Source organism: Mauremys reevesii, linkage group 10, assembly GCF_016161935.1.
Source record: "Mauremys reevesii isolate NIE-2019 linkage group 10, ASM1616193v1, whole genome shotgun sequence".
NCBI classification, from domain to species: Eukaryota; Metazoa; Chordata; order Testudines; family Geoemydidae; genus Mauremys; species Mauremys reevesii.
The window spans coordinates 59,244,915-59,310,416 of NC_052632.1; the positions used below are offsets into that span (position 1 = coordinate 59,244,915).

The following is a 65,502-nucleotide window of genomic DNA, read 5'->3' on the forward strand; positions in this document are numbered from 1 at the left end:
AATTAGTAAAATCAGGTGAATTTTTAATTTTATTTTTGCATCACTTGTAATTTAGGAAATTAATCTGAAAGTTGCATGCGTGAGTACTCTCGGAAAACAAATGTCACACTCAGATGCATGAGTATCAATTGTTTGCACACTTATCCAGTAACAAAACAGAATCACCTGACTTTAATCACAATGATGCAACACAGCTCTAAGAGAGAGTATCAGATACTTGTAGAGAACTGTTTATGATCCATCCACAGGAACTATATACATAAATGTTAAAAGAATTGTCAAGTACTTTTGAATCATAAAAAAGTCTGGAGAATTGCAAACTTCCTCTAGATATTTCATCAGCAGGAAATGGAATGGAAAACCTGTCTTATGAAAGGAGACTGAAAGAGCTTGGCTTGTTTAGCCTAACCAAAAGAAGGTTGAGGGGGGATATGATTGCTCTTTATAAATATATCAGAGGGATAAATATTAGGGAGGGAGAGGAATTATTTAAGCTTAGTACCAGTGTGGACACAAGAACAAATGGATATAAACTGGACACTAGGAAGTTTAGACTTGAAATTGGACAAGGGTTTCTGACCATTAGAGGAGTGAAGTTCTGGAGCAGCCTTCCGGGGGGGAGTAGTGGGGGCAAAAGACATATCTGGCTTTAAGACTAAGCTTGATAAGTTTGTGGAGAGGATGGTATAATGGGATAGCCTAATTTTGGCAATTAATTTGGCAATTGATCTTTGATTATCAGCAGGTAAGTATGCCCAGTGGTCTGTGATGGGATGTTAGATAGGATGGGATCTGAGTTACTACAGAGAATTCTTTCCTGGGTGCTGGCTGGTGAGTCTTGCCCACATGCTTAGGGTTTAACTGGTCACCATATTTGGGGTCAGGAAGGAATTTTCCTCCAGGGCAGATTGGCAGAGGCCTTGGAGGTTTTTCGCCTTCTTCTGCAGCATGGGGCACGGGTCACTTGCTGGAGGATTCTCTGCAGCTTGAGGTCTTCAAACCACAATTTGAGGACTTCAATAACTCAGACATAGGTTAGGGGTTTGTTATAGAAGTGGATGGGTGAGATTCTGTGGCCTGCATTGTGCAGGAGGTCAGACTAGATGATCATAATGGTCCCTTCTGACCTTAAAGTCTATGAGTCTATGAAAAGTCAACTTAATGAAATAATGATTTACAGTGAATTATTTGTTCAGCTGTAATAACTACTTATTACAAGTATTTTCCTAATTTAGTTTATTAGTAGCAATTGCTTCAAAGTCAGCCTGTTCACAGTTTATCTTGGAGATACATATATCATGGTTCCATTTCGCAGTAATGGCTATAAAAGAAAAGAGACATCTAATGTATTCCTTTGTTACCTCTTTCTTTTAAATTTTAAAATTAAAAATGTCCCATCCAAGGGCCAAACTGGCCAGCATTGCTAAGAAGAGCAGGGATATTGAAAGATGCATGTCCAGTGCTAAGAATCCCATTGGTCATGCAGGATTCCAACTAAGGGACGTGGAACAGTGCTCATGTGGGGTGGGCGGGAGAGAAGAATGTGCACAAACTGGTGAAGAAAGTGGTTTGCCTTTCTTCACAGTGTTTTTGAATTATAGGACTGGATCCTCTCCTGGTGTTTAAATGAGATAAGGATCTTCTGATGCTCTTTCCCACAAGATGTCCGTGGAAGAGGCAAGCTCTAACCCTAGGTTTTGAAGTATTAAATTAGGGCCAGATTCTGAAAGCCTTACAACTGTTGAGTGACAACTTGTTCTAGAAGTAATCCAATGGATTATTCCAATGAGACAATTTGTGGAGTAAAATGCCATTTGGTACAGGTAAGAATATTCAATTATGGCCCTGAATGACATACAGAAAAGGTTTCCTGCTATCTAGCCAGCTGTTGGAATGTTGACTAATGGGACTAACTCCAAACAAGAAGTCGTGACATTGCTGGATGAAAGTATCAGTGCACAGAAAGTATTTTGTTACAAAATTTAAAATATTTAGATCACTTCTGTATCAATTATACTGGAGGCTTTGTGGAAAAGCAATTTAAACACACACACTATATATACACATATATTTTGGACACTTTCAACTTTTCTTTGAAAAAATCCTTTGTCTCTCATTTCTTTTCAGTGTCTTATTTAAGTCAAGAAATCTCTGGCTTTTTGAGTGCACAGTTCCCCAAGAGAATGTGTGCTTATGAGCCGCAACAGATTTCCCAAGTTTGGGAAGGAAATATAATACATTCACGAGCTGCTTCAAGTTTGGTGGTGGTGGCTTGGAAGCTGGTTTGAATTAGACCCATACCAGTTGGGTTTGTTTTTATCCAAATACTACCTCTTAATATAACTTTAAGTTGAATTTGACTTAACTGATATTGGAAACTGGAAACTTGAGTAAATCCAGTTACTATGACATTTTTTATTCTGGATGCACTTACATGTATTAATTCTTGATATGTGAGAGAGGCTACAGTAAGAGAAATGATTCGGATTTCAAAATTCTGCAACCCCTACCATCATGTATTTGATGATCTGCAAATGTATGTACAGTTTAAAGTACCCTTCCATAAATTAGGAAATTGGGGATTTCTTCCCTACTATCGCTTCCCCAAACTTTTTCTCCATGTTTAAGAAGTATTCAAATGAATTGAAACTCAAAATTGCTTTCCATAATTCTTGGGTACTGAATTTCTTTCAGTAAGCTGGAATTCTGTTAGTCTTCCTGCTTCCACTAACATACCGTATGTTTAAACACATCAGAAATATATTTGATTGGGGTAATAGCTTTTCCCTTCAATCTATCTCAGGAGCCACGGACATGATTTTCAAATTAATGAGTAATTTTGCGTCCCTAGATTGGTGTACATTAAAGGGGCGTGATTTTCAGAGCGTGTATGCTCAGCATTTAAAAAAAATCATGGCTCTTTAAGGTAACTCAAGTTGGATGCCACAAAACAAAGGACCTAAAATCAATATAATAGATTGCACTAGCATGGTTCTTTCTTTTTCCCTTTGGCTTTCTACCTTTCTTGAAGATCCTCTCTCTATTTCTTTCTTCTTTTCTGGATCATCTCAAGTTTTCTAAACTTCCACCTTATGGGAAATTAGAAGATGTTTCCAGTGCTATTTAGTTAAAGAAAGCTTCGCTTTATCAGGTGTTTTTCATTTCAGAGACTTAGTTGGATTTTAGAAGTAATTATCCAGAGATGCCAAAGAGAGACTAGATAAAGTCTCCCACTGGTAAATTCTAGTACTTGGGGACAGCTGTTTCAATTGACCAATTCTTTTTCAGATATCCTTTTGTACAACTTACAAATTCATTTTTAAAGACTATGGAATATCTTATGGCTGTTAGAAAAAGTGTGATGGTTATTGTACCAGAGACAGAAACTGGAGACATCTAGTCAGGCAGAACCTCCTTTTGAAAGTTATCAGCCAGTACAGAAGGGGGAAAGCCCTGGATCCACCCACCCACATTCCCACCCCAGCTTTGGAACATCTAGTAATATTGACAGTGTTTTGACTCCTCTGATCCTTGACTCAAAGAGAACAAGCATCAGAATTCTGGCTGTCTCTTGCACCTGTGTAGAGGATGGTTTGAAGAAGAAGAAAAAGATCTCCTAGTTAAGGCACTAGACTGGACTCTTGAGCTCTGAGTTTAATTTTTGGCTCAGCCACTGCATTCTTGTATGACCTTGCACAAATTGCTTAATTTCTCTGTGCCTTAGTTTACTATTTATAAAAGGATGATAATACTATAATTCCTCTATTTGTACTTCCTTTATTTTGCCTTTTGCCTCTTGTTTATGTAGATGATAAAGTGCGAAGAGCAGGAACTCTCTCATCATATTTATGTACACTGCCTAGTAAAATGAGATCCCAGTCTCTATTGAAGCCTGCAGTCTCTACTGTAAAACGTGTGTGTGTGTGTGTGTGTGTAATATCAAGCCTTTGCTGCCTAAACTGAATGTAATATAGAAAATAAACAGTGTATAAATGGTGAAAAGTAAATTATATCCCTCCTTTCATCCTTTTTCTAATAAATTTCTGTGTTAGTGCCTAAGGTGAGGAAATTGATTTTTAATATATGATTTTTATCTTGACAGTGGCCCTTTAATTATTACCTTTAAAAAGTACATTCTTGATGGTTTATTGTTGGTTTGAGAAATACTCCTTAGAAGCTATTTAATAAAGTTATTAAAATGACCATACCTTTCCATACCTCATTCTGATTAGAAGTCAGTTAGCTGCTGCTGCTGCACTGCATACAATGTGTATTTTTGTGTTTCTGCATCACTGGTGAATGGGCTATGCAATGATGGATGTCCTTCCCCCACCCTCTCAGCTTTTGAAAGAATTGGCCATCAATCATAACATGTAGTTTTTCCAGTTGTAATCCCAAGTAAATGTGTTTCCTTCATTTATTTGAAGGCCATTATTCCCTCATTTTATAGCACCAAGGAAAAGGGAGAAAGTCCTTTTAGTCAGACTTTGCACACTGTATGTTTGCACACGTTAGGATTTAAATCACATATCAGTTCCTTATAAAATAGTTTTTAATTTGATATATATAATCAAAAACAGTGGAGTGGTTACCTAGACTAATTCTGTTTCTTGCTTAGCCCTGGCTCCCAATCCCTGGTGCCAATTTGACCTTCCCTTCATTTGGATCTTAAATCAGACTTAAGTCTGAAATCTGGCCTAAGTATCAATTTTAGTATTTTGTACTGCCATGCATCACTGTAGTATTTGATTAGTCTCTAAGGTGCCACAAGTACTCCTGTAGTATTTGAGTGTCCTCCACGTTGAATTGATGGGCAGTAATGAAGTTCCTGTTTCACTTCATACTCTCTGGCTGTTCACCCATTTCAGGATATATAGAAAGCTCTCTTTGGATATTTTTGAGTGGGGATAGAGGGAGACAAGAGTTTGCAACCTTCCTTTTGTCACCCCAACAGTTCATTTAAATATTGAACATTCTAATAATGGGATATCTAACATCATGAGGTTAGATAGGCAGAGCAAAAATGCATAGCTTCAGGACTAGAAGCTAAAGGATAATTACATAGACCTCTGGGTATGTTCTTTGTTGAGCATCAGGTTTACAGGAGTTTCTATAATTAAAAGCACAAACCTCTTCACTTTTCCATTGATGTAAGTGATGGTTACCTTAATGTGACCTCATTTTATGTAAGGAAAATGAGTGACCATCTTAAAGAAAAATTAATGTTCTGTTGTCTAGTTCCGGCACAGATATAATAATTTGAGGGATTCATAGCTATTTAATCTGCTATGTGATTTATTTTGGCTGGAAATGTCAGTCTGACACACCCAAATAAATAAAAGGCTTCACAAATCTTGTAGATCTAGTGAACCAAGTTCTAGCCTTGATTGAATCTGTAAAATTCTAGTCAAGTCAATGGGTTCCATAGGTTTAAATGAGGTCAGAATTTGGCCTTCTCTTTCCATAATGTTTACAACACAACTGTGTTTCATGATCCTGTATACATAGTCAGTTAATTATAAACAGGAAACTTTTGAAGAAAATATTGTATATTATTTTTGTTATAACTGGCCAATACAGCAAAATCATCATTCACAAACATTTATCTGAATGCCAAACAATTTTTCAGTTCAACCATATATGCAGATCTTATTATTCACTATTTTCAGACATTAGTGCAGAGAGGTTTTTGCTGACATGAAAGTTTGGACAATGACTTTGTACAAAGGCCTGTATTCAAGTGTGAACAAAATTATAAAATTTGAAATGCTTTGGTCATGGAATGGGGGACTAAAAACAATAACGTGATGTACATGACCAATCCTACACCACAAATAGTCATAGGGGGGAGGTGTTTGTGAAATTCAGATAATTCAACCAGTTCTAATGTATATCTAATACTAGAAGCTTCATTTTATAATTTTGATAAAACCTGAAGTCTGAAAGCAATGTAGGTGAAATCCTGAAGGATTTCGTCTACATCTCAGGGCATCTAGAATCAGCAACCACTGACTTGTGTTAAATGTAAGCATCTAGGGATTTTAAATAAGATGGGTCATATTCCTCCCTGATGTAACAAACTATCATTTTTTCCCCTCTGCTTTAAGAAGTGGGATAATTTGAACTAGCTTCAGCCAGGTATTATGCAGCTATGTCTTATATGCAGGCAACTTGTTTATCTTTGCCAATAGTCCTTAACACAGCGAATCAGATTCCCCCACCCCTCACTATGTTGACGGTTTTGTCAAACCTCCCCCTACCCTCAAAAAAAGAATTATAATTTGCTTTTCAGATTTTTCATCTGAAAAATAAAAAAAAACCCTAACATTTTGAGAAAAGCTGAACTTTCTATGAAAACTTTAATTTAATTGAAAGCCCAGTTTTCTATTGAGGGGAAAATACCTTTTTTATGTGAGATTTTCTACTTAACCCTACCTCTCGGTAATGTGAAATATACCTTCTATCCCAAGCCTGGGTCTTAGAGGTTTAGTCATGCTGATTAGTAAAAAATCCACAGGCTTGAAAGGATTAGATGGGTTATTCTTAAATGTCAGTAAAAGTTGATTTCAATGTACCCCCATAGACTAACAAAAATACTTCCATCGATGATCAAATTTTACAGATAGGATAAGTAACAAAAATGCTACTTGAGAACTTATTGGAGTTTAATCTAAGGATATTTACTTGGTATATTTTGAGATGTGATGTGGGCAATTTTAACTGTTGTTTTAACTGTTATTAAATTTTAACTTTTTGAATCAACATCTACTGTCATTAACTAATTATCTGACTCCCCCTATAATTTCCTACAACTTTGAAAATTTAAAATTGAGACAAATAATTTAAAAATGTTTAAACCCCATAATTTTGTGCTACTGTGAAAATGTATATAGATAAAAATAGAAAAAAAATGCATAGAAATAAACCAACACAACCCGCTGAAATTATTTATATAATTTAATTCTGCTAACCCTACAAACCGTGACTTTTTATGATGTGGATAACTATCCATCAGGAACCAGACATACAGGAAGCCTAGGCCCCAATTCTTAGGTCCAGCCAGGCTGCATATCAGCACAGAACACAACACAGTGTGTAAAAGTGGATTTATACCAGTTTTTCTGGTGCACCAACTTAGTCCATAGCACAACTTAACTCAGCCACAAGGGTGCTCTAAATTAAGCCCAGATGTTCATATCCTTAAGGGGGTTGTCTTGGAAGATGAAGATTGCTGGAACATAATGACAGTCTGGCTTTGCCCCCATTCTAACCTTTGTCATCTATAGGATCTTATTTTAAACAAGACTTTCCCATTTTTTCCATCCCACAAATGGGATGGACATTAGCCAAAGAGATTTTAAAAATGTTTGGTGCATGTTTTCTGTCTAATTTAATGAACTGCCTGTGAGGAAAATCCTCTTAAAAGCTACTTGTTAAGATTTATCATTAGTCAGTGCATACACTTGAAAACAGTCTGAGAACAATAAGGAAGTTAGAAGTAGTGTTGTCTTGAGCAGAGTGTTTTGCTGCTGTTATTCCATACGCCTTCAGTCTTAATAAAGGCTTTTTAATTTTAGTTTAAAGGCAATTAAAACAAGAAAGGAGAAAGTAAAGTCTTCAAGAGAGACTAGTGTGTGTGAAGAGCCTCAGCAACAGGCTTTATCTGAACTGAACATGACATCGCAGTTGTTTCCAGTAGAGAGTACAATTCTAGAAATTTAAAGCTGCAGTACACAGAAAAACATAATGTTACCAGGTTTCCATGCCAGAGATGAGTGCATGTCAGTCATGACTGAAGTAATATGTAGGAAATAAAGTGTTCTGGGATCTGTCTGAATAACAGATGCTTGTACATGTCTATTTTCTCTATATTGTAACTTTACATTTTTAAAAGCAGCTACCATTTTTGGGTTCACCTCAGGTTCAAGAGATACACAGAGCTCTGTTCCAGAGAACTTTAGTTTTTCCTTGTTTTGTTTTAACTATAATCTAAAATCAGGTTAAAAAGTACAAAATATATGCATAGTTTATATGCTTAATTATTATACTAAGGTGTTATGAATCATACTAGTTAATCTTAAATATGAAAATTCAGAGGAGGAACAACTTATGCTCCTTAGCCAATCGAACTAGTGGATAGGAATGAGTTACTTATGCATAATTATATGAATGCAAAAAACTTTAGTTTGTTATGCAATGAAAATACAGGTCAAAGAGATAAAAAGGAAATATATAGTGTGTATATATATATATATACTGCTTGGGATTAATACATATTTGTTTCTTGCAATACATTTTTCCTGTAAAAAACACTTTAAAAGTATCTATTGGTGGTGGTGTATTTCTTTCTTTGAGGAGTTTCTTCTTATCTTGCATTCAGGTTTTGCGCCATGTGATGTGAAGGTAACCATGGTAACTAAACATTTTTAATCTATCTATTACTGTACATTTCTTGTATATCTCTTAAGTAAATAAGTATATAACACCTGTGTAAGCTTATGAAATGCACCCAACGGCTGCAATATCTAATTTTGCTTTATTTTCAAAAATATTTCAAGGTTACTCTTAAAAAAGACAAACAGATCTTGAGTACTGCAGCTAAGAATACTTTTTTCACCCCCTTTTTTCCCAACAGAGGTGATGTGGGTTTTTTTTTGTTTGTTTGGGGTTTTTTTTTGTAAAAACATAAGGCAGATCACCTGCTGTTGAGATACCTTGATATTTTCATATACAGGATGCATATTACATGTACCAAAAGAAGATAATGAAGTGAGAGGGAAGGAAGCCAGACTATTGCTGTGAAAGTCCAATGCTGAATCTGATTGCATCGTAGGGAGTTTCTGTGATGATTTAAGCCTCCGCTATTATGAAGACCCCGGGGCTGGACTTTGATTCCAAGACACTGCTTGTTTTGCTACACGCTGATGACAGTTCTGTAGGCACTGTGCTTAGGCAGGTGCAGTGACTTTGGGAGCATTAAAGGAAGACTCTTACTGCCAACAGGTGCACCTATTTAACAGGGTGCTCAGAGTGCTCTTCTCCTTACAAAGCCCAGTTTGCTAGACATTTTTTTTAAAATTTTGCATCAAAATGAGGATAAACTTTGACTAAACTCTTTTCCTAGCCTGAAAAAGATGTCGGGGTCAGTTTCTTTGTGGTCAAGGCAAGTGCCAGTCAACCTTTACAGTTTCTCCTCAGCTTGGACAGGGTCTCTCTCAGGCCTCCCTATCTGGAGAGCTTTTTCCCCACTCTGTCCTGCTTCCTCAGCTTTTCCCCAGCTGACTGAGGGCCTTGCAGGAGCCTTCTTGCTTCCTGCAATGTCTACAGACATAGCTGCAGTCTCCTGGGCCTTCTGCCCTTGTTTATTCTGGGACCACCTATTTCAACCCAGGTGTGGCTTGTCCTGTAATCAGGGCTGACGTAGCCCTAGGCTCCCCAGCTCATGGGACAAGGCAGTGTTACCGATACAAACATGAAAAGCAGTTACTTTCGGGATGTTACTCTGTGAAACTCCTTCTCATCAACATCTCATGATCATAATAAAGGCAAATCAAATCATTAACTGGGGAAGAAAAATAATCCTAGTAATATGGAGAGAACTATAGAAAGGGGGAAAAAAAACCCAAACAAGCATAGCTTCCTTCATGGCAGACTGTAGCTTAATTCTCTTGTGTGTCATAATTCCATCTATGCATTGGTGGTGGTAACTACCTATGTCTCCCCCATGAGCAAGAAAGAAAGGCATTGTCTCTCCTCATTTCTGGGTCTCAGTGGTCTACCTCTGCTCTTCTCTTGGCATCTCTGAACAGTTTCCTTTGCCAAAGAAATGTTTGGAAGGAGCCTAGCGGTGATCTCAAGCTAGTCTGCATTGATGGCACTGACTGCAGCTTGGCTCTGCCAGCTTTGTTCCAGCATGACTGATGGGTTGAGAGACAAAAGGCAGTCACATGATTGGGTTTGGAATTGGTTCTTCAGCCATCTAAAGATTTAGGGTGGGATCTTCAAGAGTGCTCATCATGGGTCTAATACAGTTTCCACTGAAGTATCTGTTAAAAGTCTTATTAATTTCAATGGGACCAGAGCTAGGCCAGCCAAGGGCACTTTTGAAATTCCATCAGTTGTGACCAAATAAAACCTTGTGTTGCACAACTTGTAATCTTTGCAGCATTGTGCTAAACCTGTACTAGCAGGTTGAGGTGAGGAGGATAAGAGGAGTGAGCATAGAGGAATGGCTTGCTATACTTTTAAACAAAAAGGCAGAGGTATGCTTTTTCTTTAGATATGTTGGGGATCAAGAATAGATTGGTGAGAGCGGGAAGCAGTATGAATAAGCACAGTTCTAGCAGCTAAGGGAATGAAGAATGCTCACTGCATGGGGAAGATGAAGCTAAATGATCCAGACAGAATTGGGGACCGCATATTCAGAAGAACTCTTTGGTCCAAAAAGGAACCTCATGCCATAACTCCTGATGCTTGTAAGAGTGATGGGGCCTGGAACTGTCCCATTGCGGCTTGCCATAGTCCTTTGAGACCAAATACCTGGCCCCACACCCAGGGAGTGCTAGGTCATGATTGCATGGGCAAAAGAGGTATCTTCTTTCAGTTCTTATTCAATTTCTGGAGGAAAGCCAGAATTTAACTCAGATATATTACACAGTAAATAAGTTTGTATTTATATACTGAGCTTCCATTTCCTGTAGATAGAAGATCCTTGAGGAAAATATCCAAAAATGAGATATAGCAGAACTTCCACAGCTGTATGGACAGACTGGTCAAGGGTTATCATGAGGACTGTGTTGTGGTTATGAGGCACTGGGCTTCATAAACTCTCAGAGCAGCTGAGCAATTTGAATGAGCTCTTTGCAGGCTGGCCGGCTGGGACATAGCCAAATTAAGCAGCCAGTTTCTCAATCTCAGCATGTTAATAAAAGAGGGTTATGACTCACCGTATTTGCCCCTTAGACTGAAGGGGAAACAACTAAAGAGGGGTTAATAAGAATGAATCCCTGAAGGAGTGGCATGCTGGGAAATAAAATACACACTTCTGCTTCTATTTGAATATTTTTTGGAAGCAGTTCTAATAACCCCCCTAAATAAATGGCATTTCATATGGAGGTGGGAGGGGACATTCATTACATATATTCAAATTGAGAATAATATGAAAGTCAAAAGCCTCTAATTAGCTTTTCACTCTGTGTGTGTTTGGTTCGTCTGGCAGATCTCTCTGGCAATGTTGCAAAGCAGCTCTGCTATATTTAGAGCTATTTGTATTCAATATATTAACTATTACCCGCAGCTCCCGGCACGGAGTTCAGGCACAGAAATGAAAATTCACCTGCCCTCTTCAGAGGTGAAAGGGTTAATCCCCAAATGTCTGCAAACCGCTTTTATGTCCGAGAACTTTGGATTGCAGAAAAGAATGGTAAATGCTGAATGTGCAGAACAGTTTAATTTCCTGTGTGTAGGTCTGAGCAAGGTTATTAAGAGGGCCTTTCAAGTTGAAGATTTTCCCAAGAGAAGCTCCAGAAACACAGCTGCCTGAAAAGGAAAGAGGGAGAGAGAGAAAAATAAGAATAAAATTGGATTGAAATGTGCAGATGCTGGCTATGTGCTTCATGGCAGCTGGCAGCAATACTTTGTGTAAACCTGAGGTGAGGCAAGGTGGCAGCAGCAGGGTGGAGAGGAGGGACTGGGCTTTCATCGTTGCTGTTCTTACTCCTGATACCTTACTCAGCTAAGCTGCAGGTGCTGAGAGTTGCTGACACATGAAGGAAAGAAACCTCTGAGTGTCAAATTGACATCTGCAGCTGAGAGAAGGAAGAGAGGATAAAGGGAAAAATGATTTGCTGCTTTAAGGGTGAAAAGGTTCCTGTTTACTAATGACCAAGGTCTGCCCTTGCATATGTGCATGTGACTCCCATTTATTTCCACATAGTCTGAAGCCCTTTAAGAGACAGGACAGAGAGGATTGGCGAAGTTGCTTTGTCTCTGAGTTAGTTAACCATGTTTAGAACTCAGTAAACAGCTTGTTGTTTGCGCCACTGTCATGTGTATATTTTCAATTAGAGGTGGACAAAGAGAGGAAAACTGATTAGCTAACAATATAGCAAAGAATTGGTAAGTTTCCCCCTATTTCATATTTGGTTTTGGGAAACATTCATGTAACACAAACTTTGTGAGTACACAGCAAGTCTCCATATTCTGCCATCACAGGAGTACTAGGTTGTGATGACTACTCTGTGGTCTCCGTGCATATGTTAGGACTTTCCTGGAGCATCTACATGCAGACTTAAATATGTCTCTTTGGCATATGCATTTTTCTCCATGGCTCACTCTTTTGCTCTTTGTGTGTTCCAAAGATCAGTGAACCGAGTTACAGATAAAACCACGCTGAATTAAGACAAAGGAGGAACAGACTTGTTGAAATGTTTCTAAGAACTCTGGACAGAGTAGTGACACAGAGGCCATTACAAGGTCCTACTGTATTCTGTTCAGTGAGGACTGTACATGCACACCTGCAACAGAATTATTAATATATAACATTGCTCCTGGTGAATAGAAATAAGAGACCGAATGCTGGTACTCTCTAGATACATGAAATACTACTCTACCAAGCATTACAACAATGCAGCACTCCAGCGGAGGAAGGGGCTGTATTCTCAACCTCAGCCTGGTGTCTGGGCACTAATACAGTTAAATGAGGTGAATAAGGAAGGCAATGAGACCACATTCCTCCCAGCTGTGACTGTACAAAATCCCTGGCCAAGAGATAATTCAATGAGCCAGTCACAGGACTCTTTGAGACTGGCACATCCCACATATACTGTTACTTTGTGTGAATGAGACAAGATAAATTTTGTTTTAAATTTACCTCCAGACTAAGATATTTACAGTTTGATTTCCGTAGCAAATGGTACCTCAGTGAAGGCCTGACTTGTGCAGCCCAGAAGAGAAAAAGATGTAAAATACCTTAAAAATTCCTTATTCCTGCAGCCTACCTGCTCCCAATTAAAGAAACTACTCTGAAACATGGTGGCAGTATTTGTTGGAACCCCAACCACAGTTAGCCAGGGATGATCCTGCTGGGAAAGAGTTTAAGACCCATAGAGCTATTGTGGGAAGCTGATCAGACTTTGGGATAAACATCACAGGCCATCAAGATTCTGGAAGCACACTGCTTACTGAAAGAAATGTGACTTAGTATCAGTTTCCATTTTATATATCTTATTAAAACTCTCAAGGTAAGTTTCAAGCTTCTTATAAAGAACCTGGGGGAAGAATTATAGGAAAAGCACTTTGACAGTTGTCAAGAGGGTCTAATGAAAGTTGGAATAATTGAATGACAACAGGAGCTATCGTGTTAAACAGCCCCAAACCAGCTATTTATCACCACCACATGGGTCAGCATAATATGATTTAATGCTTCTGTTGCTTCAGAAGGAAGTTAGAAAAAAGATGAAGAAATCAGAAGTTCCGTATAGAAGATAAAACAGTATTTTGGGTTTCTTTTAAGGTCTGCCTTAAAAATATGTAGGTCTGAAAATGGATTTGGCTAGAACAGATATTTTAATGAGAAACATCACAATGTCTTTGTACAAATGTAAGGGGATTAGACCATTCTTAGGCAGAATCCCATGCCTGCTGATTCCCAATTGTGATGCAGATCTAGAAGGATAACACATTCCTCAGCATGAATAACTTAATTGTCTAAGTCAGTTAGATACATTATAAGACATACTGTATACATTTGATGTGCCTTGGCAAAGTTTGCTATTAGCATGAATGGCAAATATGAGAAATCTCTTTTACTGTCCGTTTATGATGTCACATCTTTTAATTTTTACCTTTTGACAGTTGCCCTCACTCTAGGAGTTGAATGAACATACTAAAGGGGTAGGGCAACATTTTTCATCTTTGAATGCCTAATGTTTGGCACAAAGGCCAAGGTTTTAAATACGAACAAGTGAGTCTGGGTGCCTTAATTTTTGAGTGTCCCACTATAAATGTCTTTTAAAAGGGGTTGATTTTTGAGAAAATACTGAGCCCCCATCCTCTAGTAATCAAACCACTTTAAGGCGTCTCTAGTCGGGCCCTCATGATCACTATTTGCTTAAGAAAATCTTGATCTCTAGTCCATGATTAATCAAAGTACATGGTCTGATTTTCAGAGGTGCTGAGCTTCAGTTAGGACGGCTTCTGTTCAGCTCTTCAGGAAATCATGGCTCGAAAGATTCTCTCTCTCATCAATTGAAGTTGGTCCAATAAAAGATATTACTATACCCACTTTGTCTAATAACTAGTATGTGGCATGTGGGTGTCCCTTAGTTTAATATGATCTGTACAAAATGTCACATATCGCCTAGTGTGTTGTTGAAAAGAAAAGTTGGCCAAATCCTGCTCATCTGTACTCACAAGACTAGCTCAGATGAATTCAATTGGACTATGTAGGTGAATGACACAACCAGGGTTTGGCCTTCCAAAAAGAGACCATTTAGCTAGGCTTTAGATCATATGCCAGATTCTACTCTCTGTGGACATTGTCTCTTCTTTGACAGTTCACACATCTAAAACTAGTTTAACTCTTACAATTGTCAAATAGATTTTCCATGGTGTCAGAGCATTTTCTACCATCAAAAATATTCAGCTTGTGTTTCCATCCCTCTTTTGCATGAAGCTGCAGGTTGGGTTCTTACTCTGAACCACGCAAAAGGTAACTGATTCTGCTGTTACCCATTTTAAGTTCAGTCAGTACAGCTAGCATGTGCCACAGGAACTTCTGCCAGAAGGTTATAGTAGCTGTCATACCATTACATTTAAGGTTATTCATGGATCAAAGTCAAGATACATTCAAGATCAAACTTTAACCTATGAATCAGAGACAGTTGCACTTCTCTGGAGCAATGCAAATCATAAAGCCTAGGATGAAGTATATTAAGGTGTGGGACAGTGTTTTCTCACTGAAAAGGTTCCAGTTCTAGAATGAATTTCCAGAGGAGATTAAGTGTATCTAAAGTCTGAACATATTCTGGAAATGCTCCAAAATTGTCCTCTTTGACAAAGTCTTTGCCTTTTAAGAAGTGACATTTACAACATAGGAACCCCTTTCTATCTGTCTTCTCTAGCCAACCTTCACTAAACTTCATTTAAAAAAAAGTGAACAATAAAGATTTTTAACTGATATATCTACAGATCCACTTCCCCCTGGCCCCCCCCCCCCCACGTCAAGCAGTTTTTGTACCCTGTGAAAAGGGAGAAGAACCAAGAAGCCACATAAAGTCCACTAAGGGATTTTGCTATTGCCAGTCTATTTTATGTGGAAGGTGCTCAGAAACCATGATGACAAATGGCCATGTAAAACTTGAGGCAGAGCAGTGTGGGCAGGGAGAGCAAGAAGGAGCTCTTGGATGGCTGCTGAAACTGAAGATAGAAGAGCCCTGAGGTAAGGGTGAAGCATTGGTGAAGGATGGGGCCACACAGAAGTGGCCTAGGGAATTGTAGCAGCATAGTGAGCAGTTAAAGGGATGCAGCGACATGTGGTTGCTATTCATAGGGTCCCTGGGCTGGGACCTGGAGTAGTGGGCCCAGGTTCCACCCCACATTGGCAACTGGAGAAGTGACCTGAGTATTGGACTATACTGGACTTTGACACACCCCTGGAAGAGGAACTGAACTGCTTAGTGGCCCAGTTGGAGAGCTGGGGCCCAAAGGGCCCAGACAGGGCAAAATCATTGTCTCCAGGGAGGATGCCCTCGGGGTATAGACTGTGTAAAGATTGTGAGATTGTTTTGTTTGTGTTCACATTTACTGTGTGTGACTCTGTCAGAGGGCTGAGTCACCAAAACTACTGGAGAAACCACCAACAGCACTCACTACAGACTAAGAGGTGCAGTCGCACACCCGATCAGGGGGCACTCATGAGAAGTGAGTGCCATGCTGTTACAGGACCAATAAGGTACAGAAGCCTATTAACACCTCTGTAGTAATAGGAGAAAAATAAGAGGTTAGTGGGTTACACTTTATGGCTTGAAAGCTTGTCTCTCTCACCCTCAAAAGTTGGTCCAATGAAAGATATCACCTCACCCACTTTGTCTCTCTCATATCCTGGGACCAACACTGCTACAACTACACTGTATAAGAGCAGTGTTGTCATTTTTAAGGTTCCACAGGACATGTGTTTAAAAAAAAAATCAGGGCATGATAAATGCAAGGTACACGAAGTCTCGTCTCTCTCTCTCTCCCCCCAAAAAGAAGAGAATTGTTTAATATTATTCCAAATGTTTTCCTGATTCATTCTCCTTTCTGCCCCCCACCCCATTTTTGATAAGTGGATGTTACAATTGTTGGATAAGTGAGCTGCCATCATCACTACTGAAATGCCAAAAGGTGATTGCAAACAATGGGCTGATTTTTGCCCTTGTCACTTGTGCAACCTTGATGTGTAAGTGGAAATATTACATTTGTTCTTTCTTGTTTTACTCTAGATGTAGGTAAACAATACTATAACTCTCATAGTGAAAGTATTAGTTGCTTTTTGTGTATAGAAAATATATGAAAGATCACGCCATATACTAATTTCAAAATCATTTGTATGTGATGGAAAAACACAATTAGCAACATTCATTTGGTGTTATAGCTTATAGACAGGATGGGTTGCTTTATGGGTTGCATCATTTTTGTTTGTGATGGCAGGAAAGGGTGTAAGATTTTTTTCCATCCTCTCTACACTCAGAATTCAGAGAGAGCTCATATTTTTAATTCCACAAATGATATCTAGCGTGTAATGTGTTTCTGCACAAAATGTACTGTATAATTTTAAGATCAATGAATTTTCTGTTTTGCATTGAAGTGCTGTGTGCGTCAAAAACATGTGGCAAAAATGGATTTTATGCATATTTTAGATGCCTGCTGTACTTTTCATAGTGAACATGATGTGAGCATCTGAAAATGATCACCGAGCATAACCAAGAAGATCAGCCCTCATGGAAATGAACTGTCTAGGTTAGCTTTAGAAGCATAAAATATTAGGAGACCAGCTGTGTCAGAAATATAAGTTAATAAACATTCACCTTTTTGTCAGTGTTTTGATACTTTGTCTGCCTCTGCTGAATCGGTTAGTGCTGTATACATAGGTTTCATTACAGATGTCAGTGCTTTGAAACCTGCATATTATAGTGGCGTGGGAGCACCGTTCTAGCTAAGGTTGTGTCATGACATCTGTTTAAAGGTTGACCTTTCTAATTTCTTTCAAATTGACACGATTAGTAGGATTTCTTTGAAATTTGGTGTGGCTCAGGAGAGTGTACTGGAGGGTTAGTGACCTAAATTTGGAATCATTGGAGCCAGGGGTTCCAGAGGTATTATCCCACCACCACCAAAATAGACATCTTAATAACCGTTTCTAGGTTTTTTTTTTCTTCTTCCCCCTTAGAGCTAAAGAACAAGCTATTGATCAGCTATGGCTCAAAATGGTCTCAATTTATCAAGTTTTACCCAAGGCAATGCATGCCACTCACTAAATCTTTGGGGGACCCATACTGAGAATGGTATTTAAGAAAATGTACATTTTTACACTGCCCATGAACCAATACAGAAGACTGGCAAGAGAGTTTCCATTCCCTCCTTTTTATATGCCTTAAAGGTTGATTCTTGGAAATGCTCTAAAATCCGAACTGTTAATTGGAATGCTTTGAAATTTGGAATGTTTCTTGGGGGTGTAGAGTAGGGGTAGTGATCCAAATTTGGGGTCATTTGACTGAGGGGCTCGTGAGTTACAGACTCTCCCCAAATGCCTTGATTGCTCCCTTGTACTGCTAAACTGAAAGATACTAATGGCTGGATGAAGCACAGAGCTCTCCATTGCTGTGAACTCATCCTTCAGTTTACATACTTAAAAATAAGTTAACCACAAGCTTTCAGCTAAGACAAAAGGAGTTTTGGACTAAGTTGCTACAATTAGTGAGGCATGGGTGAGGTTTATTTTGGGGGGCATGTAATCAAAAATCTTGGGGAGGGGGATTTAGACAGGTGATTACTTGCTGGGAAAGTAGGGATATTAGGGTCAGAGGAGTAGGAGAATGGGGGAAAGGGGTTTGGGGCTGCAGTGAGAGAGGAAGGGAGAGGGGAGAGAGCTTGGGGTCCCAGATCAAGGAGTCAAGGCGCCCCCAGCTCTGCCAGTGAATTCCAACCCTTGGACCCAAACCCTCTGCCAGTGCACTCCAACCCACCTATGCTCCCAGCTCTGCCAGTGAATCCAAATCTTGTATTGCAACCCTTGCACCCCCAGCTCTGCCAGGATGCCTGCTGCACCCCAACCACCCTGCAGCCCCAGCTCTTCTGGTTCATCTCAACCCCCATGCATCGTACAGCTCTGCAACCATTCCCCCGCTTTTTGTCCCTTAATAGTGTTAGATGGAATCCTGTGAGAGTGAATGGGGTGTAGAAGGAGGTGAAAAGCTTGTATATTTCAGCAGTTGTGGGGTTGGCAGAGTGAAGGTTAACAAGCTTGCGGGGGCATTGCTGAAAGAAGGCAAAGTAAAATTTGCATGGGCATTTTGAACTGTGCTTTTCCTGGTTTTTCAGGAGTTTTGCTCAATTCAGCGTTCTGCAAGGGGATGACGTACCACCAAGCAACCTTAACTCTGTGTTTATGGAGGTTTTTGCCATTGATTGAGATAATGGTAGGGATGGCCTTGTGCTTAAAATCATGAGACAATGATAGTTCTTGGATTAATTCTCAGCTTTACCACAGACTTGAGATGCATCGTGGCCTAGAGCGCCTCACTCAAATGCAGTCTGACTTAGTTCACATTCCTAAAATGAGGATGATAACACTTCCCTATCATGTGTGTGTGTTAGGATAAACTCACTAATGTTTAAGAGGCATTCAGCCATGATGGTGATGAGGGCCATGTAAGCACGTCAATAGATAGATTAATACTGCATTGTATGGCACATGTTCAAGCTGTAACACAAAGGAAGTGTTATGTTTTATAGGGAGAGAATGACAGCTTTGAATAGATCCAAACTGTAGTGTGTGTGTGTGTGTCTGGCGGGGGGTGGGTTTGCTTTGTTTTGGTTTTGGTTTTTTTGCTGTGATGCCATAAAGCTTTACCTTTGACGAGAGCATGCACATAGATGACTTATTTGTGGTAAAGGCAGGTAGTGAATAGGGAAAATATGAAATATACTTAATTGGGCTGTTTCATACACAACCTGTGATGTTACTGTGTAAAAGGTGAACAGTGCCTTAAATCAGAAGGTTCATGATCCTTCAGAGAACACTAAATGTGACTGATCTAATACCAAAATGGTTTGCGGCTTCTCTGATCTATCCAAGTCTTTTAGGTAGGCAAAATTGGTCTGGAAACCTTATCAGCAAACAGGCTTGTTCATACTAATTCTGTTATTTCCAGCACAAATAAAAATAGGAAACACCACCAGAAAAAAAAACAAAAAACAACACAACCCAAAACTTCATAATATTATGGTATTTCTTGATGGAACTAGGAATTGAAACAGATGTATAAGTGTAAGGCAATTGCTAAAAAAAAAGTTATTTGAACATGTTTGAACACTACATGTTAGTAGTGAGGACTTGAAACAGTTCATAGTACAATGGGTCTTCTCCTCTCCTCTCCCACTGGCTGTGTTGCAGGTGGGTGTGCTTTGACAGAGGCTGGAAAAATGAAAGGAAAAGCGTGTGGCCTATAGCCAGCTCTAAGGAAACAGGCATAGCTGTTTGAGTACTCCTCCAATATTTAGATTTTTTTTTAAAAGTGATCTCATTCATTCATTCGGATACCTTGCATGAAGCTACAATATTTTGTGTAAACCACATCACCTATCCCTACTAATAAACCACCACATAAAGGTTATAGTTATTAAAATGAATAGAAAAGGATTTTAGCATGGGGTGACCAGATGTCCTGATTTTATGACAGGCCCAATATTTGGGGCTTTGTCTTATATAGGTGCCTATTACCCCCCACCCCCATCCCAATTTTTCAGACTTGCTGTCTGGTCACCCTATTTTAGCATGTTTTGGGGACATTTCAGCTGTGTTTAGTAGTTCTATTTAGCCAGGCCCATGGGATGGAGAGTTATGTTGTCACTGTTACAAAGGTTTACACATTGTGCTTAAACAACTTAACTTTACAAGTGTTACTCTACTGAAGTGGGGTCGGTAGGTGGGGGAGAATCTCTTTCATCCCAGTAGGGTATTATTTTGCTTGAGTGGATGTCACATACTCAGCTTTACAGAAAGTAACTGAATTAGATCATTATCCTAGTGCTTTCCAGTTGGACGGCCTGTGCTGGGTGGCTATGCCTTTCTGAAGGAAGCTGGAGACAGGAAGAACAATGATTGTCTATAAGTTTTGGATCCTGCTCCCCATGAACTCATTGGGAGTTTTGCTATAGCCTTCAGTGGAGCAGGATAGAACACTAATGTGGTACCATCTTGTAACCCATGTTTGCCAAAAGCTGGAAATGGGCCACCAGAGATAGATAACTTGATGATTACCTGTTCTGTTCATTCCCTCTGAAGCACCCTGGCATTGGCTGCTGTCAGAAGACAGGATACTGGAGTATATGTTCTTAATATGTGAAAAAATAGGAATACTCTACCTCAGGGATCAGCAACCTTTGGCACGCGGCCCACCAGGGTAAACCCCCGGCGGGCCAGGCCGATTTGTTTACCTGCCATGTCCACAGGCTTGGCCGATCGCAGTTCCCACTGGCCACGGTTCGCCGCTCCAGGCCAATGGGGGCTGCAGGAAGTGGCACGGGTCGAGGGATGTGCTGGCCGCTGCTTTCTGCAGCCCTCATTGGCCTGGAGCGGTGAACCGCAGCCAGTGGCAGCCGCGATCGGCCGAACCTGCGGATGCGGCAGGTAAACAAACGGGCCCAGCCCACCAGGGTGCTTACTCTGGTGAGCTGTGTGCCAAAGGTTGCCGATCCCTGCTCTACCTCATTACACGAAGATTTATCAAAAGGGGTAATAACTGAACACAGTTAGGATGCCAAAGATCTCTCATAGAATCCCTTTTAAATTAAATATATTTTTTTTCAGTGAGGATGGAGTGGAAATCTGGACGGAAAGGTTAATCAAATATGTTCAGAAGAATGTGGATATCTCCTTATACCTTGTTACTGAATCTTGCTGCTTCTTCACCAGCAACTCACTGCTGAAGGGTAACCCAAGTTGAAAACACCTGAATTTAAATGTGTTTTTTTTAAAGATCTATTGCACTTAATGATTGAGATCACTTTCAGTAGGAATTGAGGAAAATCATTTGGTTTTTAATCCTTTTGTTAACTTAGTGTCACATTTTTTACTTTTACCTATGAGAAGTTTGTATATTTGGAATTCCTTTCATAACTGTATTTCCTGTCTCTTCATTTAACTTGGAATTAACTTATTCCACCTTTACTTTAACTTACATTTGGAATTAATTGGACTTGGGAAAATGGGACCTTCTGTCTTCTTGCACATAAGCTGAATTTTATGTCTAGAATCAAATTGAACCAAATCTTTTCTTTAGATTCTGAAAAAAACCCACAGGATCTTATATTTTTATTTTCACTTGAGATGGACCTGAGTCAAAACCACGCTTTCAAGTAACTTTTAATCTTATGGAATTGGATCTGGATTCAAACTTTGGTCCCAATCCTGTAACTATTTACACATCCAAGAGTAGGAACTACTCCAATGTGGAAAGTTGTCCCTGTAAGGTTTTGCAGGATTCAGGGCCTTAGTGGTTGGTCCAGTCTCTATAATGTATCAAACTCAAAACTCTATGTCTGGACATTCCTGCACTTTGGGAATGTTCTGATCAGGATCCAAACCTGTCAGTTTGCCTCCCTGTCTAATTCAGCAGTCTTTGCTTTTGCAGCCAAAAGTGGGCTGGAAAGGCTGAAATACCTCAAAAAACCCCCAAAACAAACAAACAAACAAATCTCACAAGAAAGCCCTTTAAGTTTGTTTTTTGTTTTTAGTAAAGAAACTCAGAAACTTTGATAGACTTTTGGGTACTTATCCAAACCAAGTCTGGCCTTTTTTCAATTTTGCAATTCACCCATCACTATTTAGAATTTGCCATGACTGTTAAATTTGTCTTTGATTTACCAAATGCTCCTCACTGGCACAGCTGAACTCTGAGTCAAGAGGCAGGGAATTAAGTGAAATGGATTGTGCTGGCAACTAAATTAGAAAACTCATATATGTTAAATGAAAAATCATAGAAAGGGCTGCATATATAATGGCAGATTGTCTAAGTTTCATGTTACATGGTCATTTTATCTTCTGATAAATTTGATTAATAACTACACTGTGAGTAATGACCTGAAAAGAGTGATCTTAATTTTTGTTCATTATTTTACAAGGTTTTATAAAAAAGATTCAGTATTTGCCTCTTACATTGTATAAATTATGTGAGATTATACATTTCTATTTTAATTTCCTTATCTACAATAGGCATATTATACTTCATTCTTTTTTTCTTCTGAAATTAAACATTTAATGAAATAAGATACTTTACTCCTCAAACTGGTGTGTACAAATATCTAATTTGTGAGCTACAAGTTCTCAACCTGCCTCCTCGTCTATGAGATGTTGCTATGGTCAGGGCCGGCTCTAGGTTTTTTGCCGCCCCAAGCGCTGAAGAAAAAACAAACAAACAAAAGGTGGCAGAATGCTGCCCTTGAAATTGTGCTGCCCCCAAGCACATACTTGGTTTGCTGGTGCCTAGAACTGGCCCTCGCTATGGTTATTACCCTACTAGGTAATTTGCTTAGCAATTCCTTTCTTCCACAATACTGTACACCCATACAGTAGGCTTGAGTTCACTAAGTGTGTTGGGTGGGGGGGAAGGAGTCTTTCACACAACCGTCTTCTCTGAACAATGTTTTGTCACAACACTTACATGAAAAATATTTTGAGTTAGGGACAGAAATCCTTAGCAATAAGTAGATTGTGTGAAAGACTCCTTCCCACCCCCATCAACACCCTTAGTGAACTCAAGCCTACTGTATACATGTACAGTATTGTGGAAGAAAGAATTGCTAAGTGAATTACTCCATTTCACTACCCAGTAGGATAATAACCATAGCAACATCTCATAGAAGAGGAGGCAGGTTGAGAACTTGTAGCTCTCAACTTAGATATTTGTACACAAAGGGGTGTGTGTATCATATGCAACTGCTGCAACTCTCGTCAGCATGCACAAGGTGAAGAAGGCTCAGCAAAACATGATCCTTTCCTCAAAGTGTCACTTCTTCTGACCCTGTAACTTAGTGCTGTTACTGCCCAGGTGCTGATCATCTGACAGAAATCATCCCTCCTGCCCCAATCAAGAGGGACAGGTGTCCTGTTCTTTCATTTGGAGACTCTGGTTTGCCTTACTACATTAGAGATGGAAAATTCCTATTAGAATATCTACTTTACTCCCCTACCAATGAAGGCTTGTTCTTCTCCAGCAAGCTTTATACGGCTTCATTCAGCCCAGTTTAAAAAAAAAAGTCTCAAATGATGGGGGTTCCTTCTCTTCCCTAGGGAGCATGTTCCGCGGCCTAATACAGCTCACTCTCAGGAGGTTGTTCCTGATATTCAGCCTACTTTTTTTTTTCTTAATTGCATCCCATTACTTTTCATTCTTCATTCTCAGCACGGCAAACTAGAAACTGATCTACAGTTATTCTTATCAACTTTGACAGGTAGCCGCCACCACTGCAAGTGGTTTTAGGTATCCTCTGATGGCCTCTTATTCCATGACATTCTGTGGCTGCCCACTGTTCTGCTCTTAACAGCTGCAGCCAGGAGCTCCTCTGGAGACAATTTCCTGAAAAAGAAACTACTGAAAAGTAAACAAAATAAGATATTGAACTCTACATAACTTGTGAAGACTGAATGCTGACTCTGAGGGGAAAGAGACCCTGCCAGCCAAAGAGGTATCAAATCTAGATAGTTCCACATGATGCAGGAGAAAAAAAAACATCTACTAGATGAGATTTCTGTTATGGCTCAAGGAATATATTTTTGGTGAACAATGTGTTCACCAATTTTAGCCATTATTCAGTGTACATGTTATTGTCAAATAACTGTTCGTGTGATTTGACCAGATCTGGTTTCTAAATACATTCCCCTATTTCACTCCGAAATTGCAGTTTGTGTATACACCCTTCAAATACTTGTATGTGTTTATCATGACCTCTGTTAGTCACCACTTTGTCAAACTATGCAAATTTTACTCCTCTATTCTCTTTGGATTAAAAAAAAATTCTCCTCCTCTCTGAATCATTTTTACTGCAGTTCTCAGAAATCCTTCCACATAAGTCTGTCTTCCTGGTACCAAGTTGTGAAACAAATGAACACATTATTCCAGGATTGTACAGAGAGGCACAATCTCTCATCTCTGCTCCATGACTTGTCTTCTCTGCATGTGTTGCTCGAGATTCCACTGGCCTTAATTTGCATCATGATCATATAGCAAACTTTCATGTCCAGTTTTCTGACAATTACCACCCATAGGTCACTTCCAAAATTACTGCCTTCCAAATTGCTCCTGACCATTGTGTATCTATATTTTGGCTCTTTCCCCCTACAACTCTTCTGGAATAGATTGTTTTTCAAAATTCCTGGGTAGTCCCTTCACCTCCCCCCCTCCCAGCTGAGACATAGTGGTTTACTGTTACTAGGGCTTTGTAGAAGGTGCTAGTTTTGGTTTGATTAACCAGTTTTAATCAGCTTTAGAATCCATACTTTAATTTTGCTACACATTTCTCTGACCCTGCCCAAAACAGGTAGGACAGAGTTGCCTGAACTTGGGAAATTGGTAGTTGTACAGATACCTCATGATGGATATAATTTTATTGAGGCAGAGCAAATAGTGAGAGAAAAATAGATGTATGTTTAAGATATTATACATTTAATTAGATTTCCTTATGAGGAAGGGTAAAGAGGACAAGATGAACTTTAATGGAGCTAACAAATACATTATCTGAAGATAGGATTATCTTCAGATAATGTTGATGTCACAAAAGATAAATACAAGTCTGAAGTATGATAAAAGCAAGACTTTGTTTACTTGCACACTGGACTGTTGTACATTTGTACAGCTGTCTGGCATGCACAACCACACGGAGGAACTAATCTCTTTCACCTTAAACACAAGAATAATTGTACTGAAGTTTACACAGATTCCCTGTGTAATCCCCCTGCATAGGGAAGGCTTGGCAGTTGTGGATACCATTACCACAGCTTTAAACAGTGTTCATGGAGTTGATTGATTCCCCCAGAAGATGCCTGTGGAACTCTTTGGAAAGCCCATATCTTTGTGCTTTGCACAGACTGAGAAGATTTGTCCTTTAGACAGTATGGTTGGGAAGAATAACACAACGTAAGGTGGCCCAATATTTGTAGTTGTATAATCCTAAAATCTATCATTATAGGTAATAAAAGGCTCATGAGATTGTGTGTGCATAGAGGGGACAGAACAGGACCACTGTATGCATTGAGTGCAATTGGATAGATAATACACTAATATGAGACCTGTGATCTGTAGCCTTTATTTTAAATTGAATTGATTAACAGTTCTGTGGTTTTAAGATCCATAGGGTGAAAATCACCCTTAGATTTGGAGGCTCTAGGAACACACGAAGAATAGACAGTGACCACACACATACAATCACGAGTAGAAAATCTTGTCTGTAGTGTAAGTTTTTTTACTAAGCAGATGATTAAGGTTACAAATACCAGCAAATGTATAAAACCTAAGAGAGCCCAATGCTGTATTCATACGCACATACCCAAAGATGATACAGAGGCTCGTGGGTCTCAACAGGTGGTGATTGATATAGGGAGGTTCCTATTAGTCTTCTCAAATACAGCTTCATATGTGGGAGCCTCTTTTATCTTGTTCTCACCACACCGAATTCTTTATGCGTATGCATGAGGTTTCCAATCCTCTCTTCCTTGTCTGTACTTCCACACCTCATAAATTTTGGGGGTGCCCCACTTTTCACAGGTCATTATTAATTCCCCTTATTCTCATTAAAATTTACTTAAACATGGTTCCATGGTGACCTGTGGGCAAAGCAAAACTTGCCATGTTGTTACAATCAGGTACTTTGCAGTCTAGTTTTCTGGAATATCACATATTGGCACATCCTTTACAGTAATCCAGTAATCTTCCTGACATAGGGTTATCCACTCATGTCAAGTCTCCTTAAACAATAACCCAATTAAATGATAAAATGGGCTAAATGGCTACAGATAACATTCAAACAATACTCTATTTTTTTTTCCTTAATGAATCTAGCCCTCATCATTCTACTTCTGGAAAAAGGGGAGGTAACATTCTGGTTTTGAGCAAATTACCATGAATAGTGAGGTAAAATAACTCCTCCATAACCTTATTCAGCAGTAAAGAGATTGAAAGTTTGTTTAATATATTCTTTTGACAACTGTCTATTAATGACCTAGAAAAGAAGTATTCAAGCAAATACAGTAGGCCTTAGAAACCTAAAGGAATGCAGTCACTAAATTGTCTATAATTATTTGACACCCACACATGCTGCCTTAATGTATCATACTGAGACTATGCTGAAGAGTTCACTTGCAATTTCAGTTTTTAAAATCAATGTATAGTGCATAGAGACTTCATTTTTCTCTCTCCATGGGCGAAGCAAATTAGTAAATATTTTTGTGATGTATAATTATTTTGTATTGTTTATGTTGGCATGGGCAGTTTTAAAAGGCACATTGAAATGAAAGGAGCTATTAATTTATGCTTATCAGATTTAAGAAGGAACCAATGAATATTTTAAAATATTTAGATCCTCATAAACTGATTTTATTGTAGTCAAAATAAATGTGTATGACTGGACAGAAACTGCTGGTATAATAACCATTTCACTGTTCTCATGTCTGTCTAAATGGCAAAATTTTGGTCCTGATTCTTTTCTGGTGAAAGTTGATGATAAAGTGTCTACTTATCTCAGTGGGAACAGGTTGTGAGCTTTAACCTCAGTTAATATGAAGGCAACTTTTATTAAAACCCACAGGAGCTGCATGTGTGTAAAATGAGGGCAGAATTTAGACCACGGATAGTCACTAATAAAAACAACTGACAAATTTTAGGCCTCTTTTGTGTGTGAGTTCATTCTTCCTGTTATATGGCTGGTTCTTGGCATAAAAAGGAATCCACAATAATATAATATAATTAGAACTCCATGGGACCATCTCCTACTAAGGCTATGTTTACACTGCAGAGCCTATAACAGCACTGCTATGCTGGCATATCCCCCAAGTGTAGAAGCAGCATATGCCAGCAGAAAGAGGAGTTCTCCCTGTGTAAGAACACCATCTCCCTGAACAATGTTAGCTGTGTAGTGTCCTGTTCCGTCCACATAGGTGCATCTACACTAGGTGCTTTGTTGGCATAGCTGTGTTGCTAGGGGGTGAGATATTTTTCACACTCCTGATTGAAATAGTTATGCCAATATAAATTTTAAGTGTAGACCAGGTCTAAGTAGTTAATAAGTATCTCTTACAACCCTGTTAGATCATTCACACAATGTGCAAAATGAAAATAACTTCACTCACTTCAAAGGATGAAATAATTAGTTGACATGAAATGTTAGCTTCTGAACTGGATGAACACTGAAAAAGCATTTCCATAAATATTGGTTGGCATTTTTAAAATAAACTTCTCAGTTGTGTTCATGCTCTTCTGGATAGAGAACTGGAGTAGGACTCAGAAAATCTGGGTTCTATTCTTGCTTCTGCTAGTAGCTTGCTTGGTGAATTGGGCAAGTTACTTTGCTTCTGTGCCTCAGTTTCCCCATCTGTAAAATGGGGATAATGATACTGACTTCCTTCATAAAGTGCTTTGAGGTCTACTGATGAAAACCACTTCATGAGAGCTGGGTATAACTATTATCGTGTTTTCCTTGAATATTGCAGTGAACGATTGCAGTGGAAGGAGTGTTTATGAAGACGGTGAATTTTCATCAAATATTGGAGAGGGGGGAAAGGGAATTTTGTCCTCATAAATGTGTTCATACTGAAAATCTGATTCAAAGAGCTCTGTGAACATGAGAGCTCTGTCTCTCATGAAAATGAACCAACTCATCTCAAATTGAGACTACTGAACACCGACAGCACATTAATCTCATAGTAGCTACATCCAAGAGCTTTTAGTGTGAATAATTTAAAAAAAATCAGGAAAACTATAAGGACAGTGTTAAAACTGAAAAAAGATAAATAATTTATCAGACAATAGTAGTTTCCTTGTGCTCCATAGCTCCAGCAAAGAACAGGTCCAATATAAAGGAGGTTTAGATTCCAGTCATTGGTTCTTCTGTGTCTTTCCTTGATAGACGAAAGAGCCCTTTAGTACCTAATATCTCCCCCACACCCCAAAATACTTGCTCACAGTAATCATGTCACTTCTCCATCTTCCTTCTGATAAGATAAACAAGTTGAGCTCTTTAAGTCTTTCACTCTAAGGCATTTTCTCCAATGCTTGAATCATTTTGTGACTTTTCTGTACCTTCCCCTATTTTTCAACATTTTTTTTTAAATGCATGTATTTTAGTATTGGTCTCCCTAGTGTTTTATAAAATCCCCTCCCTCCTGTTACTCATTACTTCCTGGTTTGTATATCCAAGGATCACATTTGCACCTTTTGACCCAGCATCGCACCAGGAGCTCTTTGAGTTATGTGTCCACTTTGACCCCTAAATTATTTTCAGAATCCCTGATTTCCAGGGCAAAATTCCCCCTATTCTGTAACTATGGCCTACATTCCTTGTTCCTCTATGTGTAACTTTGCATTTGGCTGTATTAAAACATAATTTGGTTGAATGGGGCTGCTTAATAAGTGATCCAGATCACTCTGTGTGGCTGCCTTGTCCTCCTCATTATCCACCAATCTTTGTGTCACATGCAAATTTTATCAGCACTGTGACTGTGTTTGCTTCTGGATCATTGATGAAAATGTTGAATAGTGTCGAGCCTATTACTGATCCCTGCAGGACCCTGTAGAAGTGTCCACTGCATTTGATGATTCCCCATGGACAACTACTTTTTGCAATCAATCAGTTAAGCAGTTGTTAATCCATTGAATACATCTTTTATAGATAAGAAGTGTCTAGTGCAGGAGATCAAAAGTAGTGAAAGAACCTCAAATTCAGTTGCCTTTTTAGAGTAGTAAAATATAAATGCTTATTCAAACAACCATCCATGTATCAGTTTGTCTAAAGTTTGTAAACTGTGTTTAATTACTACGATATCTGAGCAGTGTGGTTCTGAAATCTCATGACCAAGGCTTACTTGATAGATTTCCTTCATATGCTGCCTTTGGGGAGGCTGAAACTATGGCTTAAACTATTGAAAAGCAAGAAGTGAAGAGGTGTGTGCAATTAAAAAAAAACCCTTCATGGTATTAAATTAAATCTAACAAGCAAAATCAAAGAACATTAAAAAGCCAACAACATAACAATGGGACTATCAGAAAGTATTAAGTTCAGCTTGCCAGGGCTTCACAAAGGAAAAGGCATATAATTCCTATGGCAAGGTGATAGCCATTTCTGTGACTGCCAAACAGGGCTAGAAGCCACCCAGGAATGGAATAGCAGGACTGTGACTGGCCAGGAATGAGTTGCATTGACAGAGATGTATGGGGATGATAGCACTTAAGCAAGCTGCCAGCACTATTCGATCCTTATTTTGACCAGCACTGAAAATTCACTCCTCCTGTGGAATTAGAAATGTAAATCTGGTTATGAGCAATGATATCCCATGTTACTAGTGATTGAAAGACCATAGGCAGCATAGGCATATTGGAGATAGGAGCCAAGCAGAGCCCTTGGATACCTCAAAGCAAGGACAACAGCAGACAATCAAATGGATTTTTCTGATATAACTGTAAGAACTTTATTTCAGTTAGGAGGGATTTTTGAATGCTTATGGCCTGCTTGGCCGACTATAGATCAGTACATATTTGAGCTAATCCTAACTACCCACTTGCTTTCATACTCTGTTTATTTTAGCAATTTGGTCACATTTTAAAAACAAAAATCAGCAGCTTTATATTTTTTTCAGAGGTGCAAATAGACACTGAATTGTGCCTCAGATGTGTAATTGTTTTGTCACTGCTGTGGGATCAAGGGTTTTTTTGTTTGTTTGTTTGTTAAATAAAAATTGCCTGTGAAAGAGTTGAACTAGAGGAACATATCTGAAAGATTCCTGCACCAGTCAGACTCACTTAGCCCTTTAATCCCTTACATTGGCAGCTGAATCCAAGAGACATGTAACTAGTGCACAGAGGAGCAATAAACAAACAAAGCTTGAAGCTCTTGGCACCTTAAAAAAATTGCCCATTTCTCGTAAATACATTGCAATAAAACAATAGCTGCTGAACATTAGTGGAGAAAGAAATCAACCAAGAAGAACGCAGACTAGGTGGCCTTACAGTTGTGGATAAAAGCACTAAAAAACAGGTTAAGATAAATCCTGCAAAGACTATTTGAGCTTTTGAGGGTTTATTAATAAAATACTCTAGTAAACTAAACAGTTGATTGTTTGAACAGTAGAATATTTGTCTTACATACAGAGACACTATTAAAATCACTTTCTTTGATTACCTATTATGCTACCACTGGCTCATCACCCTTTCTTAGCCTGTAATTGCTCACATTTAGCTACCTTTTTCATAGAGAATATGTGAAAGAATTAAATAAAATTGGATGTCACATTCTTAAAGTGCAGCAATAGCAGTGTGGATTCATGCTGGTAATTAAGAATGTTTCACTGTGAACAGTGTGAGTATCCTGTTAAAAATGCAATGCAAAAAATTTTGTGCTGACTTAATGATGCATATGCCTTAAAAAAAGAGCTTTTGGAATTTAGATCAGTCGTAGCATATTGAAACTCTACTACATTTTGAATAGTGTGGAGTTATATACCATAGAGAGAAGTGGAAATATTGGTTGCATGAAATGGAGGATAAATGAGTACATTAAAATCTTTAAGTTGCTGTATTTATACATGCTGTACACAACATAAAAAGAAAGATAATGAGGTTATTTGCATTATAAGGTTCCAGGGCTCATCTGTGGCACATTTCATCTAGGGTTCTCATTGTGAATCCTGTGTGTGTGTGCATCGCATGAGCCAGAATCTGAGATGATTGAAAAGATGGTGCAAGTTCCATGTTGGAAAGCTGGTGCAAGTGACTGTGAATGTAAGTGAATTTAACTCTCATGATGAGAAGGGCAGAAGGGTGAAGTTGTAGCAAGAAAAACAGCAAAGGCGGAGGTGCTTATACCAAACACATTGTGGTTTTTCTACATGGATACTTAATCTTACACCTCCCTGTTGATTGCCTTTCCTGCTATAATCTTGCCTTTCTGCCTCTTTCACAGTGCAAGTTATACACACTTAATTTACTAAGTTGAACAGTACACTACTATTTTATATCATTTCTGAATCTGCCCCATTAAGTAGGTCTAATTATGTGATACTTTGAAATCATCTGCTAAATCTTACAATTGTGAAATACATTGAGGGAGTTTTTTTATAAAGTGCTCTGTTCCTGTTCTGCTGACCTGCAAAACTCCATGTTCCTGGGACTTGCAGGTTAGCTTTCTAGTGAAAGAGAAATCAGTGACACAGTGTCTGGGTATATGCTTAATGTAACTTGTCGTATTTACACACATACACCAAGGGTGGCCATTAGGGCTGACTTTGTTGGTGTTTTTTGTGATGTGGATGACTAAGAACTAGGCAGAAAACACCAATTCAGCTAGCAATAGCCAAATATCCCTCAGGTTGCGATGCGGTTTTAGTTACTAGCTCTGGACTTGGAGCGCATAAAGTCTGTGTCTTGTTTTAGCACATTAAGACATCATTTGTCCTACAACTCTATTGGGACTTATTTTCATGTATGCTAAAACCCATTTAACTCTACTTTTCTGGTGAAAAGGGGTCCTAAAATGGGAGTATATTACATTTACAATAGTTGTCTTTACCTTGCCAAAGTGATGTAAAAGGCCTTACTGTAAATAAAAATCAGGCCTTCTTATGTCCATCTGATTATTCTATTCCCACCACAAAGACAGTCTCTCCCAAGCTAGCAGTAACTTGCAAACAAGCAAACTAAAGAGCAATGCCAATAGCACAGTTTGTTAGATGCTATATTGTTAAGCCAGTGGAAAGGAGCTATTTACCAATTTACGAATTGTCTGAGTAATGATGATCCCAGTACTTGCTGTTTTGCTATCTCAGTCTAACTAAAGGATCTCTGGAGAGATGTATAGGTAGTCTCCTCACTGGCATTTTAGGAGAGAAAAGTATGTGTAGTTCATAGCAGTCAGATGAGAAAATAATGAATGTTGGAGTAATTGTTGTTTCTGAGAAGGCAGTAATTCTTTTAGGCCTGGTCTACACTAGGACTTTAATTCGAATTTAGCAGCGTTAATTCGAATTAACCGTGCACCCGTCCACACCAGGAAGCCATTTAATTCGACATAGAGGGCTCTTTAGTTCGAATTCTGTACTCCTCCCCGACGAGGGGAGTAGCGCTAAATTCGACATGGCTATGTCGAATTAGGCTAGGTGTGGATGCAAATCGAACTTAGTAGCTCCGGGAGCTATCCCACAGTGCACCACTCTGTTGACGCTCTGGACAGCAGTCCAAGCTTCAATGTTCTGACCAGCCACACAGGAAAAGCCCCGGGAAAATTTGAATTCCTTTTCCTGTCTGGACAGTTTGAATCTCATTTCGTGGTTGGACATCGGGGCGAGCTCAGCAGCACTGGCAGCAATGCAGAGCTCTCCAGCAGAGGAGTTCATGTAATCTCTGAATAGAAAGAGGGACCCAGCATAGACTGACCGGGAAGTCTTGGATCTGATCGGTGTGTGGGGTGAGGAGTCTGTGCTTTCGGAGCTGCGCTCCAAAAAACGGAATGCAAAGACCTACGAGAAGGTCTCCAAAGCCATGAGAGACAGAGGATACATGCGGGATGCAACGCAGTGCCGCGTGAAAATCAAGGACCCCAGACAAGGCGACCAAAAAGTCAAAGCGGCAAACGGACGCTACGGAGCCTGCCACCACTGCCCCACCAGTGACCATGGACTCTGACGATGGGACAGTGTCGACGGACAGTTCCTCAGTGATGTTCACGGATGGGGAAGATGAGGAAGGGTTTGTGGAGGATGAGGCAGGCGGCAGCGCTTACAACGCTGGTTTCCCCGACAGCCAGGATCTCTTCATCACCGTCACAGAGATCCCCTACCAACCCTCCCCGGCCATTAACCCGGACCCTGAATCAGGGGAAGGAGCAGTCGGTAAGTGCTTTAAACATGTAAACTTTTATTCTTAATATAACAGGAATCTGAAGTATGTGAAAAGGAGGTATCTCTATATATGGGGATAGAACAGAAATCCTCCTGGGAGAGCTCCACGAAGCTCTCCTGGAGGTAATCGAAAAGCCTCCGCAGGAGGTTCCTGGGGAGAGCTGCCTTATTGGGTGCTCCGTGGTAGCACACTTTTCCGCGCCAGGCTTTCATGAGGTACTCAGGGAGCATTGCCTCCCCGAGCACGGCTGCATAGGGCCCTGGTTTGTGCTGGCTTTCACGCAGCATGCGCTCTCTATCTCCTTCAGTGACCGTCCTCAGGGTGATCTCGCTCGGAGACTCCTGCATCTAATTAGGGGAATTACTGTAATGTTACGCCTGGTCCAAAGTATTTTTAAAAAATCTCCGGACAGACGGCATAGCAGAGACTCAGCACGCTGCTGCGTGACAAGCGTAACGGAAAGCCAAAGAATCAAATGGATGCTCATGGAGGGAGGGGGGACTGAGGAAGCAAGGTATCCCACAGTTCCTGCTGTCTCCGAAAAGCATTTGCATTCTTGGCTGAGCTCCAAATGCTTCTAGGGTCAAACACAGTGTCCGCGGTGGGTCAGGGCATAGCTCGGCAATTTACGCACCCCCCCACCCACAGAAGTGAAAGGGAAAACAATCCTCTGTTGACTCTTTTACATGTCACCCTATCTTTACTGAATGCTGCAGATAGATGCGATGCTGCAGCACTCAACACCAATATCCTTGCTCCCCCCCCCGCCATGGGTGGCTGATGGTACAATATGACTGATATCCATCATCATCATCAGCCTATTGGCACATGGGGCAGTGCAAAAGGACTGGTAACCATGCCGACTAGCATCCGTGAGGTCGATCAAGGGCACCTGCTCCTAATTTTTCCTGGTAGATGGTGCAGTATGGCTGGTAACCGTCCTCATCATAGCAACAGGGGGCTGAGCTGCATCAGCCCCCACCCTTCATGTGTAAAGAAAAGATTCAATTGCCCCTGGACTAGCAGAGGGATGCTGGGCTCCTCTCCTCCACACTCTTTAATGTCCTGTCTGGACTATCATAGCAGCTGGAGGCTGCCTTCCACTCATTTCTCACTAACAAGTCACTGTGTCTTATTCCTGCATTCTTTATTACTTCATCACACAAGTGGGGGGACAATGCTATGGTAGCCCAGGAAGGCTGGGGGAAGAACAGAATGAACAGGTGGGGTTGTTGCAGGAGCACCCCCTGTGAATAGCATACAGCTCATAATCTATGCAGGATCTGACACAGAGCAGCTGTGCTCTCTGGTTCTCTGATACAGTGGTTCTCTAGTACACTTGCCCATATTCTAGGCAGGACTGATTCTATTTTTAGATACCAAAAAGGAGGGATTGACTCAGGAAGTCATTCCCAATTTTGGCTTTTGCGCCCCTGGCTGATCTCAGCCAGGGGCACTTATGACAGCAGCAAATGGTGCAGTGCAAAAGGACTGGTAACCATGATCATCTTATTACCAATTTATGGTATGGTAGATGGTACAGTATGGCTGGTAACTATCTCTGCTGTCATGCAAAAGCAAAAGCATGCTGCTGTGTAGCACTGCTGGACCGCCTCTGTCAGCGGCATCTAGTACACATATGGTGACAGGCACAAAAGGAAAAACAGGCTGCATGGTTGCCACGCTGTGGCGTCTGCCAGGGCAATCCAGGGAAAACGGGCTCGAAATGATTGTCTGCCGTTGCTTTCCCGGAGGAAGGGACGACTGACGACATTTACCCAGAACCACCTGCGAAAATGGTTTTTGCCCCATCAGGCACTGGGATCTCAACCCAGAATTCACAGAGACAGACTAGACTGTGTTCATTGTTCGCAAAAATGTATCTTTGCAAGGAATTCACTCCCTTTTTCCACAGAGGCTGGCAAAGATTAGGTGGCGAAAGAAAAAGACACGGGATGAGATGTTCGCTGAACTTATGGGGTGCTCCCGAGATGAGGTGGACCAGCAGAGCCAGTGGAGGGAGACCCTTTCTCTGTACCAGCGCTCACACAGCGAACGGGAGGAGAGGTGGCGTGAGGAAGACAAGCAGGCGACTGAAACGCTGCTTGGACTAATGAGGGAGCAAACGGACACGCTCCGGCGCCTTGTGCATGTTCTGCAGGACCGCAGGCAGGAGGACAGAGCCCCCCTGCAGTGTATCTGCAACCGCCCTCCCCCGCCACAAAGTCCCATACCCCCCTCACCCAAAATAACCAGAAGGAGGGGCGCCAGAGGCCGTGAAAACTGTCACTGCACACCAGCAGAGTGCTCAAGTACCCAAAAGCTCTCATACCCTAAATTTCCTTCCCGCCTCACCCAAGCCCCCGTCCCAGTTTCATCCCCTAACTGTCTAGTTGATAATAAAAAATACTTTTCTGTTAATTACTGTTTCCGTCATGTTATTTTAGAGGAGACTGTGTTTGAAGGGGGGGAAGGGGGTTGGTAATTGGACAGGACAATCACCTTTACCAGGGTACAGACACGGGGGCAGGATCAGCAGCAGGTCACACACACAGTGCAGTCAGTAGGCACCCTGGTGGTTTGCAGGTTCTGTGTGGGTGGGGGGGGTACGTGATTTTGTAGCGGGGGAGGAGGGTTACAGATCTCATGCAACGGTCCCTGTCCTGGACCACAGAGCCACACAGCAGAGGAATCTGTATCTGTCCTCCCCCGCCAAAAGGCCACATAGCCCCCGCACACAGAGTCCCAAAAAGGAGGGATGGCAGGCTCCATTGAAACATCCAGTCCGGCACTGCAGACCGCTCTGGGAGCAGGAGCCTGTCATTCCTCGAGTTTAGAGGCGGTCTTTACATCACTGCACACCCTACCCAGTACAGTCCATGTCCCAGTTTCAGCCCTTTAACGCAAAGTCATCAATAAAGAAACCTTTGTAAAGTCACAGTGGACCATCTGTTTTATTTTTAAACGTGTGTTGGAAGTGGGGGAAGCGGGGTGGACGGGGTATGTAACTGCAAATGCTAGTCAACAGTAACTTGGTAAAGAAACAGGGGCAGGTTCAGCTTCTCTGTAAAGAAACTGAACAGTCACAGGTCACGCTGCTCACTGCTCGCTGGTACTTGAAGAGTTCCTTGTCGCTGTGCAAGGCGCCTGCATAGGGCTTCACGAGCCAGGGCATTAGCAGGTAGGCTGGGTCCCCGATGATCACTATAGGCATCTGCACATCCCCAAGACTTATTTTGTGGTCCGGGAAGAAACTACCTTCCTGCAGGCATCTAAACAGACCAGAGTTCCTGAAAACACGCACGTCATGAACTTTGCCTGGCCACCCGACGTTGATGTTGGTAAAACGTCCCCCATGGTCCACCAGTGCTCGCAGCACCATTGAAAAGTAGCCCTATTTCTCAGCAGCTGACTGTGGAAGAGGTGGACGATAAGGTGCGAGGAGTTGACAACGGCCATAACTGCAGCGGGATCCATGCTCACAGAGCTGTGGCGCCCGCGCTGTCACTGAGCAGAAAAGTGCACGAACAGATTGCCCGCAGGCGCTTTCAGGGAGGGAGGGATGGAGGGCGTGATTGATGGTTCAATGATGACAGTTACCCAAAACCACCCTCGACACATTTTTCCCCCAGCATGCATTGGGGGGAAATCCCAGAATTCCAATGGGCAGCGGGGAGTGCGGGAATTGTGGGATAGCTTCCCACAGTGCACCGCTTCCAAAGTCGACGCTGGCCCCGTTACTGTGGACTCTCACAGTCGAACTAGTGTATTTAGTGTGGATACACAACTTCGACTTCATAAGGTCGATTCCACAAATTCGAATTAAGTTGATTCGAAATAGTCTTGTAGTGTAGACATACCCTTAGATGAGTGTAGGCCTTGGTGCAAATACATTCCATTTCTGATAGGGATTATTTCAGGCAGAATTAGAAAACAAAGTTGAGGAGGAGGTAGCTGTATTGCATTTACAAAAAAATGTGATTTGTTGTTCATGCATGATGTGGTGATTACGATAGCTTTTGAAATCCATTCAGGATCTTCCTACTTGCTGTGGTTCATTTCAGAATCCAGTCATCATTAAAAGATAAGAAAACAGGTTTCTCTTTCATATGTGCATCTCATTGACCAATTTTAATCAAAACTAGCAACATCTTTAATAGAGGATCATTCTATCAGACTGTATTAGCATTTCTGATCTGAAATTGTTTTTGGGTATGACTGACTCATGTCAGAGATAGACAAGGTAGGTGACGTAATATCTTTTATTGAATCAATTTATGAGGTGAGTTTTATGAATAATACTATATGCCTAGTTCCGAAAGCAAACGTATTTTGGTATGCGGGCATTGCCATACTCCACATGGGGCTTCTCGATGATTGTGGAATTGCAGTGGCCATTTTGAAATAAATGGCAGCCATGAACAGTTTACCTTCTGTCTCTCTGCATCCTTTGGCCTAAACAAAGTCACACAACAAAATAGTGATGAGCTTGTGAGACTTGAAATAAAAAAAAAAGTGCCCGTGAGGTTGTAATGACAAATTTAAATTAAAAACGGGGAAGCTAGAGAAATTTTGGGACGTAGTTGCTGCCCATGATATTAGAAGTTCAGAAAGTGAAGTGCAAATAGCTTTGCAAAACCTGTGAGTTGAAGAGTCAGTGACTGATTGCTATTTCCATGGAAAGAAATAATCCAAGTATACAGTCCTGAAGAGTTTGTACAATGCAACTGAAAAGGAAAAAAAGATGAAATGTTTTGTATGATACTGTTCACAAGTGAAAATGACAGTACATAGGAAAATAGAAGATTATCCGGAAGAACGGAGTTTATGGAAAGATTGAATCAGATGTTTGAAGAAAATGAAATAAAAGAAGCTGATTTATCCCTGGCATAAATAGGTCCAGTTCTTACTAAAGTTTATGGTTCTGATTGTGATTTTGCTTATTTCACTAGTATAACCTCACTGACTTCATTGGATGACTCCTGTTTTAGTGGAAATGAAACCAGAATTGGGCTCAATGGGAGTTTGTGCTTGCATTTACCATGTCTGAATTTATAGTCTGATGTTAGTTTCCCCAAATGTTACAGCAATAAAAATTGATTTACAAATGTGTATATTGATAAAAGAGCACCTGACTTCAAGAATGCTTATAGTATGATCCCTTTCAATTTCAGAGAAAAGTCAGTGTGAGAAACATGCCAGAAAGCTACCAGATTTCTCGTATTTAGAGTGGTCTTTACAAGACGGATGTGAGGGTTAATTTTGTATGGAACAAAGGAAACCAATGCCCTAAGCAGCCCAAGGCCGAATGTTGGTTTCAACACTGAAAGCTTCCTGATATAGAAACCTAGAGTTAAGAGTCAGTATACTATTGCAACCCAAACCATCTCATAATTTCTTTTAAAGGCCTTACATGTTGATCAGATATTGCTAAAAGGACTACCCTGTGCTTGTGTAAATATAGTGGTCACCTTGAATAAGGCTGAAACATTGGGCAGTCTCATCTCTACATTCCTCTCTTTTGACCTAAATGAGATAAATACATAACCCCCATTCCAAAAATTGTAATAGTTTGTAACCCTTCTTTGGGAAAGAACAACATTCATTAAGTACACCAGTAGATTTAGAGGTGAATTTAAATATTCAGCTAATATCATTGTACATCAAGAACCTAGCATGCTCCAGGTGTGTCTCTAACATGAAGCAGGTCACATTGGGAAGGTTAAGTCTGATGTTTGCTTCTGAGGTGTGATGACCAAGGAGAAAACAGTATCTGCAGTGGTATTGTCTTTTGTCTGTCTATATCAATATACCTGTTTTAATTTGTACTGTTCTGCTAGTGAGATTCAGGAAACTCTGACTAAAAACCAGAGTATATAGAACTCACTCCCAACATACCTTTTAGTGTTTTCACTTCCCTCATGAGAAAATTTAGAGGAAGGTTTATTGGGTATTTTATAAAACATAACGTCCTTTTTTCACTGAAACATTTGTGTTGAGATTTATGTGGTGAGCAGCCATTTGAATTATTGGCAAAAATGAACCCTAATAAAAATATAGTTTAATTTTCCTGGGACAAAAAGAGAGGGTGGTGAAATAGAACTGTTGTTTAGCACAGTTTAAAAGCTTTAATGGGCTACTGCTACAGTACATTGTCAATAATATCCTTTTGACCAGAGATATAAGCTGGCTCTGGAAAATGTAGCAGATGCATATTTCCATGATTTCCCCATGCCACAACATCATAAAGCTCAGTGGACATGTCAGAGAACTTAATAGAATCTTCTGCAGATTTCAGACTAGAAACTGTAAGGAAAATATAGAGCTCTACAAATCTATATTTTGTCTTGTGTAATGTTCGCTAAAGCGTTACAGCTGGCTTAATCAGTTGAATATGAATAAATGATGGATATCAAACAAAAAATAATGAATTCCAAATAAATACTTATTTCATAATTGAAGTTGCAAGAAATTTCTATGAATAAAATATATTTGTACTTATAATGCATAAATTCAGTTGTGACACTGTGGACCATAAACAGCTTTCTGATGAAAACATTGATGAGCTGTGTTAAATTAGTAATAGGTTGAATACATTTCTTAATTATGTCACCAACTTTGTGTGCAGGAATGTCATCTAAAATAAATTGGACGCCATTTGTTATGTCTACACTGTGAGAAAAAAATGGTGTATTTTGAAAATTGTAATGTATTCTCAGGAGCCAGCAGTTAATGATATGCTGTGCTTAAAATTAGTCCTTGTTATGGGGAGTATTGTGGAGTTGACTTCTCTTTTGCCAAAGACCATTTATATAGTCTTTTCATCAGCATAATTAGTATGGATTTACATGTCTTTCCATAAACATAACTGTGTAACTCTGGGAATTTTTCTTTTAAAAGCAAGAATAAATATACCCAAGAATTCTGTGAACTTTGAAAAACATTCATATTAAACTAGTTTTTAACTAGTTTAGTTTTTAACTAAAAAACTCAAGTGTGCTGAAAAGTATAAAGAACTATACCAGGGCTTAATTTTTGTGGGGTCTCAGTCCGCGCACTTGTCAGGGGTATTTATTTAGTAAGGTATGCACTTCTATCATATGCTTAAATGCAATAGATGACCTCACCCCTACAGTGTGTATGAGGTCATGCTGTGTGGAAAATGCCATTTTGTTTTGCTTGATCCCCTGACATGGACTCCTTTACCAATTAGGCACTGCACCACCGTAAACCTTGGCTCAATAGTTATCCTAGGCACCTGAGATCAAGATTTTAAATGTAAAAAATTAAGGATAGGCAAACCTCAGGAAGGTGGCAGTTTAGAAGTTTCTCTGATGTTGTTTAATGATTAGATGGAAATTAGCTATTTCAATATATCGCCCCTATCACTGACTCACTGTGCGACCTTAGATAAATCACTTCCCAGTTTGGTGCCTGAGTTTTCCCATTTGTAAAATGGGAATTATACCTACCTGGCTGGGGCAATGTGAAGCTTAATAATGTCAGTAAAATGCTTTGAGTTCCTTGGAGCAAAGTCATTATTGTGTTAGTTTTTTGGATGGTGATCTGAGTTTTTTAAGTTGAATTAGGCTCACCATATTTCTATCAAAAACAACTTCTAGGAATGGAGATGGTGAGGAATAAATTGTAATTTATTTCAGGTGTAAATCGGGTCCTGGCTGAGATGTATGGGCTACAGCCTAAGCTTGTGTTAACTGGCATATAGCTGCTGAAATAAATGGAACTACATTGATTTACACTAGAGGATCTGGCCCTATTGTTCTGCTCACTTTGCCCTGTTTCCCTCTACCCTAAACAGATGGACGAGTGGAAAATATGTGATTTAAGGATCCCTTTTCAGCCCTGACTTCTTTAGTGGTGATCAGAATGGGATTGCAAGTATGGAAGAGGCATTAAGGTTTCCAAGACATGGAAGAGTTATTTAAGCATGCTGTATTGGAGCAAAATGGAAAAATAATCCCTTGCCTAAGGTCCTGGTACATGATTGCTACTTTCTGATCAGATACTCTGAACCTTGGAGGAGTAGGCAGCGTTCCACCTGGCTAAATGAGCTGGTGGAGAGACACCATTTTACTTGTCTGTATTTGCATGAAACTGCAATGCAGGTTTGGGCCTTCCACTTCCAGCAAGGAGAGATGGACCGGTACACTCATCATTGACTCTTCGAAGCATTGTGCCTGTGTGGGGCATAATGCCTCTGAGAGTGACTGTTATTGCATCTTGTTACCGTCTGACCCTTAGTGTGCAAATGCTCAAAGCCACAGTTTTGCCCTTAGGCTGGTCATCAGGAAAAGTTCTGGATAGTAGGATCTGTTATCCTATGGAAGAATTTTCCTACAGGAGTAGTGGAAGCCCTATCACTTCGCACATTTAGAACCTGGATACAACAATAAAGAATTATCCAGCTGTGCCAGGGCAGTGATGGGATCTGCTAGGGAGTTTTCATTCTAGGTTCTCTGACCACCCATCAAAGGAATAAATAAGCTTACCCATTTCACCTTTCCCCCCTTTCAGTTCTCCTAACTGTATGAAAGATTCCAAAGCATAAAATTGGGAATCTTCTCTTTTGCTTGAGATTAATGGCAAATGGGGACCCAGGAATTTCCATACTGGATTAGGCCAATGGTCTACTTAATCTAGTATCCTGTTTCCAGCAGTGGCCAGTGCCACATGCCTCACAGGAAAATGCAAGAACCTCAAAATAGACAGATGTGATATAATTTGACCCCCAAAATATACTTCATAGTTACCTTATTTTAGCAATTTTGCACTCATTGCCTCATAAATGAGTCAGAGCTATATATAATATCAGTTTAATCTTCACAATATGGACAACATTTTAGGTCATGTTCACGTTCTTTATTGCTTTATAATGGGGTTTTCTATTTCACTGATAACGGAGCAGAACGACATTTTTCCATTTCAGAAATTGTCACTTCCCTAGCAGACAATAGGATTGTTTCCTTATCTCCTTTAGCTGTGAAATTTGCTCTTTAAAAAAAAAAACATGGAGTAACTACAAAATGCAATAACCCCTTAATATTGGCTGGCTTCTAGGTTGCTTGACCCTTTATTCTGTCTGTTTGATATAGTGATGGTATGCAACACACAGAAACAGCCCCTTCATTCACATCTTGTCAAATCCTTGTCTGTTTTTACTCTGTCATAAGTCTATTTTTACTCCATTAGATTATAAAACAATATCATTTGGGTTTCATTCTGCACAAAGTATTCAGTGAAACCAAAGGACTGGAACATCAGGCTGTTAATTTTTGGAAAAAAATATAATGCATTAAACAAAGGATACTTCAGAAGAACTTTCCAAGAACATAGCTTTTTCAGAACTGGGAAAGAGGCACCATGTATACTTCTGCATCCTTGTGGCAATTCTGTTTGTGTTCTCTGTTTTGAAATGTTATCAAAAATTATAAAGCATAAAAGCTTTCAAGCACTGAAGATTAATCCTCCCTCCCAGAAAGATATAGATTGTAGTCAAATTCTATAAACCTGGTTTTGCCTGCAGCAACATATTTTTAAGTATAATTCTGAAGCAATATCAAAGCAGATGGTGCAACAGCAGCATTGAAAAAGCATTTGGTGTATTGTAAGTGTCAGGTTAAAATTCACAACCTGATGAATTGCACAGAAGTTCAGTGCTAAAATGGTGCCATTTTTGTTTTAAAATAACTAAGCTGGAAAATGTTTTTCAGTAGAATTAAAGTAAAAAGAAAATAAATAATCCATATGCCCATTGTTCTCTTTAAATATTTCAAGTGTCAACTGAAATTGTGAAATGCCATGATTATGCTTTCCATTTGCTTGGAATTTCTTGTATGAGCATGCTTTCAGGGACCTTCAAGTCAGATTTTTGGCATAGGCAGTAGACAGGAGCTATACATAATACTTTCTTCAAGTGAGAGTGTGTACTTTTATCTTGCCTTTAAAATAGTGCTATACATTCTTGTGCAATTGAATTGAGCCTTTCTTTTTGTTCTCTATTTACTACACCTTAAAACACAGAAGAATCTTTGTAATAGCAACAACTAGAATCAGTGGACACTGATCCCTATTGTGTGACAGTTACATTGGCTGTTGTACCTCTGATCTTTCTTAAACTGGAGCTGTTAAATAAAGTTCAGTCTCTTGGCAGCTTCAGGGCCAGATGATGCCATTTTGTGCTTCCGTTCAGATGCAGACTGTTGTGGGAAAGTAACTGTTTTGTGTCCCATTCAGTTGCCAATTCCTATAAAATAACTTGAGGTTGGTTTAGAGAATTTTAGTCTCTCCTGCAGTTCAAGGTGTTTCATGACCCTTTATTTAGTGCCTGGAATGGGTGAAAGTTCAGGGAGTTTTTGATAGAGATATTTTAATCCTCCTCTTGTTATTGAGAATATCCTGCACTCACAGATTGATTGTAAACTATGTAGAGCCTGTGTGAGTTGACCATCTGACATGGTTCAGACAATATTGGCTACATTGTCAATGATAATGCAACCTAGAGAGAAACTTTAGGAGGGGAGCCGAACATTGGTTAGTGTTTGAAACTTTGCGGGTATTTAGGCTGTTGTATGATCTTTGTGAAACCCATGGATATAAATTGCAACTGCTTTTGAAAACTCACTGCAGAAAAGGACCTAGGGGTTACGGTGGACGAAAAGCTGAATATGAGTCAACAGTGTGCCCTTGTTGCCAAGAAGGCTAATGGCATTTTGGGTTGTATAAGTAGGGGCATTTCCAGCAGATCGAGGGAAGTGATCATTCCCCTCTATTCAGCACTGGTGAGGCCTCATCTGGAGTACTGTGTCCAGTTTTGGGCCCCACACTACAAGAAGGATGTGGATAAATTGGAGAGAGTCCAGCGGAGGGCAAGAAAAATGATTAGGGGGCTGGAACACATGACTTATGAGGAGAGGCTGAGGGAACTGGGATTGTTTAGCCTGCAGAAGAGAAGAATGAGGGGGGATTTGATAGCTGCTTTCAACTACCTGAAAGGGGGTTCCAAAGAGGATGGATCTAGACTGTTCTCAGTGGTAGAAGATGACAGAACAAGGAGTAATGGTCTCAATGCAGAGGGGGAGGTTTAGGTTGGATATTAGGAAAAACTTTTTCACTAGTAGGGTGGTGAAGAACTGGAATGGGTTACCTAGGGAGGTGGTGGAATCTCCTTCCTTAGAGGTTTTTAAGGTCAGGCTTGACAAAGCCCTGGCTGGGATGATTTAGTTGGGTTTGGTCCTGCTTTGAGCAGGGGGTTGGACTAGATGACCTCCTGAGGTCCCTTCCAACCCTGAGATTCTATGATTCTATGAATGGCAGAGGCAGATGCTTTTTGGAATGGCAACCAGTGATATGTGACATCCAGTGACTTGTGCAGGCAAGTGTTAGTGTAGTTGTCCCCTTTTTGGTGGTGGTTATGAAAATTATGTTTACACTGGCTCTCAAAGCGGGATTTACTAAGTTGTCCCATCTTTTTAGTTTTGCTTTTACTACCTACAGCTCCTTGGAGGGCTCAGCATGTTTATCACTAACATTGTTTTCCTTTATCAGCTGAAGGTTCATACTTTTCATTCTCATTACTAGTATTCTAGTTCCTGGATATATTTAAGGTCCCTGCACATGCACATATTTCTTCCATATGATAACACGTCATGATAGAGGACGGGGTAGGCCAAACCTGAGCTGCGCTGCCACTCCATATGCCAGGTTGCAATGCTCAGAGCAGGGAGCAAGGGACAGCTCTCCAGGAATGGGAGCCACCACTGTGGAGTGAGTGCAATCCCCTCCCAGACTTCCCACTGTCTGGGGGCAGGACCCAACATCCCCCTCCTGAAAAAATTAAAAAAAAATTGTAAACAATAATGTTATGGGGCTCTGCCCAAAACCTGACTAATAACTTCTAACTAAAACAAGAGATGCTGCTATCAGGTTTTTTGGAATGAACTTTCTCCTTCACAAAGGGACTAACACTGTGGCTGCCTCTGGACCACAAAGGTTGTTGCTTAAATTCAATCTCTGATGAAGTGCAATTTGCATATAGAATACAATCACATAGTCTTGTGGCCTATGTGTTCTCTAAGCTTTTAGATGGCTGTTAGCAGGTTTTTAGAGTTATTTTTACCTTTCAACCCTTCTGACGTTTAAAAAAAAAAAAGCAAGCCCAATAGCAAGGATTTTTAATGAATCTGTAATCTCGGGGGTTGTACCCTATGACTGGAGAATTGCTAATATAGTACATATTTTTAAGAAAGGGGGGGTGGAGAAATGTGATCTGGGAAACTACAGGCCTGCTAGTTTGACCTCAATTGTGTTCAAGGTCTTGGAACAAATTCTGAAAGAAAAAGTAGTTGAGAGCATAGAAGTAAATGGCAACTGTGATAAAATGCCACCTACCGTATATACTTGTTCATAAGCTGAATTCTAGACTAACAGATGTTTTGGAGCATGAGCTTTCGTGGGTGAATACCCACTTCGTCGGATGCATGTAGTGGACATTTCCTGGGGCAGGTATATATAACCTCATTATCTCTAGCCTGCTTCTTGCTCGCTTATATATACCTGCCCCTGGAAATTTCCAGTACATGCATCCGACGAAGTGGGTATTCACCCACGAAAGCTCATGCTCCAAAATGTCTGTTAGTCTATAAGGTGCCACAAGACTCTTTGCTGCTTTTACAGATCCAGACTAACACGGCTGATACTATATATGGTAGTTTTACAAAGGGTAGATTTTTGTCAGACCAGCCTGATCTCCTTTGTTGAGAAGATACTTGATTTTTTAGACAAAGGAAATGCAATAGATTTAATCTACCGGATTTCAGTAAGGCATTTGATACAGTTCCACATGGGAAATTATTAGTTAAATTGGAGAAGATGGGGTATGATGGGGTGGACTAGATCCTGAGACCCCGTGCTGGAAACCTTGTGCCCCTGCCACATTCCACCCCAGAAAAGGGAAGTAGAGAAGTCCTCCAAGCTGACTAGAATGGTGTGTGGGAAGCAGCCAATCAGAGCCCAGCAGGCTAGTATAAGAAGAGATGCAGGGCCAGAGCAAATTCAGTTTCTTGCTAGAGCTGGAGGAGTGTGGATGGTGTGTGGCTGGCTGAGGGAGCTGCAGGACCTCGGATGAGGTAGTGCTGTCAGAAGCCAGGGAGATCGAGAAGGAGTCCTGAGCTGGTTGCTGAGACTCCATCAGGAAAAGGCCCTGAGGTAAGGGTGAAGATGGTGCAGGGCCACAGGGAAGTGGCTCAGGGAATTAGAGCAGCAGCGCGACTTGGATAAAGGGACACAGTGACAGCTTCTATCTACAAGGTCCCTCTGCTGGGACTCAGAGTAGTGGATGGGCCCGGGTCCCCCTGAACTCCCCATTAGTCACTGGTGGAAGTGGCCTGGGCACTGAGGCACCCCAGAAGGGAGAACTAAACTCTTTAGTGGCCCAACTGAAGAGCTACGGTCAGAAAAGCCTTGAGAGGGTGAAGACATTGCCTCCAAGGAAGGAGTACTGTCATACTGCTCTATTCCAGAGTAGGGAAAAATGGAGAGAGACATTACAGAAGGCACTGAGAAAGGCCCCTGTTGGACTTGTACCCGTAAAGGGGTTTGCTTGTCTTTTATCTCACAGACAGACTGTGTATGACTTGAAGGCTGAGTCAGAGAAGACCCACCACAAACAGAGAGAGACAGTTTCAGGCACACGTTCTCGGCCAGGGGGCACTCACAAGAGGTGAGTGCAACACTGTTATATGTGGATTAATATGAGAATTGAAAGGTAGGGAAGGAAATAGCTAAAGGGGAGACTACAAGTCATACTGAAAAATGAACTGTCAGGGGAGATTACTAGTGGAATTCCTCATTTCTCATTCTAATTAATGACCTTGGCACAAAAAGTGGGAGTGTGTTAATAAAATTTGCTGATGACGCAAGGTTGAGAGGTATTGCCAATACTGAGGAGGACTGGAATATCATACAAGAAGATCTGGATGACCATGAAAACTGGAGTTATTGAAATGGGATGAAATTTAATATTGCAAAGTGCAAGGTCATGCAGTTAGGGACTAACAACAAGAATTGTTGCTATGAGCTGGTGACTTATCAGTTGGAAGCGACAAGAGGAGAAAGACCTGGGTGGATTGGTTGATCATAGGAGGACTGAGCCACCAATCTGATGAGGTCATGAAAAAGGCAAATATGATACTAGGATGCATCGGGTGAGGTATTTCCAGTAGAGAGGGAAGTGTTAGTACCATTATTCAAGGCACTGGAGACACCTCATTTTGAATACTGTGTGCAATTCTGGTCTCCCATTTTAAAGAAAGATGAATTAAAACTGGAACACATGCAGAGAAGAGCCTCTAGGCTGATCAGAGGAATGGAAAACCTACCTTAGGAGAGTAGTCTGAAAGAGTTGGCTTGTTTAGCCTAAACAAAAGAAGGCTGAAGGGAAATATGATCACTCTCTATAAATATATCAGAGAGATAAATACCGGGGAGGGGGAGGAGTTATTTAAGTTAAGCACCAATATGGACATAAGAACAAACGGATATAAACTGGCCATCAATAAATTTATGCTTGAAATTAGACAGAGGTTTCTAACTATCAGAGGAAGTAAGTTCTGGGACAGCCTTCCAAGGGGAGTAGTGGGGGCAAAAAACCTAAGTGGCTTCAAGACTGAGTTTCATAAGTTTATGGAGGGGATGGTATGATGAGACTACAATGGCACGTAGGCAATTTGTGACTGCTAGTAGCAAGTATCTCCAATGGCTGGTAATGGGACACTAGATGGAGAGGTCTCTGGGTTACTGCAGAGAATTCTTTCCCAGGTGTTTGGCTGCTGGATCTTGTCAACATGCTCAGGGTCTAACAGTTCCCCATATTTGGGGTCTGGAAGGAATTTTCCCCCAGGGGAGATTGGGGGTGTTTTACCTTCCTCTGCAGCATAGAGCATGGGTCACTTGCAGGTTTAAACAAGTGTAAATGGTGGATTCTCTGTAACTTGCAGTCTTTAAGTCATGATTTGAGGACTTTAAATCATTATTTGGGTCTCTGCAGGTGGTTCTGTGGCCTGCAATGTGCAGGAGGTCAGACTAGGTGATCATGATGGTCCCTTGTGGCCTTAAAGTCTATGTATTGGCAGCCCCACCAGAGAGACTAAGGATGGATAGGAGAATGAACTAGTTAATTACCCCTTAAAATTCTACTTCCAGATTAGAGTTGTGCCATGCTGCTAGGGCAGTTGTGGGAAGCTAGATTGTATGACGCTATCCTGTACCTGTCCTGTGGCTAAAGAGGGGAATTTCAGTAACCAGAAATGAAAATAAGGAATGCAGGACTGTGCCCTAGATAATTGTATTTATCACTCACAGTTATGATTTACTCTGTTTGCTTGGGATGAATAGTAGAGGTTAGGTGATGACTAGTTTTTAGAGTGCAGAACAGAGACAAGCCAAATACTTAAGAATATGCAGGACCCAGCCCAGATTAAAAATGAAGTCAGGAGGCTTTACTTAACGTTTATACTTTGATGTTTTTGTACTGCTTATGTACCTGCTGCATTAGTTGCCTTGGAAACAAGGGACTGTGCATATGCAGCACAATGAGAGTCCAAAATTTGTGGACTTGGCCCTTTGGGGCCCCATTATAGAATTCTTATATTTTGTACAAGGCCCCTAGTGTCGCTTATTAGCAGTAAAGTGTGCAGCTGCCTTCATCAGCGTCAACTACCAATTTGTTTCTTATGGAAATGAACTAACTTTCATGGTGTGTACAGTTTTTCGGGAAATTTTATGTGGAACAGAAGTATGTTTCCCTCTGAGTTTTATGCTGCTAATTGATGTATCTTTGTCCTTCAAGAAATTTGCATGTTTCTTACTCCCAATATTGACTTCAACTTTGTTGCTAAAGGGAAAAAACAACTTGCGTGGATCATAGGAAACAGACTTACTCTGATGCATTCTTTGCATCATATTCTTTCTTAGCTTGAAACTGATGTTGCACTTGAGCTATAGAATCATTGCTTTCATTTATTTTGCACCGTTTGAGTCTTCCCCTTTCCCCTTTAGTACACTTGTGTTTTGGTTTACTGTGAAATGTAGGGGAAATCTTAACTTTTAAGATAGTCATATTAAAGAATAGATGCACATTTTGGCTTTTTTCCTTCCAATGACTGGAAGTCCAGACATGAATAGGAATGATAATTAAAAAATATTAGCCAAACTTTTTCAAGCCTCAGACCAGGCTAGTGAATTTTCAAGTGCTGGAGAAAAGTTCATGGTTCTTATTTGAACTGGTTCATTCAACCCTAATTAATGTGGGGGTTTTTTTGTGTGTGTGAGAACATTCTGATACTTGTAGCTTATACATTACACAATGAGAGATTTATTAAATTGAGAGAATTGCTAAAGATTAAATGAATAAGTAAAGATAATCAAGAGAAGGAAAACAGATACAAGTACTAGGTTTGCTAATTCTCCCGAAAGGGGAGAACCAAAGCAATTGGGAATAACCAGTTTGAATTACTTGAAGTCAGCGAAGAGAATTATCTCAGCAGAAAAGGGGACATGGGATAAATCTTCCCTGATTTATAGTAGCCTTGAAGGGAGCTGGAGTGTGCTTTTAGCCAAAGATTCAAACTCACCGCTGTTCACCTGTCAGGCTCCAGATGGAAGCACAGGAACTGCCAGTATTTAACAAGGGCTAAATCTTTTTCGCCTGCACCAAAACTGATGGAACAGGATGTGTGATTGATGCACTGCTCCCCATTCCAGGCTGCCAAGTGCTGTAATGGAACTGCTTTTTTGTTTCTGTTGCATTATTGTCCTATGTAGCTATACCTCCTGTGTTGAGGTGTTTTAGCTAGTGGATCAGCACATCCCCCTTCCCTTAAATAGCCATGTGTTATGGCATAAATTGAGCAATAGCGAGCATGGGTTACAGACACCTCTTGGGCATTTTTTACCCTGATGCATAGAGGAACTAAACCAGTTCCTCTGCCCTGCACATCCTATGTGCTGCCAAAGTGTGTGTGTAGAGTTTTCTCAGTCTGTGGTTTTGTCAAATCGTTTGAGGGAGGAGATCTGGGGATTGCAAGAAGAGATAGAACAACCAACCAGTAGCTTGATCAAATATAAGGTTTACATTTCAACCCTGTACAGTGAGGTCATAAACACTTCAAGCAGCAACTAGAAAACACCCTCTCCAGGAAGTTCCTATGGTTATTAAGTTCCCTCTCTGTTAACTGTGGAGGACCAGAAACCACTCTGCAAACCCTGAAAAATTTTATGCTATTACCTTTTAATTAAAATCCCTGAAAATACAAGCCTGAAGAGCTGAAAGAGAATCAGAGCATGTACTCACTAGATGGCCTTTCCAAGTGATCACAGTTCTGGGTCTTTAACGGATTCATTGCTTCAGGGTCAAATTCCTGTAATCTAAGCCATGCATAGAGCATTATATACTGAGATCAGTATCTTTCAAGTAAACTGCTTTCTTGTCATTAAGTCTTGACATTTCTGTACATTGTGGCTGCTTCACTGCAATAAACTTTCCCTTGAGGATATACAAACTGCATTTTCAGACATGAATACCAGGAAGGGGCTGCATATGAAATAGGAGAAGAAATTATTCTTGTTCGCAGAAGATGACTGGAGAGAAATGCCAGTAGCTGACATATGGCAGACAAGTAGGGACATAGAAATTAGAGGCACAAGAGACCTAATAGTCTAACTTATCTAGTCTGTCCCCTTACCAGTGTGTGATTATTGCCTATAGAATATTCTCCCGTGCTTTGTCCATTCATGATTTAAATATCTCTGGATTTCTGGTCTGCCACTTCCCTTGGGAGACTATTCTGCAGGCCAAGAGATTTCACCAAGAGGCAGTTCTGCTGCTATTCTGCCTAAAAATTCTTTCCATGTGGAGAAATTGTGCATATTAAGAGCCTATAAAAATGAACAATAAAACTTCAGTAATATGTAATATTCCAAATAATTAAAGAAGAAAGAGTTCTTTAGCCTGTACAATACAATCTAGATTGATTGAACTCCATTAACCAAAGGTACTCATAATTCCCTTGATGATTTGACACCTTTATTACCCAAACAAATTCAGTGCTGCCCGTGATACTCTGATCTCTGAGGTTGTACTATATATTAATATATTTTTAGAAAGAACGGGGAAGTGTCTGAACTGCAGGGAATAAAATATAATTAATTTTAAGGAAAATTGTATAGAATATTCCCCCACATGGGGGAAAAATAATTTTAAAAAATTCAGTGTAATTGATCTTACACCTAAAATCCATATTATATTTTCTTTACGAAACTACTACATAAAATAACCCAAACCAAACCAAAATAACTCCCCCAACAAATTCCCAAATCTCTAACTATTAGAAAGTCTGGAAATGAACAGTTATGATATCCAGCTAATTTCAGGCTGCCCTACAATCGTTCCTCATTCACTATCCAGTTTACACTCATACTCTAAAGTACACCAGCAGGCAACAGTTGTCTCCTCCTCACCATCTTTGTCAGGCTGCTGTGGCCACATCTGCATTCCCACAGCCATGGCCCTTATGCTGGCAACCAGGAAGGGGAGTGGTATGCTCAGTTCTGCATTGGCATCTCTTTACCCTTTACAGATTATTCTTGCGTAAGAGAGAATGGAACCCCAAATTCCTTATGTCACTTCCTTCCATTGTGTTTTGGAGGTATACCCTTAGAGGCATTATTCTCTGGCATTATTCACAAAGATACAGAATAATGACAATTAACTAACAATGACTATAACAGTTACTTAGTTATACTTTTTAAGAACACTTCAAAGTACAGAGCTTTGTTGGATTTTTTAAAATATTAACCTACTATTAAAAGAAAGTAATTGATCAGTTAATTTTGCATGGAGGCGGTTAAAATTCATGTTCAACTAATGAATAGCTGAGGATGCTAAGATCTCCAGGTATCTGAAATGCCTCTCTAGTTATTCTTTATTGCCTTGAAGTGGTTCTTTGCAATTGGATGTGAAGTGAAATAGTCTAAGATGAAGGTAGAGTGGTGCTTAAAGGTTACACTGGCAGGGCACTCCATGGACCATGCTCTTTTGATCAATGTTCGCTCTTCCAACTGCAGTTAGGTCTAATGCAGCATTGCTATTACTAATTAATTGCCTGGGTGAAAATTAGGAGTGTAATAATGTGGCACACTGAACCATTTAACAATGTGGTTGGCACATTCTGTTGTCTACTAAGGCCGTTGGAGCAAATTCCTGTTCAGTTGTGAGTACATCTAGTATATGAAATTTAATAGTTCTTGTATTACTGATTAGAATCAGCTGATTTAGTCCTCTCTTAATGTGATTATAGACAATATTGTGATTGCACAATATGAGCATGTGAAACCCAGGATGTCGATGGAGATTGAGTAAATGAAAATCTTTCTTCCCTTGTCAGTACAACTTTGTGTTATGAGCATTATACTGCTAGAGGTGCTGTTTTTCAGATGAAATATAAAGCCATGGTCCTATAAACCTTTAATCATTAATGATTTCATGATACATTTTGTAAGAACAGAGTTGTAAACACCAGCATCCTGGCCAAATTCCAGTTTGAATAATTACAAATCTGCCACCTAATCTTCCAGCTGTATTTTTGGTTGAATATAGGCTGGGTTTGGTTTTTTGTTTGTTTGTTTGTTTTTTTGCTTCCTGTCCTACAGTGAATTGCATTATAGTTGAAGATAGCATGAAGTGGTCCCAGCCGGTGGAATGTGTGTTATGAAAAGTGCCGCAGTGAAACTGGCACCATCTTACTCAACAGAACTTCTCCACGTCTCTAGGACTTGGGATTCCCTTTCTAAGTCATGTTTGATGACTTTAGTGACAATTTTTTTTCCGTTACTTGATACTCATGTTTGTCCTGAATAGTCAGTGTAGCTATGAGAGTGAGCTAGATTCTATTCTTATTAATGCATCATCAAAATAATTTTTGAGTTCTAATCAGTTACATCTATGAAAACCCATTGAAGGAAAAGGGTTGTGTGGGTTGTTAAATAATCAGCCTAGACCCAAGGTGCTTGAAGGAGCTTTTCTTTATTCAGTGATGCAGTTCTCAACTGCTTTTGCAGAACAGAATATGGGCTTCTGTCATGCACCTCCTCCACACTTCCTGTCTGGGAAGCTAAACCACTTAAGTACAGTTCCCAATATCACAGATTGCAAAGTTGTCAGAGAGGGTCCAATCTGATGACAGTAGCTGGCATAAGTGTTACAAAGGACATCTTGAAAACTGTTCTTACTTGTGGTAATGTATGAGAAGGAAAGGACCCAGTTAGTCTGAAGTGAAAACTAATCTCCTCTCATGTAAATTTATTTATTTAGATTAGTATGGATGACAAAAATAGCACCTATCCCTATACTCTAGGTGCCAATAAAGTTAACTTAACTTTTTAAAAAATCACAAATAATAGCTAAAGTACATCAGTCTAACTCCTAGTAACTCACTATCATCAAACTAGGCAACTTTACACTCAAACTACTCTTTCCCACCATCTATTTCCTGACCTTAACATTCTGAATACATTGGTCAAAAATGAGGACATGCCTGTGTGTGTGTTTGTGTGTGTGTGTGTGTCCATATCTAGGGGTATGTCTACACTACAAAATTAGGTCAATTTTATAGAAGTCAATTAGAATAGAATGGCAAGCATGGAGCCCGCTCAGCTCACCGTCATCATACGTCTCCTAGGTGGTGGTGGCAGACATGGTACTGCATTGCTACACAGCAGCAGCTCCTTGCGTTTGCGGCAGATGGTGCAGTAGGACTAATAGCTGTCGTATGTCTCCTGGGTGCTCCTGGCAGACCTCGGTGAGGTCAATGTGGGCGCCTGGACAGACATGGCTATCCTCCTCTTAGAGCACTGAATGGGAGCCAGAAATTCCAGGTCATTCTCTTCTTTAAGTTTCATTTCATGGAGATTCAATCCTGCCTGGAATATCATGCGAGCTGGAGGCTTCTGCCTCAGGCTGCTCTCCCAACTGGCAGCACTGCGTGGTCGCACCTATCCCAGCCTACCCCTTGCTCCCATGGCTCATGAAGCCTGGTCAGTAGTAAGGAGCAGTTCAGCTATAGGCTGAGCAAGTGCAGAATGGTGGTAGAATGTGCCTTTGGATGTTTAAAAGCTCACTGGCGCTGTTTGCTGACTAGGTCAGACCTCAGTGCAACCAACATTCCCATTGTTATTGCTGCTTGCTGTGTGTTCCATAATATCTGTGAGAGTAAGGGGGAGACATTTATGGTGGGGTGGGAGGTTGAGGCAAATTGACCAGCGTCTGATTTTGAGCAGCCAGACACCAGGGCGATTAGAAGAGCACAGCAAGGCGTGCTGTGCATCAGAGAGGCTTTGAAAATCCGTTTAATGACTGGCCAGGCTTTGGTGTGACAGTTGTGTGTGTTTCTCCTTAATGCAAACCCGCCCCCTTTGTTGATCTTAATTTCCTGCAAGCCAACCACCCCCCCTTCAAAATAAAGTAACTATTGTTTTGAAACCATGCATTCTTTCTTTATTAAGAAAAAAATGAGATAACGGATAAGGTAGCCTGGGTGGGGTGGGGGAGGAGGAGGGAAGGACAAGGCCACATTGTTTATTGTAGCCACACTAAAAATCAAACTGTTTGAATGACAGCCTTCTGTTGCTTGGGCCATCCTCTGAAGTGGAGTGTCTGGGTGCCCAGAGCTTCCCCTCCCCCGCCCCCACGTTCTTGGGCATCTGGGTGAGGAGGCTATGGAACATGGGGAGGAGGGTAGGTTATACAGTGGATGCAGCATGGATCTGTGCTCTTGTTGGCTTTCCTGCAGCTCCAAAAGATGCTTCATCATGTCCATTTGCTCCCCCAACAGATGCTTCATCATGTCCGTTTGATCCCCCATTAGCCTCAGCAGTGCGTCCTGCCTGCGCTCTTTGCACTCACTTAATTCTTTCCTGGCCTCTGCCACCGAATGCCTCCATGCATTAAACTATGCCCTATCAGTGTGGGAGAACTGCATGAGCTTGGAAAACATGTCATTGCGAGTGTGTTTTTTCCACCTTCTAATCTGCGATAACCTCAGGGACGGAGATGATAGGGGGAGTGTAGAAACATTCTACACTCTACAATTCTGGGGGGACTGCATGGTCACCTGTGCTTCTGAGTGCTGCTGATTTCGCCACACTCACCAAACAGAAAATATAATTCAGAAGTTCCCGCGGCTTTACCTGTGTACCTGGCTTGTGCATAGGAGTTCAAAGTGCTGTCCAGAGTGGTCACAATGGAGCACTCTGAGATACCTCTCAGAGGCCAATACCATTGATTTGTGTCCGCACTACCCCAAATTCAACCCAGCAAGGTCGATTTTAGTGCTACTCCCCTCACCGGGGAGGAGTACAGAAGTCGATTTTAACCAACCCCGTTCCGTCGACTTAAAGGGCTCTTATGTGGACACATTCATTTTAAAAGTGACCTAACACGGCTAAATTCAACCAAATCCCATAGTGTAGACCAGGGCTAGATGTTTGCTGAACAGTTTCTCTCATACAGGGACAAAGCAGTCTATCCTTAGATGTCACCAAAACCCATGTACAGTTTGTCTCCAGAATATTTGTTAACTCAGTGAGTCCTAATCAATCTCTCCTACTCACTGAGGCCCAAATCCTCAAAGGTACTTAAGTCTCATTGATTTCAGTGAGAGTTAGGCATGACCTTTTGAGAATCTGGGCCTTAGTGGCTAAACAGTCTGTAGGCTTAATCTTCCCTTACCCAAGCTGATCCTTTCTTTCATTCATTGCTTTGCCAGCAGTAGTCAACTCTCTCTTCTAAAATTTTTCCACTATTGCTGACACCCCAATATTAGCCATGTTCAGAACCCTCATGTAAATAGGTCATTTCCTGCCACCGTGGTTTTAATCAGTGTCATTTAGCCCTGCTCAAAACAGGTCTAGTGAATATGTTGCTTGCATCCCCAGTGTGAGCCTGGCTTTGCTAAATTCTCAATGCTGCTACTATCAGTGGAACTGAACCTGTGTTACAAATGGTGGGAAATTTTGAAAAAAAAGTCCCTATTATACACAGGGGTTAAGTCTCCATAGATATGGGTTGCCCTGATGCACCCACCTCCCCTTGTATATTGTGTTCCTCCTGATTATTAACTATATATGGAATACTGGGGGTTGGTTTTATGGTTTGGGGCTGATTCTACATACCTGTATCCAGAACAGACCATTAACTCCTTACTGTCCTGGTCCATTCTGAAATTTGTAGAATCCAACACTGTCCTGTTTAGTTCTCATTATAGGAAGATTAATGTCACAATTGGCCCATCATCGGGTGAAGGACAATGATCAGCTAATTTTAGCTGTTATTTTAATTGCAAAAGTTAAATAAAGGATCATTAAATAGCTCCTCACTATTTATAAAAAGTAAGATTTTTTAAAAAAATGTTGAGGAGGAGCTTGTGAAAGCAGAAATGAAGAGAAATTGAGGAGAGAGCTATATAACAGGAGGTTGGTGCTACTTTTTAAGTGGAGACCTTGGTCACACAACTAACATGAAAAAGTATGCTTAGAAAACATTTAAGATGAATGGGGAGAGGGTAGAAGCAGCTATCTGTGGTCTTCTATCTATCTATCAATTTATCTATCTATCAATCTATCTACCTACCTACCTAGGCAGAAATGGAAGACAACCTTTAAGACAAGTACTACTATTAAGTATAGTTACAAAACTAACTAGAATGGTCTCAACTAAAGATAGCACCTGAATGAAGACAGTGGGTCTGCATGGGATGTTGGAGAATATAGATTATATTTGATACTAGAGAGGATTTAGTACTGGCTGGGATGTAGAGATAAGTGTTTGAAACTAAATGGCTAATTATGAAATAGTTTAGTATTGGAACTACAGAAACAGTAACTGTCTAGGATGCAGATAAGCAGAGATCCAGGCAGGAACTCAAAAAACAGAAGTTTGGAGATTCTAGCAGGGGAGCGCATCTACCGTAAACCCTTGACCAAAGAACGGTACTCCTCTATCTGGGAGGTCGTCCTCTTCGACGAGCATGCAGCTTTGGGAAGGACGCACATGGAGCGGTGAGGGAGGAAGGGGACATCCACCTAGCCAGCCAGATCAGCCGAAACAACCCTGGCGATCAATGGGGTGACAGATGTCGCAGTATATTTGATGTTTTGGTTACAGAGGAAATGCAAGATAGTATACTCAAAAGCTTGGGATGTAATCAATATGTCATTCTAGAGACAGAAGCATATGTGAGTTGCTTGATGATAGAGAATAGGATGGTAGATTAAGAGTAGGACAGAGACAAATTCTGTTCATGGCATGCCCAGGAAATCCATCCTGAGAACATGATAAAACCTGCAATATTGCCATTGGCAATATGGCAATATGCACTGATATTACACTAGTTGTGATGCGATTGAGAGTCACATTATCATGAAGTAGCATTGCTGAAAGCTATTAAATAATCATAATCCTGACATTATGTTAATTATCACTGTTACCCAACAATTTGTACCCAAGGCACTCGAGTAGTGGTCTGCCTATAATTATAAATGGATTATTAATTTATTCTGCCCGTATGGGGAGAAAGGTAGTGACCTGCCCTAAAGGAATTGCCAGGGAGTTTGTCTCCAACCCGCAGAGGACTCTCCAGAGCAGTCTAATCCTGCTAACCCTGGAAAGGACACAGATACAGCCCTCTGCTCAAAGAACTTTGTTCTTCAAAAACAAAGTCTTATTTATTAAGAGAAAGTTTGGTGGTTACAGTATATCTAGTAAAGCAAGAAAAGGAAAAGAAGAAAATTACAATGTATAATAGCTAATAAGGCACAACTGAATTACTCTTAAAGGTTATATATTTAAATGGTACAAGGGACTACACAGACTATGAGACAAATACAATGTTGTGATACTGGTACACATTGAACTTTTCATACACATGCATAAGGCCTCCAATGCAATAACATTGGGCTTATTACAATGTAACATACAAATACTCTATGCATATGTATAAAACAACATTACAATACAACATTAAAGAAACATTAAGATTACCATTTCGTGACTGGTGATCAGATGGTCACGAAATGGGGTGGGGTGGATCACACATAGAAGCAGGCATTCAGCTTTATTTATAGGCATACTAAGTCATTTCTCAAGAATCATCCTAAAAATCAGACTTATACTCTTTCAACAATCCCTTTGAATTGTCTAGGGTACTTCTGCTCTGTCAAGTATGTTTTACTGCTTGTGATCTTTTTCTTCTGCTGCTGCTGCTTCTCCTTTCCTCTTGCCTCTTTTTTTAGTCTTCTCCACTATCACTCATACCCACACACTCTAGCTTGTCATCTGTCTCCTTATATACAGTTTCTGGCCTCCTCTGATTGGTTGACCTTTTAAGCTGAGAGCTCCCTAATGGGTGGCAACTCATTCAGCCAATCAGCTTTGCTCTGACATCATAGCTATTCTTCCTCCTGCCCCTCCCTGCAGATATTTTTAGTAATTTTCTTGAACTTTGTTTGACCTTTGTTTCCTGCTTGCTCTTGGTCAATTTAGTCTGTGTCCTCCATCTTTCATGTTTTCTAATAGAAAATCAATGTGTCCACCATTCTGGATTTTTAACTATAAACTATCATTCACTATAACTTACCTAAAGCATCTAGCCTAAAACTAACTATTGCTCCCTGAAAACTAAAGTACTCTGATGCTAACACTACCTTTGAAACGATAACTGGGAGAAGTGAATTGCTCCAGATGTTTCTCATTCCCCTCCCCCTTCTTACTGTCAGTATCCCTATCCAGGGTGCTGAAATGTATACAGGATTCAATGCAAGTGAAAATGTCTTGTAACATCACAACACAACTTCAATTCTCATTGAAGCTTATTAATTATACCTCAGAACAGAGCCCTGCTGAAGACACAGCTCTTAAACTTATTCCTGTTTTCGCTATAAATATATCTATTATCTATTATCAAAGAACAGGGGTTCTGGTGATAGTGAGAGGGAATATTGGAAACAAATGACTACATGTATAACAAAATCACAACACACTTTCTAAAGACTAAACTTAACTATCAAGGCATTCCCCTATCTCCAACAAAAAATTTCCCCCTGTATTTTCAATAAACTTGATTGACACCCTGTCTCAACGCATCAAGTCCACACTGCAGCTAGTCCACACAGATTGAAAGAATACATAGGGGTTCATCTCTTCCTCAGATATAGTTATGACCCATAAACAGGATAACACCTGCTGTTTGGCTCTTCCTGTTAATTTCCTCTCTTGAAGATTCCACAATCTTTCATTAGAATTTGGCTCAGACTTGAGTAGAGGCCCACTGTGAACCATACAATACTTAAATTTCATGTAAACAGAGAGAGAGAGACATTTCTTGTCCAAAAATGACTTGTTTTTCACCTTTGCTGGTGTTCAGTCCCCTGAAAACCACCAGTATGATGCAAGCTTTTACTAGAGACCTTATATCACATTCTTTGATGAACTAGAATGGAAACAATAGACCCAGGATATTCCTATAACCCTTATGCACCCTTTATACCCTCTGCCAATTGGCATCAAGAGACCCCTGGGTCACAGTATTCTTTATATATAATTATTTAACTTGGGCACTGACCAGTGTGTTGGCTTGAGGACAGGATTGAAAATTTCAGCTTCCCCTCTGCTTGTTAATTTTCACTAAAAGAACAGGAAGGTCTAATGTTTAATAGGTTCTGTAATAGCTGCTGCCTTAGCAGATTATCCTTTTGCAAAAACAGAAGTGCAGGAGACATGATTCACTGCTATAAGACCATAAACACAGTTCATTAAGAATCTAATTGTTTGAAGATGGCAATAACCTATTTTTCTTTTAGTACAAATGAAGGGTTAATTCATTGTAAAAATGCATTTTACCCCAAACTTATCTCAGTACCGAGTCTGACTTGCTCTTGGGAAATGTGTGCATAATACTATATGAACCCCACTGTGTTGTTTTCAAGTGATGAATGCAAGTTCAGGAGAGGACTGAATATCATGCTGCCATGATTGATGGATTGCAGTAAAGTGCCAGCTATACAGCTTGTACACTCTTGGGCTCCATGGTGCTGCACTAGCATCAGCATTGAAAAGAGTCTCTTCGTTTAAACTTTTGGCTAGGGTGTAGATTTTTGAAATAGCTGCCAAGTGAAGCAAGAGAAGAGAGAATTAAGAAAACAGCAACTGAAAACAGGATTGAGAAGGGGAGTGGGGAACTTGGAGTAAACCTTTTTTATGTTCTGGTAACTCATTTGACTTGTCTTCGTTCTGGGCGGCTCCTTGTTATAGTGTCTGTATTTTCACTTTCCAGGCTTGAAATGATCAAATAAAAAAAAGAGAGAGAAAAGGTGGAGCAATTCAATCTCTTTAAAAAATAACTAGAGATTTTAAGTTGTAGAATGCCATATACTGAGTGGGTGTTTCTCCCTTGAAGGCTCATATACTTCCTTTATTCAGTGACATTTCAGATTCCCCAACTTTTTTTTTTTTGGCTCTGTTCTGTTGAAGACAGTAACCCTTTAGGAATTCTGTCTAGTTAACTCTCATTCAAGCCATTGGGGATTTCAACAGTCTGTCGCCACAATCTTTTACCACATTTTCTTATTATTTATAGGTTAGATCTTGCATCACTGCAATGCTTCTGCCATATTGCTCGAGATATGCCAGTAAATTCAATATGGCATTGAGCAGCCCCAGACTTGCCTCCAAGGCCTTGTTTTTCATACAGAAAAAATACTTTGTGGAAGAATGGGAACCGGCTGACTGCAAAATGTGCTTGAATAATAACACTGGTCTCTCAGATGAAATTTTACACTCTGGATGAATCATCAGACATGCATTAAACATCTATCTTCTCCAGAAAGAGATAAAAAATCTTCCTCCTGATGTTACCCCTAGGATCTGGCCAAAAATAATTTCACACTAGAGTGTGAAGCAGGCAAATTTGACCAAATGGCAGGCAGTGATTTCAGTTCAATTTTGATTCTGATCTGAGAGTCTATTTGCCTTTTGATACAGCAATCTGGGATGACCTAATAGTACCAACATGACAGAAGTCAACCTTAAAAGACCTGCCACTGAGCAGAGGGAAAAGCCCTTTCTGTAATGGTCTCCACACATCTTGCTTTCCTTACTGAAAAAGGAATATCTCATGAGAGCAAAATCCTAACACAGGGTCAGGGCACTTCATAAGACTGAAGGAAATATGTAGGTTTTCCTACTGCCTCAATACTTCAGGCTGTCTCTTTCTACCAGTTGGTGGCAGGGAGTCAGCCTGCTGTATGAAAAGTGGTGGTGAGTGCAGAGTTGCAGGGGGCTGCGGACTGATGGACAAGGGGGATAAAATTGTTCAAAAAGGTTGATTCCATTGAGCGGCTCTGGCAGGGCTGGCTCCAGCTTTTCTGCTACCCCAAGCAGCAAAAAAAAGAGCAGCGTCACATCAGCAGCAGCTCAATCACGCCGCTTCTTCTACGGCAGTTTGGCGACAGGTCCTCCCTCTCTTCCTCTTCAGCGGCAATTCAGGGGCAGCTCAAAGAGGAAGATGGAATGAGGGACCCGCCGCCTGGAGCCAGTCCTGGGCTCTGGATATCCCTTGCTTCAAGCACTTTGCAAAGTCAGAATCTTTCCTAGAGGAGTGCTCAGATGATATTGCTATTGGTGGACTAATTAGAGATATGGTTATGAAGAGATTTTCTTTCTCTGCATTACCACCGTTTAGGAAACGAGTTCAGCAATAATGAGTCAGGCTGGGAATTTTGATTTCACTCTTGACCATATACTTCCATAGAAAAGCCCCAGGCATTAGTCACACTTTGCTTTGACTGTGTGTGATTCACTTTCCCAATATGCATATGTTGTACCCTTGTTTAGCCTGTGTTAAACCAAGCACCAGAAAGCTATAACTTATCATTTGGTTCAATTATTATTCCCTTCTGGCTTCTGTGTCACTTGTGGCTAATACAGAATACAGTGGCACATTTTTTCACTGGCTCAAGATACTGTAATCATTTTATGACAACTCTGCATATTTTAACACATTCAAATTCTCTGAGGCAGATGTGTAGCTATATAGCCTATTTTACTTGTTCCCAGAAGTCTGTAGATGGTGTGCAGCAGTGATTGCAACCATGTTGTATTCCAGAGCAAGGGAGAGCAGAGGATTAGATGGGAACAAATAAGATGGTGTGTCAGCCATATTTGTTCACACTGAATGGGAGTAAATTTCAAGTCATGTGAGTGCATACTCACTCACATTTAAGTGCAGGGTGTGGCAAAGAATGGAAGTGTTTGAGGAGGCCTGGCCTTAAATGTGATCATGAGCCTGCAAATAAGGAGCTTGACTACATGCACTGCTCTTTGGCCATTCTGTGGCTATTTGATAAGAGTAACCTGATCACTGGGCTCAGCACTTTTGCCTTGCACTTATATATGCAACTCTTCCCACCTGAACTGTGAAGGACTAAGCCACAAATAATCAGAAAATCTCTTCATAGGCCTTGTCTTTACAAGGAAAATGTTTGGATAACCATTAAGCTATCTCCATGTTAAAATCCTATGTCAAGGAACGATGTAGTTTTAAGCTGCATTTCAGCTGATAAAAGAAAAGCTGGGAAGATTGTAACATGGGTTAGTTAACACAGATTCAGGGGCCTTGGAACAATTTTTATAGTGGTGGTGCTGAGAGCCATTGAACCAAACTGTAAACCCTGTATACACCCTCAGCACCCCTACTTCTAGCACCTATGCACAGCTTGGTAGTAAAACTTTTTTCTCTGTAGTTGTGACAGACCCAGACCAGTGGGGTTCAGGAGTCTGGTCCTATTAGTATCCAGGAAGTGGGCGGGCGAAGCCCGCCCACTGCTAAAGGACCTCCCCCCAGCCTAAGGGGAGGATCCACAGGGCCGGGACACTAACCAATTACGTGGGACAACCAATGAAAAAAACAGGAGCGGGAGTGAGGTCATAGGGCTAAACGAAGGGAACCGGATGGGGACACCGAGCAGAGAACCCCGGACAACGCCCACTGCTCCTCGAAGGCGTCAAGGGAGCCAGTGGACGCTGCCCAGAGGAACTCTGCCCGGATGCGTGAACGGACGGAGGAGCGGAAATAGGCCCCACAGTCGCAGGAAATCCCGTCGGCCAACCTCCTCTCCCTGGTTTTATAGATGGCCAGTTTGGCCAGGGCCAAGAGGAGGTTGACAAGGAGATCCCGCGACTTCGTGGGGCCACGGATGGGGAGTGCATAGATAAACAGGTGAGGGGAAAAGTGCAACCAAAAACGCAATAGGAGATCCAAGAGGAGCTGGAACAGGGGCTGCAACCTGGCACACTCTAAATAAACATGTGCCAGGGTCTCCTTCACGCCGCAAAAGGGGCAGGTGTTGGGGACAGGGGTAAACCGCGCCAAGTACACGCCCGTGCTCACGGCCCCGTGAAGGAGCCGCCAACTGACTTCCCCGGCGGGCCTCGGGACTAGGGCAGAATACAGGCTGGCCCACCGGGGCTCCTCACCCTCGAGAGGTGGCAGGAGGTCCCGCCATTTCGTATCGGGGCGGGATGCGAGGGTGAGGTAGTGAAGCGTGTGGAGCACGAGCGTGTACAGATGTTTTCTTGGCGCGGTCTGGAACAGAACCGGCTGCAGATCGGGCAGCCGGCTCGCAGTGAAAGGGCGAGGGGAATGATTGGGTCCATGGGGCAGGGGCCCGAGATAAAGGTCCACGGGGCCCGGGGTCGAAGGTGGGCGGGGCGTGCCCTCTCGCAGGACCCGGTCGAGGTAAACCCAAGCAGCGGGCAGTAAAGCGGTCTTCACCTCCTGAAGTACGCGCCGGGGGGTACGAGGGCTGGAGAGCCCCATGCGCTGAGCGAGCGTCAGGGGATCCAGCCAGTCTCCCCGGTCGTAGTCCAGGAGGTCTCCGACCCTGGTGACTCCTGCCAAGACCAGCCTCTGGCGCACCGCGGGGGACTCCGCCACCTGCACATGGAGCTGGGGGTTGTGCAGCAGGGGCTCCGCGAGGAGATCGACCCCCACGGTGGCCGCCACGGACCTGGTTGTTGAAAAGAGCTTCCAGGTCCGGAGGAGGTCTTGGTAGAAGACCGGCAGCCCAGAGAGGTCTCGCGGAAGGCCCCTTGGATCGAGATAAAGGAGCTGCCAGTCGTATCGGAGCCCTCGGAAGCGGCGGAGGAAGGCGTGCGCCAATACGCTCCACGCCGGACTACCCACACCATACAGGAGTCTCTGCAGGGCCTGGAGGCGGAAGACGCGGACCTGAGTGCGCAGGCACTTCAGGCCCTGCCCCCCCTCCTCCAGGGGCAGGTGAAGGACCCCTGCAGAGACCCAGTGCGTTCCTGGCCAGAAGAACTCCAGAACCGCCGTCCGGAGGTTGGCCAGGAAATCCGGGGCCGGGACCAGGGTGTTGAGCCGGTACCAGAGCATGGACAGGACTAATTGATTCAGCACCAGCGCCCTCCCCCGGAGAGAGAGGCACCGGAGTAGTTCTGTCCATTTCCAGAGCTGCACCCTCACCCCGTCCTCTAAACCATGCCAGTTCTCCGGCGGAGACGGATGCGTGGCAGAAAGGTAAACGCCAAGATAGAGCAGCGGACCCGCGCTCCACCGGATGGCCTGAAGCGCAGGTGGGAGGGAGCTCGCCTGCCACCCGTCCCCGACCACCAGGCCAGAGCTCTTGACCCAGTTGACCCAGGCAGAGGAGGCCGCCGAATAAATGGCCTGGCAAGCCTCCACCCGCACCAAGTCGCCCGGGTCCTGGACCACGAGGAGCACATCGTCGGCGTACGCCAACAGGACCAGCCGCAGCTCCGGCTCCCGGAGCACCAAACCCCGTCAACCTCCGACGGAGGAGACAGAGGAAGGGCTCGATCGCCAGAGCGTACAGCTGACCCGAGAGGGGACACCCCTGCCGTACTCGGCATGGGCAGTGTTGGGGGGGATCCTCACCGGCAGACACGCCCACGGCCTCCGTCGGGCCGCGCAGCAATCCGTGACCAAACCCGTAGGTGAGCAGAGAGTCACGGAAGAAGCAGACCCGCCGGTAG

General features: G+C 41.2%; 1 long non-coding RNA gene across 1 annotated transcript; it reads left to right on the forward strand.

Annotated features, from left to right (window-relative positions):
- The first annotated feature begins 21,080 nt into the window (after window positions 1-21,080).
- Window positions 21,081-24,284, forward strand: LOC120373676. The gene is made up of 2 exons (XR_005585644.1): window positions 21,081-21,192; window positions 23,713-24,284. It is a non-coding gene; the product is annotated as an uncharacterized LOC120373676 (long non-coding RNA).
- Window positions 24,285-65,502: the final 41,218 nt, after the last annotated feature.